Below are 72,089 nucleotides of genomic sequence, written 5' to 3'. Positions count from 1 at the left end.
GTGCACCTGGAAAAGCTGCAGACACTCAACGCCACCCTGTGAAAGCAGCCAAGACGGGGGCTGTACCCTGCAAAGCCACAGGGATGGAGCTGCCCAAGACCATGGGAACCCACCCCTTGCGTCAGCATGACCTGGATGTGAGGCCTGGAGTCAAAGGAGTTCATTTCGGAGCTTTAAGATTTTACTGCTCCTCTGGATTTTGGACTTGCTTGGGCCCTGTAACCCCTGTGTTGGCCAATTTCTCCTCTTTGGAATGGGTGTATTTACCCAATATCTGTACCTCCATTGTATCTAGGAAGTAACTAGCTTGCTTTTGATTTTACAGGCTCATAGGTGGAAGGGACTTGTCTTGTGTCAGGTGAGACTTTGGACTGTGGACTTTTGGATTAATGCTGAAATGAGTTAAGACTTTCGGGTGCATGATTGGTTTTGAAATGTTAGGACATGGAATTTGGAGGGGCCAGGGGTGGAATGATATGGTTTGGCTCTGTGTTCCCACCCAAATCTCATCTTGAATTGTACTCCCATAATTCCAATGTGTTGTGGGAGGGACCTAGTGGGAGACAATTTGAATCATGGGGGCAGTTTCCCCCATACTGTTCCATGATAGTGAATAAGTCTCATGAGATCTGATGGTTTTATCAGGGGTTTCTGCTTTTGCATCCTTCTCATTTTCTCTTGCTATTAACATGTAAGAAGTGCCTTTTGCCTCCCACCATGATTCTGAGGCCTCCCCAGCCATGTGGAACTGTAAGTCCAATTAAACCTCTTTTTCTTCCCAGTCTTGGGTATATCTTTATCAGCAGCATAAAAATGGACTAATATACTTCAATTAGTAGATTCTTCAGAAGACCTCATTGCTTTAGAGAATACATTTTCAAAATGTTGTTCTCAATGACCGGCCATAATGGTATAGTATTAAATATGTATTTCCAGGGTGCTGCAGGTGCTTTTTAAAATTTGAGAAAATACAGAGTCTAAATAGATGAACTTTGAAATAGGATTATGCATTTTAAATCTAAATGGTGCCATTTGTTAAGCTTTTAAGCTCCTAATCACTATTCACCTAATTTTCTCTTCATGGCTTTTAAAAACAGGAAAAAATGATTATTTAGCCTAAGTAGGTCTTTTCACAATTCCATTGATCATAAATGTCATGACTTGTCTATCAGTGTCGATAGACATTCAGCACAGTTTACGTCATTTTTATGGTGTCTCTCCCAATTAGCTAACCAAATTGACTACTAAATATCATTAGTGTTGTTAATGTGGTTTCATAAATATATGTTAAAACCATCAGATTTCTCAAGTTTAAAGGACTTGTGCACCATTGAAAAGTTAGAAAGATAAGAACAAAGAACATAGAACTTCTCTAAGAACTAGGAAAAGGTGTTTGGATGTTAATATATTTTGAGGTGTTTTTGTAGTAGAAAGTTTTAAAGTATAAACACTAATTTTTTTTAAAGAGGGGGATCACACACCAACAAATACATTGGAATGCTTGTAATAACCAGTAACTTTAAAATCTCTGACAGCTCTTCCACAAGTGGTCCAATTAAAGAGACAATTTTAACCACTACCAACCCTCATGCATTTTACCCCTTGATTTGGGCATCCAACAATCTTCTCTAATACGAGGAGTCAGAATTCCTTGAGAGATGAGTGCTGGAAGGAAAAAAGGAGCTAACTTAAGGGGTTTGCATTTATTAAGAAATCTGAGGACAATATCAGTAAAAATAATGACAGTAACAACAACAATCAAAGCTATTATGATTTATTAAAATAATTTTAGTTTGTTAAGGGTCACATGTTCTTGAAAATGAGAAAATATAGAGTGTAAAAAAGCTTAATATTCAATAGGCATTCATTGTTGTGGATGTACCAGTGGATGTTTATGGCTAGTATCCATCCTTTATGAGGTGGCATCTGTTTTGATGAATTGGCTTTTGAACTCTTCTAGTTGTTAAATATTTTAAATAGTACTCCTTGTTTTGAATTTATTTTTCCTAAGTAGAGGTATATAGATAGATAAAATGCATATGTATATATTTGTATGTGTGTACATGCATGTTTTAAAAAATATTTATAGGCTGGGCACAGTGGCTCACGCCTATAATCCCAGCACTTTGGGAGGCTGAGGCGGGCGGATCACCTGAGGTCAAGAGTTTGAGACCAGCCTGGCCAACATGGCAAAATCTCATCTCTACTAAAAATACAAAAATTAGCAGGGCATGGTGGCATGTGCCTGTAATCCCATCTACTCTGGAGGCTGAGGCAGGAGAATCGCTTGAACCCGGGAGGTAGAGGTTGCAGTGAGCTCAGGCCCCTGCCCTCCAGCCTGGGTGGCAGAGTGAGATTCCATCTCAAAAAAAAAAAAAAAAAGTTTATAGTATTCATTAGGAATCTGCCTATAGTGTATATTTATATCCAGATAAACAGTAAAGAATAAACACAGAGAGTAGTAAGTTCACAAATAATAGTCCTTGAAATCTGAGAACTCTATTGTATCAGAAGGAAGAATAAGTTTGTATATAATTATCAATGTCCCTGGATAACAAATTAGGCATATTTCTCAAAAAAACATATTTAACTGCATAGACTCAATTCCTTATTTTCTAGGAGATAAAACCTCTGGATGGCCCTGCTAATTGTAATACTATGTTAAAAAGGAATTCATCAACTTTTAAAGAATTCTAAGAGAACAGGTCAATATGTCAAACTGACAGAACAATGAGTTATGTAACGCGAACTAAGCAGGGCTTTAAAAATCTATCACTTTGGCAGGAGATCCCAACTGGAGAAAACTTAAATCTATTCTAGAAGCACGGACCTTAAAGAAAAAGTCTTATTGATGTAACAAGTGCAATTTATCTATAAAAAGGGCAAGGTTGGCCTCAGTGCCAGTGACTTTAATTTGAATCACCTTGGAAGAAGTCAGTTAAATCCTGAGCCCTGATCAAGAATCAATTGATCAGTGACTCAGATTCTGTTACCTTAGCTAGTCTAAGAAAGAATTCTCTTTCTTAGTAGAATTACTGAACTTACCAAAAGGTTTCATAGTAATTTTTCTGATACCCTAAAAAGATCTTGAGCTAAGCCTCTCATTATTTTAAGATGGCATAAAACTAGTTTAAAATAAAGACAAACTTCTTAAAACACTGGTGTTATTTTTAGAATAAATTTGTGTAAGTATAGAACATTTTGTCATGCTTGTATTTGTGTGGTTTTGTCTACTTTTTAAGGTGTTTGAAGCATCCAAATGAATCGGGTACATCATGGTAGGCAGAATAATTCTCTCATTCCCCCTTCAAATATTCACTTCCAAGTCCTCATAACCTGTGAATATGGTATGTTACATGGCAAAAGGGACTCTGCAAATGTGATTAAGGAAAGGACTCTAGATCAAAGAATATGCTTGATTATCCAGGAGGGCTCAAACTAAACATGAGTCCTTCAGATTAGAGAACATTTTTCTGCAGCACTCAGAGGAATATATGACTTTATAAGAAGGATCAGAAAGATTCAATGTTGCTGGTTCTGAAGATGGCCATGGGCCAAGAAATATGAGTATCCTCTCATAAGCTGGAAAATTGCAAAGAAACAGATTCTCCCTGATATCCTCCAGAAAGGAACATAGCATTGCTAACACCTTGATTTTAGTTCAAGGAAACCTATGTCAGACTTACAGTCAAAACTGTAAGAGAATACATTTGTGTTGTTTCATTGGGTTGTGGAAATTTGTTATAGCCGTCATAAATACATCAAATACAGTTTAAATTGTTTAACAGACTTTATTTAACTATGATTATATCCAATGATAAAATGTTTAAATAAAATTTACTTCTAAAGTTTTATTTGTTAGGTAGGATATACAATATACATTTTTGATATTTAGAATAGTTGCAAGTATATTGTAGACATTTAATAAATACTTTTAATATTAATAAAATTTATATGCAATTTTTATTCATTGATCACAAAATTCAGTATAAATTCAGTATAAATGGGCTATTATTAAATGGCCCATCAACAAGTATAAAATAACAGCTTCTTCAGACAAGGTTGCTAAGATACAAAATATCTTATAATTTTAGAATTTTAACAAAATTGTAGAAATAAGGATGACTTGAATATTTGATTAGATTTAAAGTTATTTGTTTCATTTGATATTACTTTATTTATTTAGTTATTTAGGAGACGAGATCTTGCCCTTGTCCGGGCTTGAGTACAGTGGCTCAGTCTCGACTAACTGCAACCTCCCCGTCCTGAGTTCAAATGATCCTCCTTGCCTCAGCCTCCCGAGTAGCTGGGGGCCAGGCACCACCAGCCTTGCTAATTTTTGTATTTTTATTAGAGAACAGGGTTTTGCCATGTTGGCCAGGCTGGTCTCAAACTCCTGGCCTCGTGTTATCTGCCTGCCTCGAACTCCCAAAGTGCCGGAATTACAGGTGTGAGCCACTGTACCCAGCCTGATATTACTTTAATATTTGATAGGAAAGCCACCTGTTGGGCAGTCTTCAAATTGTTTATCCAGGAGCTGCCATCTCCTGTGAATTGTGACCTCAAGCTTACTGATCCATGTGATTTCCATAGGAACAGCCATGTCAAACCTCATCCTTAGCCCCTGTTAATTATTTATTGTTTTAAGGGGGTCAGAGGTTTCATCTCAAGATCTAGTCATACTGGTTAGCTCTCTAAGAAATAGTTCGGGGCTGGGCACGGTGGCTCATGCCTGTAATCCCAGCACTTTGGGAGGCTGAGGCGGGCAGATCACCAGGTCAAGAGATCGAGACCATCCTGGCCAACATGGTGAAACCTCGTCTCTACTGAAAATACAAAAATTAGCTGGGTGTGGTGGCGCATCCTTGTAGTCTCAGCTACTTGGGAGGCTAAGGCAGGAGAATCACTTGAACCCGGGAGGTGGAGGTTGCAGTGAGCTGAGATTGTGCCCCTGCACTCCAGCCTGGGCGACAGAGCAAGACTCTGTCTCAAAAAAAAAAAAAAAAAAAGAGAGAGAAAAAAGAAACAGTTTGGGTACTATGTTTACTGTGTTAGGCACTTTCTTTTCTTTTTCTTTTTTTTGAGACAGAGTCTCACTCTGTCACCCAGGCTGGAGTGCAGTGGTGCGGTCTCAGCTCGCTGCAACCTCTGCCACCCAGGTTCAAGTGATTCTCCTGCCTCAGCCTCCCAAGTAGCTGGGATTACAGGCACCTGCCACTGCGCCTGGCTAACTTTTGTATTTTTAGTAGAGATGGGGTTTCGCCATATTGGTCAGGCTGATTTTGAACTCCTGACCTCATGATCCACCCGCCTTGGCCTCCCAAAGGGCACTTTCTTAATTTCAGCTAATGAACGATTCTTTCCCTAGGATTTTGGTACATGGATCTAAAAGAGAAAAGGAAGTTTTACACTATGGACTGAGCTTCGATATTAAAAATCAAGCATTTATGGAAAACACTCTTTATACCTTGAGGAGAAGGTTAGCTTCTAGCAATAGAAAAAATGAGGTTGATACATAAAGAGACGCAAAGACAGAACGTGCAGGAACTTCGAATGCCAAGTTGTAGCTGTGCCTGAAACCCGGCTGCACTTTGCCTTCTCCTATTTGGTAAGATTTCAGTTGAATATGCCAGTAACTTAACATAATGAAATCCCCAGGAGTCATCTGGCTTTAGGCACAACAAAATCAGGACTCATATACAATAATGTAATCTGAACTGTTTTGTTATCTTTCAAGTTCAGGTATACCTTCCACTTAATTGGATCATCTTGGACAAACTAATGATCTCAAATTACCCACAGACCTTTCAGAAGCCCAAATGCTAAATTCAAGTGGAGATAGAAAAAGAGAGAGAAAGAAACAGTGCTTTAAGAACTAGTGTATGATTTTTGACATTGTGTTTTCCCAGCCTATGTAAGCACCTAAGGCATCTGTCAAGTGAGAGCCTTCATCAGCCTGGCCCCTGATAGCCTACAATGTGCAGACCCTCTTTGCTCACCCATCATGAGCATGCAGAATGGGTGAAAAAATAAGCATTCGTGCTTTAATTTGTAAATATTTAGGGGTTGATTATTACAGTGGTATAATGGAGCCTGTCCTGACTACTATAAAAATAGGCACTGAAATGAGATGTTATGAAACAGAAAAGCTAATATATGTGGCGTTGACTTCAGGGCCTGCTGGAAAGTGGTGAGAAAAATGTTTGAAGTGGAAAAATCGTGATTCACCTATGAAGTGGTGAAAGATTTAGCAAAATTGTCTACAGTCACTTTGCAGATATATAATGTGCCTAATGATTTTGAATTCTAGGTGAAAATATTAGAAAATAGAATGTTATTAGTGTGTTTGCTTATTTTTGTTGGCCTCCAATACGAAAACTGTGAGCAATAGTTACACTCAGGAAATTGTTGGCCACTCTGCAAGCATGAATAAAAGGGACAGGAGAGTGTTTAGAAATACAGGAAATTTCAAGGTTGGAAGAGGCCTGTTGACTCTTATTTCTAATGGGTAAAAGATAACACTGAGAGGGGCTCTGCGTTATAAATTCAATTAGAACTCACACTTGAAGCAAGGATTTAGTAGAAAGTAAAGCCAACTTTCCCTTTACCATTAAAGTGGTATCCAGTAAATCCTTTCAGTTGGATAAAAATGGCCCAGGATAAAGCGAGTAACGGGATAAGAGACTAAGCTGATCCATGGGGGCAGAGAGACTCACCATCCTCACAATTAAATAGAAAGAGACTCATGTCTCCAAAAGACTTGTAGGTGTGGCTATGGCACAAGTGAAAACCAGACTCAGATACCTATGAAACTCACTAAATTTTGAAAGCGGTGAATTGCCACAAGAAGAAATAGGCTGTGGCTGTTTGAGATTGAAAATGACTTTGTGTTTCCAAAGTTCTGTTGGGCAGAAGCAGTGTTAGTCTGCAAGGTAGGCATCCATATTCAACTTGCTCTCTTCAGATCTAATGATGTCAGATGCTAGAAAAGGAAGTTTTCCCCAAAAGTTACAGCCAAGAGCCAAGGAAGATAAAGACTGAAGAATGATCAGAATTAGAACCTAACCAAAGAAACTTCCAAAACCCCCAGAGTAAAGTGCCTCACAATGTGTATTATTTCTGAAGTATTCAAGGTCAATGTTTTCCATGTGGCTCCATTATTCACCTCTCTGTATAAAAGTATTTATCATAGAGATCCTATTTCCTTTTCACTATTACATATTGAGCGTGTGTTTCTTCGTTAGTTTGAGTCTCTGTATCAAGCAGACCAGATAAAGATGAGAACAGAAATTTCAAACTTTAGGCTTAAAGCCATATTTAGATGGGATTTTGGAGTTGACCCTTGGGTGGGAAGGTGGTGAATATATTTTTCAAATAAGAAAAAGCAAACAGAATATTATGAATATAGGAACAGACCATGAGAATCATTTGGGCTACTCACAAATGTTTAATAACATTCTGGCTCATGATAGAATTATCCTTCTCTGATAATTTGAACTCAAGCATGGCCTCATGATTTCTTTTGGCCAATAAACTTAGAGAGAAAGGGGTGTTTACAGTTTGCCAAATTCTCTCTTCCCTTGCTCAGTGGTCATGGAAGCCTGTGCCAAATTCTCTCTTCCCTTGCTCAGTGGTCATGGAAGCCTGTGTCAATATTGAGCCTCTATCAGCCTGAGACCTTGAGTGCCTGCAATGGGCAGATACCCCTTGCCAACATACACCATGGTCTACTCTATCCTGATAGAGTCCACTTTCCTAACAGTTTAGAAAGAACTCTCAGAAGTGAGTGAGTTTTGATGGTTATAATTGTTAAAACATGGACCACAATTCCATCCTTGAACAAATCACTGGTAGCAAAGAATAAAGTATGCTGAGTGGTTTCAGAATGGGCCACGTGACCTTCTTGGAGATAATGGTAGTGTTGATATCATCAGAACAAGTTTGGGATAAGGAAAAAAAAGTTGGTTTTCACAGATCTGTCATTTAATGGATGTTCTGTTTATAGAAGTGGTTGAATGGATGTGCAACAATAAAATCAATACCTATGTGATCCACCAATAATTCTACATTGTCTGTATCATATGCATCTAACTCCTTGATAGTTTTTCTCTTCTGTGCATTTTATGAGATATAATGGCATTACTTTAACATTTTTTTTCCTTGAGAAAGACTGAGCTGGCTTTTAGTTATTGTCAATGTGACAAGCTAACCTAAATCAAAACTCTAAATTTTTAAAATAAAAGTCATCAAATTAGATGAATATGCTATCATGATAAATGCTGGGGTTTACCACCATTTCCTAAGCTCTAAGACACAGAAGAATCCCAGAGCATGACTGTATCACATAAGCACAGATTACCCTCAAAGACAGAATTTCCACTGGGCTTCCTATAGAATTTCTAAACATCCCAAATATGGTATTTCAAAAAGTCAATTCTTCCCCATCTCTCGGTTCACACTAACTCTGAAAACTCTTTAGTTTGTAGATTGTAACTGTGAAGAATACTATCCTTGGAATTGCTTTTCTTATTCACTATAATGTTGACACTCATTGTATACTCAGAATTCACAGCTCTACACACACACATACACCACACACACATTAAAATAACTGCATACATGCACTTCCAGATCTACTTTAGCACAACTCTGAAATGATTTGGATCTGGGATTGACCTCTGAGCTATTACAATAAAAATTTCAATATGACTTTAAAACAAACAAAGGCCATCCATACAATTGATTTTGTTGCATTGCTTTGAGCAATGAACTGTATAATTTGTTTTTCTGCCAACAATATTTTATTTGGTTAGGCTTGCCAAGGGAAGGACCAAGTAAAATGCTTTCTTGAGTAGAGGAATCTTTAAAAGATTTTGAGGCTTCTTTAACATCTAACCTTAGATGGGGCTTTCATCTTTAACCTATATCACCTATATGGCCAAGCTCCACAATTATCTTGTCCTTATAATCTAGTGAGGTGAAGGGATTTTAACAGCTTTGTTCCAATGCCTTGGCTGATAGAAAAGGAGTCTAAGTGATCCTGAATTATAGTTGTTCCCCAAACTGGATGGACAACTGTGTCTACACATGGTTTGAAAATGAATGTAGTAGGCTTAAAGTTTGCACTAAGCCTTCTTACTATCTAGGTCTTTAATTCTCCCCTACTTAGCTCCATTCTCCACATCATAGCTAAAACTAGACTGACATTGTCACATTTCTGCTTAAAATGTTTTGATGGTTCCTTATTGGCTATGGAATAAAGTTATAGATCTTTTAGTCCTCCATGATCCAGTCTCTACTCTCCAGCTTCTTTGTACTGAAATAACAATATATTATTTTAAATTCTTTGTATACTCTGTGTAGTTCACTCCTTTAAATATTTGCTCAAGTTACTCCTTCTGCCTGGAATGCCCCCTTACTATACTTTTCATCAGTCTCATTCTAACTCTTCCTTCTTTCGGGTCAGGTGACATGACCTCCATGTAGCTTCCTGTGAGCCGTCATATTACAAAATGCCCTTTCTTTGTGTTCTTATAGCAAAAGACAAGTACTAATTCCATTTTATTGAGACTATTTGTTTGTATCTCTCCCCTAACTCCTTTGAAGAACATGACTATTGTGAATACATCCTTCATGACCAAGTAACTTCTTACCACCATCCACCCCTGCCCCACACACCACCCCCCACCCCCCACATCTACTTATTTCCGAGCATTATGCTTGGCATAGCGGGGTGTGGTGGTGGGCGCCTGTAGTCCCAGCTACTTGGGAGGCTGAGACGGAGAATGGCATGAACCCAGGGGGCGGAGCTTGCAGTGATCCGAAATCTCACCACTGAACTCCAGCCTGGGCAACAGAGCGAGACTCTGCTTCAAAAAAAAAAAAAGTATTCTATAAATATTTGTTGAGCTGAGTGAAATAGATTTATCCTAAAACATCCTGGAAGAGTACACAAAGCACTGGAATTAAAGCAGTGATGTTTTAGTTTAAAAAGAAATACCAGAGTGGTGCTAATGAAGTTAGATTCATAAATTTGATGCTTATCAAAATCCATTTTCTGACTACGTCTGACTTTCTGACTATATCTGACTGAATTTGAAAATATTGTATTACTGGTCTGGATTGTTTTTTCTACTTTTCTATAATGGACAAGTTTCTGTTCTTCTTTTACTTCTCAGTTTAAGTATTATCCCTTCTGGGAAATCTCACTTCCTCTAGATATCTTTTCATACTTGTCTCTTACTCTTAAAGCTCACTGTGAATAAATAACTCTAATATAATACTTATCACGTTATGTTATAATTACTTATTCAGTTGTCTCTCTGCATGTTCTTAAGTTCAATACTCCTTGAGGGGAGGACTTTTTTTCTTCATTTTTCCCCCTCTCACTTTTTAACCATTGTTTAATACAATGCTCAAAGTTGGGTATTGGATATACCATTTAGTTTCTTCACTCGCTGGTCTCCACCATTGTCTCAGAAACGTGTTCCATGGATGATAAGTAGGATTAAGATTTAGAGAACAACTCACAAATTATCACCAACGAGAGGAACAAAAGCTCAAAGTACATGATGGCTTCAAGGGCAGCAAACATTGGATTCCCAAACCAATTTCTATGCCAGCACATCTGCTATGGAGCCTAGAGACCTGGCTTTAAATCTTGGCTTGTCATGTATTTTGGTGTCTTTGAGTAATATATATGACACATCAGAGTTTAACTTTTCTCATCTGTAAAATGGAATTAATTAATAAAATGTTGGTTGTAAGTAACAGAAATCCAAATCCAACTACATTGACCAGAAAGGGAAACTGATTGACTATAATCCAAGGGGAATTTTGGCTTTAGGCATAGTTTAGTGCAGAGGTTCAAAAGATGCTTCTGGGTCAGTGTTACTCTTTTCGTCTGTTAGCCTTCTTATCCTCTGCTCAGCTTCACTCTCAAACTCTTCCAGTACTGGAAAAGAAGGCCTCTGTCACCCCCAGACTTATATCCCCACAGTGAATAAGCCCAGAAGAATTTTCCATTCCAGCCACCTAGGCAATTACTTGATTGGCCTTGCTGGCGTTGTTACTGTGGCCAGGAGATTGATGGTGCTCTCAATGGCCAGTCTAGGGTTTGCCCTCCCTCCCTTTGGTTGGAGAAGGTAGGTTTTCTTAACTGAAAACATCTTGGAACCAACCCGTATGTCCATCAATGATAGACTGGATTAAGCAAATGTGGCACATATACACCATGGAATACTATGCAGCCATAAAAACATGAGTTCATGTCCTTTGTAGGGACATGGGTGAAGCTGGAAACCATCATTCTGAGCAAACTATTGCAAGAACAGAAAACCAAACACCGCATGTTCTCACTCATAGGTAGGAATTGAACAATGAGAACACTTGGATACAGGGAGGGGAACATCACACATGGGGGCCTGTCATGGGGTAGGGGGAGCAGGGAGAGATAGCATTAGGACTTATACCTAATTTAAATGACGAGTTAATGGGTGCAGCACACCAGCACGGCACATGTATACATATGTAACAAACTTGAACGTTGTGCACATATACCCTAGAACTTAAAGTATAAAACAACAACAACAACAACAACATCCAGGAGACCACACAGGGTATCGTAGTAATGCCCCAACAGAAGCCAAAGAAAGGAGGGGGACATTTCAGACAGACAAAAACCTCTGTCTCCCAGGGTCTATTACATTGATTTGTTCTAGCAAATATTTATTGAGATCATCTCTTAAAGAATTGTTGCAGAGATTAAAGATAACTGAGTTAAAGTGCTTATCTCTCAATTTAGTATATGCCCAAGACTCCAAAAAAGGTAATGGTTAGTATCATTAATCAATTTAAACCAAAGGGAATACATTACATATCTAACCCATACCTGCTATTCATTTACATTAAAAAGTAGTTTCTGAAGGGATTATTGATTCAAAGATTGAGTTCTAAAATGGTGATATATAGGCACTATAACTCTTTTACATTACCTTTTACCATTCAGATTTATTTCTTTGAGAGCATTAAAACAACAATAACATCCAAATTTCAAAGCCTATTGGAAAAGCCTTGTTACAGTAAAATAATGAGGCCTCTAAGTATTTGGTATAAAATACCAAATGATTCTCATTATGAAACCCTACTGCCTTTGAAGCAACCTCTCCCTGTAGTATCCTCAAATGGATGTAATTTTCTATGACTCTATAGAAGGATCATGTGGCTGAAAGTCAAGATGTCACTCAGTTGTGTCCCGGCATTATGAGGAGACATTCCTCTGAAGGAGCTTTTGTATTTATCTCATTGCTGGCTTTAATTTGATTGTGAATCAATGCTTCAGAGATAAGCAAGAATCTAAAAGACTTGCTGGCCTCAGTGAAATGTAAATTCTTGGAGGAAGGTAGAGATCTAGGACCTGGTGCAGAAAGCTAGGGCCATCTGCCGAGAAAAGAAACAACTACCAATCAGGAGAGGATGTTTTTAAAACAGGCTCTGGCTTCCATCGGTGGTTTTGAGCTAAACACTTAACATCTCTGGTTGTTAGTGTCCATATTTCTGAAATGGAGCAACTTACTTGCTAGGGTTGAAAAATATGTGCTTTAAAACATATACTCTGATCTTTCTTTAGAGGCTTTCAGGTAACTCAGGGCACAATCTCTCAAGTAAAATTATTAAGCAAATAAAAAATACGATAATGCTTAATTCTTTTTGCTTGATAGGGTTAGATCTCATAATGCAGAAGTTCTCATACAATGGTAATATTGCTTAATTACAAGGAACTTCCTGCCAGGACATTACAACTGTATCTATTTTAGTCCACTGTTAACTCTGTGAGTTGTTTTAATAAGTCACAGAGCAGGCATTTGAACCCTGACCTTCTCTCAACTTTATTTTTCCCATGTGCTGTGCTGCCTGCTCTATCTTCAATAAGAAAACAAATCAGCTGGGCGCGGTGGCTCACGTCTGTAATCCCAGCACTTTGGGGGGCCGAGGCGGGTGGATCACAAGGTCAGGAGTTCGAGACCAGCCTGACCAACATGGAGAAACCCCGTCTCTACTAAAAATACAAAAAAATTAGCCGGGCGTGATGGCAGGTGCCTGTAGTCCCAGATACTCAGGAGGCTGAGGCAGGAGAATCACTTGAACCCGGGGTGTGGAGGTTGCAGTGAGCTGAGATCGTGCCACTGTACTCCAGCCTGGGTGAGACACTGTCTCAAAAAACAAAACAAAAAACAAATCATAAAAAAAGACACAGTAAGACACAGTAAGACAGGATGAGAATAACAGAAATTAGGCTATGTTATAAATGGAGCAAAAGTATGTAAGCCCTTGGGATCCAATGAAAATATCGAATGTTTCCCCACTGTGCATAGAATGGATCCACCTCATCTGGATATTGCAAATGGGACCCCCAAAGGTCAGAGGGCTTTGAAATATCTTGGGTATGTGTAGTTTTTTAATGACTGATATATGTATGTAAATGAAATTCCATTTCTACTCACTTTGTATGTTTCCCTTAATGATTTCTAGGCAACTGTTCTTTGCATTGCTTGAAGGGCCTGGAACTATTGCTACAATTTCTTAGAACCTGAGCTTCCTCTCTAGATTTGAGCACTATGATTTGACACCATGGGTGTGGGTCTTGCTGGACCACGCTGGCAGAATATGAGCATTCTAAGGCCGTACACCAAATAAAGGTGCCTAATTGGAAGGATGATACTTCCATCTTATTTTAGCATTATAAAAGATTACAGCTGGAGGGAGGAAAATCAACCCAAGCAATCTTGTCTTTTGCCTCCTCTCAGACATGATTCTTACACTCACTTTCTTTCTTTCTTTCTTTCTTTCTTTTTTCTACTTCTGGTTTCTGCTGTTCAGTTTGTTATTCTGATAAGCACAGACTCAAGAGGGAACAAAATTGCAGGGCTGCCATCCTTGATGCATATTAAAACCTTCTCTGTGTTAAGGAGCTAGAGGCGTGGTGTTACCAAAAAATAGAAAATCACATTGCACAACTTACTAAGTCTACCAAAATCATAATGTGTCTCCATGGTAAGTTATTGATTGCTTGCTTTGAGATGAAGCTATGCTGAATCTGTAGTTCAGTTTGTGACATTGACTAAAAACAAAACTCTGCAAAGGACTGAACACTGTTTGTTCCAATTGCCATTTTTCTCTGTATTTTTAAATGCAAAAACACGACCAGACCTAGTTTGCATTTGTGCTTTGGAACCACTGTTCATAATTTGAGTGACTCAACACAAATCATTGAAGCTGAATGTGTCATGTCATGCGGCAAAATTAAAATATACCTTACTGCTTTATGGGGACATGCAGTTCCCCCAAAATTTGGGATATAAAAGACCAATTTGTGTTTTAAACAATGAAATGCTTATTAAGTAACTGCTGCATGTGAATAAAACACATTAGTTCAAGGACCAATGAAAAGATAAGCAGATGGTGCTGTCAGGTCTTCAGCACATTTTGATGGTCTCAATGCATATGTAGTTAAAGAGGACTTTATTAATATTGCCTTACTTTTAGTATAAGTGGTCATATGATCCCATTGAAAATATCTGTAAAGCCCACTTTACAACATAAACCTCTAGGGGACCTGATATCTTTGTTATTCATTTGGAGACAAATCTTCATCTATTTCTATAGCCTTCAAATTAGAGATGTCAGGGATTCAGTTTAATAAATAAATTCAAATTTCACTTTTCTCCTTCCCTTTTTCTGAAGATATTTTCCTTAGGACCTTTAGGGTTTTTTGTATCTAGGAGCATTTGGTCATGCACTAACATGGAATCCTGTATCTAAGATGTTCTTTGTTAAGATTTCTGACTAGTTGAGGGTGGGTTTTTTGCTTGATGCTTTTATTTGTTTAGCTCTTCTATAATCTTTCTTTATAAAATCTGTTATCTGTAACACATGATTGTTTACTCCTCCCTAGGGCTCTATATGTCCTCTCTTGGTATCTTTAATAATATCCTATTACTGATAGTACTAAAAGTGATACCTGATTTGCTGCCTATTATGTGGAGGGCACTCTGGTAGGCCCTGGAATATAATAATGAATGATTGAGTAATCAAGGTGAGGTATTCGATTTCAAAGACCTTAAAATCTAGCTTGCCTCCCATTTGAAGGATAAAGAAAATAAGGCTCAAAGTTAGTTACACACCCAAATTAACACGGGGAATAATTTCTAGAACCAAGAGTCATAAGCAGATCTATCTGACTCTAAAGCCCATACTATTTGCTCTCTGTTATACCTACTAAATTTTTTCACACTTAATAATGAAGATCAAATGTGTCAGATTAAATACTGGAAAAGGAAAGCCTGAAAAGATAATCTGTTTTTTCCAGATATGATTTAGATGCCCTTCTGCAGTGTATATTCAAATGTTGTCCAATTTAAAAATAGATCAACATGCTAAGCAAATATTGAAAATGTGTAGACAAATCAAGTGATAATGGCACATCATATGAAAGGTGCCTAGTCTGGATGAGCAATCAGAAAGGGGCATAAAAGCACATGTCAGATCTGTTTAAGAAGTTCCATGGTTCAAGAATGAAGAAAATGTTATAGTGACTTGGAAACAAGATTTATGGTATTTGAATATGACAGTATTTGCCTTTGTTTTGGGTAGGTTGAGGTAACCTATAAAATCAAAAATGATACGAGAAAGAGTAATAATGATACTCGTTATTTTTTATTTAACATTTATTTTGTACCATGAACTCTGCTGTCCTTTTTACATAGTCATTAATTACTAAGAATCCATATGAACAGATGCTATTAATTCCATTGTAGAGAAGAGGAAACTGAATCAGAGAGTTTATTTCACTCTCCCAAGCTAACACAGCTAGAAATACACACAGCCTTAATTTAAATCAGGTCTGTCTGACATTTTTATGATATTCTGCCTCTTCAGTGGAATGAAATAGCATAAAATAGCACAACTGTTGACCACAGATCCAAAAATTGAATTTGTATTTCTTCTTTATAATGCTCTGCCAATATTTTGATTCTTTCCACTTTAAAATTGTGTGTGCTGTTTTCCTTATTTATTTACATTGATTTTGAATGATTGGTTTTTGGAACCTATACTATAAACATTGTGCCTTTGAAATTTTGTTGTCAGTGAAGCTGAATTTTATTTTTGTTGATCTGTGATGGAGATGACTAAGTGGCAGTCAAAACGCTTTTTTCTGTAGCAATAGAGGCATGGTTGTATGATGGCTTCCCAGACCAAGACTACTGTTATGGCCCCTTTCACATCTATACATGGCCATGCAGCTCATTTTTATTAACGAAATATGGGTGGAATATGTATGTACTTCTTCTGGGTTATGGCCTCTAAAAAGTGGGTGTGCTCTTTATCCTCTTCATCTGCCAGGGCATAGGCATTGGCAGGGACCTATGTAAGGCAGAAGAGAAGTAGGAGCTCTGTATCACTGTGAAGAAAAGAGCCACCTGCCAACACCACCTGCTTTACACTGAGAAAGAAGTGAGCAGCTATTGTGTTTGAGCTATTAGAGTTTTGTATATTTTTAGAGGACTTTAGCCTAATATAACTAACATCTCTACTATCAATAAAATAGGCCTTGTTTTCTAATAGTAACAGTGGAACATTATTCTATGTTTTATCTTCTATAGAACGTCTTAAAACAATGCCTTTGCAAACTACCTAGTAACTATCTTAATTTCTTTATGACATGAATTTAGAATTGGGTTGTAAACCGTGGCCTGAATACTTAAGTCAGACTTTTTCTGCTGCAAAGTGCAGAATAAATTTGATCATGCTTTTAACAATCATATCATGCTCTAGGGCATAATGAATAAATGTTTATTGAAGTCTTATCTGTGTCCAATCACAGAGCCTTAGATGTACTTTGCAGTGAATCCATCTTCAGGAAAAGACATTTCTTTTTACAAATGCACCTGAATATTATGCAACATGTTTCATATTTTCTTCACGACCAGATAATTTTGTTCTTTCTAAATTGTTATTGTTCTTTAAAAGTTTAATTTCTCATCTGAGTAAAAGTTATCTTACCATTGTAGATGGCTTTGAGAGAGAAGCTTACGGTTAGGCAAATCCTGAGAGGCATTCTAGATGAAGACTTACGTTAGGAGCACTGCCACCTACAGAGTCTTTAAGTAATATCCAATTCCTTCTACTTTGTGTACACGGGAAGAGTGGCCTCTCATGCAGGCATTTTGAATACATGCTGAAAGTAATTATTTTCAAGCAAGTTCTCTAGTGGTCAGGAAGAACAAAGGACAACATTCTCTCCATTCAGCTTTTATTTGAATTTAATCATTTATTCCTATTTTTTGGTCAATAAGACTCCCCAGTACTGATTTGGTGGCCAAGGCCTACATTTATTGCCTTTCCTGAGTAACCGTGCCGTGTAGTGCTTGGAGAATGATCGGTGAAGGTTTAAAATATTAACCTACCTAAGGGCTGGAGCAGAACACTTTTGCTAGAGAACAGCTTCTCACTTTGAAACCCAATTAACAAATTCTCAGAGCAGAGAAGAAGGAAAACGCAGAAAAGCAGAGCAGGCAAAAAAAGAAAAAAAAAGGCTGTTGTATAAGTAAACTTTCCTACCTTCTCTTGAGCCTCCGAAGATTTTCTCATGGATTTCTTTGTCATGGCCTTGGAAGGCAGTCTCATTATCAGATTGAACCTGGGAAGATCTAACCTATGTTCATATTAGCATGTTTGTAATGTTTTCTTTTTCTCTGAAAGGTTTTTAAAGTAATCACTTGAGTTACACTAAATTGGGTTCAAATTCCAGTCCTCAGGCTTTCTAGCACTGTGGTTCTAGCCTCAGTTAGCTGCCTGCAAATTACAGGTGATAATATTTATCACAAATACAATTGCTGTGGGAAGCAAATAAGTTACTGCCTTAAAGGGCTCTGCTCAGTTTTTCTTTTTTTTTTTTAATTATACTTTAAGTTTTAGGGTACATGTGCACAACGTGCAGGTTAGTTACATATGTATACATGCGCCATGTTGATTTGCTGCACCCATTAACTAGTCATTTAACATCAGGTATATCTCCTAATGCTATGCCTCCCCCCCGCCCCCACCCCACAACAGGCCCCGCATGTTCTCACTCATAGGTGGGAATTGAACAATGAGAACACATGGACACAGGAAGGGGAACATCAGGTTTTTTTTAAAATAGTAAATGCTAAATAAATGTCAGCCCTTCTTCCGTTGTTGTTGGTATTGGTTGTTTATAGCACAAGTATGTCGTAAATTCTGTTTTCCCTTCAGATTAATGCCTTCTTCTTCTTTAGTAGTTGTAATGCATTTAATCCTGTTTGTAGCATTAAGATAATTTTATATCTTTAACATGACTCTCCTCTCTTCCTTGATACCTTCCATTTCATAGTTGGTTAGTGATTCTATCTCCTGTATGTCCAAACACTTTAGAAGAAAGCATTATTACAACACACATTTAATTGAAAATTTTAGATGGCTCCTAAATGGTAGCAATTGAATGCTTTTTTCTTCTAATTTTTATGGCGTTTGCCACCGTAAAAGTGGTAAGAAAAGTCCAATTAAATAAAAATTCTGGTGTATATATTGTGAGCTAATTTAAAGTCTTATATTATTGAGAGATATTATAGTGTGATTATCTAGATTGCGGGCCTGGAGCCAGACTATTGGGATTTGAATCTTGTCTTTGACTCTTAATGGTTGTGTGTCTCTTTAAGATCACTTCAACTCTCTGAGCCTCAGCTCTTCATCTGTAAAATGGGCACAAAGATAGTGTCCACTTCGTAGGGCTGCTGTGAATATGAAATTAGCTAATGTATGTAAAACACTTAGAATAGTACCTGCTTAATAATAAAGCTTCTATGTTTTGGCTTTGTTGTTGTTAGTATTATTATTATAGATCTCACTGGTTTTATAGCTTGATGATGAGTTTGCCATTGTGCTTTGTATATGATTTGCTTATTATATAAACTTTAAGTATTGTGTGTTTCACAAGGCACTGAGGAACCATTTAAAGTTTTTAAAGGTATAGTGTGTAATGAGATCAGTGATCTCCATTATAAACATATATCACTTGACCTTCCTCTGGCTTACCTGCTGGAGTGGGCCAGAACAGATTCAGGTGGACCCACTGCCACACTACTGTCATAACTCCTAACTAGCTATGAGAAGAAGGCAGTATGCTAGGCTAGAACTGATGAATATAAAAAAAAATGGACAGAATTGAGAGGTATTTAAGATTCATGTCCATCACTAACTTTACATATTTTGTGATTAACTGGATATGAAGGTAAGATGTAAGTTTTAAGAGGGACACATGTTTCCCACTTGCACAACAAGATAGATCAAAGATCAAATTACTGTAATAAAGAAAGGGACAAAAAGTAGGTTGGAAGATGAAATGACCTTAAGTTTTATTTTGGACATGTGGAGCTTCAGGTGCTTTAGGATCTTTGAAAGGAAATGTCAACTCATCAGTTGGACACATGTGGTTAGTTGATGCTCCAAGGAGAGACCTAAGAGGCAAGCATAAATTTTGTGAGCCATCATCATATATGCACCTATAAAGCTAGGGGATGAGTGAGATCACTGAGGCAGAGAAACTTGAGTAATAGAAGAATAATTAGGAATCAGCTTTGAGAAATGCCACAATTTTATAGCCAGGAAGTGGAGTCTAAGAGAGAGAGAAAAGAGAGAGAGGAAGAGAGAGAGAGAGAGATAAAGAGAGGATAGAGAAGAGAGTCAGAAAAGAGGGTAGAAAAAGAGGAGAGAGACAGTGAGTGAGAGAGAGAGGGGAAGAGAAAAGGAAGGAGAGGAAGGGAGAGGGAGGGGGAAGAAAAGAGAAAGTAAGAGAGGGGAGGAGAAAAGGAGAGGGAAGTAGAAGGAGGCAAGAAACTTCCAGAGAGAAAGGAAAATCAGGAACTTGTACACGGGATCCAAGGAAAGAGAGAAAGAGAAGGATAAGCCAATTTAAGATGGGGATAAGAAGAGAAAGGAAAGTGGGCAAATGAACACAAGTATAGATGGTTTTTCCAGCAAATTTTTCTAGGAAGTGGGGAAGAGTGACAGGACAGAGGTTAATACAAACATTAGGGTCAGGAGAATATTTAAATTAATTAATCACCATTCTTAAAAGGGAGTTTCTTGTGTATATAAAGCCAATGGAAATAAACAATTTAAGAGAATTTAAAGATTCTAGAGAGAAAAGTTATTATAGACAGGTTATATATGCCATATTGCAAAGGTGGCAGGGAGGGTACAAGCAACAGGTGCAGAAGGGAGTCACTAGAACAGTGGTTCCCAGCTGGGAGTTATTTTGCCTCTTCTCTTCCCCCAGCACTTTTGGATAATTCTGGAGATACTTTTTTTGTTTGTTTGTTTTTGGGATGGAGTCTTGCTCTGGTGCCCAGGCTGGAGTGCAGTGGTGCAATCTTGCTGTAACCTCCACCTCCCAGGTTCAAGCGATTCTCCTGTCTCAGCCTCCTGAGTAGCTGGGACTACAGGCTCCCACCACCATGCCTGGCTAATTTTCAGGTTTTTAGGAGAGGCATGGTTTCACCATGTTAGCCAGGCTGGTCTCGAACTCCTGACCTCAAATGATCCACCCACCTCAGCCTCCCAAATTGCTGGGGTTACATTCATGAGCGACTGCACCCAGCCTGGAGATACTTTGGCTGTCGCAACTGTGGACAGTGCTGCTACTGGCATTTAGTGGGTTGATGCCAGAGAGTGCTAAACATCCTACAATGCATAGGACTGCCCCCTATGACAAAGAATCCAAAATGTCAGTAAGGTCAATGATGAGAAGCCATGTATATAAGGACAGAAAACAACTTCAATGTAGGAGAAAGGAAGAATAGGATGGGGAGAGAAGTGAGTATATTTTTAAGTTCAATATTAAGCACGTCGTGAGTACTCAATAAATATTAGCCATGATTTTTATCATGTGGTTAGATTTTGTAAATACAAAAATAAATACAAAAATATTTCTCATTATGTTGTTACTTCCTAGTAACACCTGAGTAATAAGAATTTTTTTAAAAAGGCTCTCAGCTGATTTTGTTAGTTATTATAATTTATTTTTAAGCATGAATTTGAATATGATGGGTGCTCTTGACCTCCCCCATAATGAATTTTACCCTCTTTTATTTAAAAAGTTATTGACATCTTCTGTACCTAAGTCACCTGAATTAAATTTGACATACCTAAGAATAAACTAGATTTATTTTTCTTAAATAATATACAAAGTGTCTGGTGGTTTTTGTAGAATTACGGCATAGTGGAAAAAACCTTGGGTCCAATGAGCCTTTCTCCCCCAGTTTTAAGCATTTGCTAGCTAAATAAGGTATGTTACTTAACCACTGTATGCATTCATGTGTTTATCTATAACATGGAAATAGGGCCATTCTTCTCACAAGTGACCATATGCATTAGAGACTGATGTCTGCAAAGCATCCAGCTCTAGGTCTGGAATATCCTGAAACCTGAGAAAATGCTAGCAATTGGTGCTTCTGCTGTCGGTGATAATAATAAGGATTTCTTTTAGGCCTACTGAGCACATTATAAAATATTCATTGGTCAAAATGCCCACTGTGGCATATTGGGGATGTACAACTGTTTTTAGTTGTTCATGGTAAATACAGAAATAATTCTTGAATCCTTATTTTCACATCAAGTTTAAAAGTTTATGTATCTAAAAATCAGAAATTAATTGCCCCTGAGTTTTATAAAATGAATTTTTCCTGTTTGATACTTTCTGTTATAATGAACTCATAGACCAATAGGTAGTGATGCTCAGAAGTTATTAGCAGTAAGTTATTAGGTTTTTTTAATGAAACTAAGATAAAAACAAACAAAACCACACCAATGTTTAGGCTGATCTTTGGTAGTTTCATGTCTGTCCTGTGATATAAAAGTATAAAACAGCAAGAGTTCCCAGGTACAGGCCTGGTCCCAAATCAGAAGTGTTGAAAATATACTTTTGGTCAGAAACCAAGGCTAGGGTAAGATGGAGACAAATGAAGAGGCCTGGATAAGAGCCTGTGTTGATGTTCTTGGCCTCTGTTGGAATCTGTGTTCTCAATCTTGCATTGATCAATGACAAAAAATATAGAGGACAGGACAGTGTAGTGCATACTTAATTTCTTCCCCCTCCCATTTGATAACAGCACCTCCTTTTCCTTTTGGGAAATTACCTTTCCTCTGGGCAGTTTTGTTGAAATAACCAAAGTATTCTGGCTTCTCTTAGCGTAGTGTCCCAAATTAAGCCACACCTGTTCCTGTGGGAATTTGACTATTGAGCAGAGTTTCCCTAATTCTTGTTCTTTCCTGAATCTGGCTCACTAGTATTATCTTTGAATCTGTGTTATATGACAACCTTCTATAAAATTCCTTACGTTTTGTGCTTATTTAATGTTGGTTTGTATTGATTACAACCAACAAAATCCTAATGGACACATGAAGTACTAATACTAGAGACTAGGTAAATAGTAACAGTTAGTCATGGGACTGGGGAATGACTGGAGAAGTGTAATTGTTTAGTAGCTAAGGGCCAATGGGAAATATCTGCCTACCATTCTCATACTCAACAAGACTATCTAACTATGTCTTTGAAAAATCCCAGGGAGAGAGTGGTTTCATCTCCATTAAGATATGAATATCTCCGCGGTGGCTCACGCCTGTAATCCCAGCACTTTGGGAGGCCGAGGCGGGTGGATCATGAGGTCAGGAGATCGAGACCATCCTGGCTAACAAGGTGAAACCCCGTCTCTACTAAAAATACAAAAAATTAGCCGGGCGCGGTGGCGGGCGCCTGTAGTCCCAGCTGCTCGGGAGGCTGAGGCAGGAGAATGGCGTGAACCCGGGAGGCGGAGCTTGCAGTGAGCCGAGATTGCGCCACTGCAGTCCGCAGTCCGGCCTGGGCGACAGAGCGAGACTCCGTCTCAAAAAAAAAAAAAAAAAAAAAAAAAGATATGAATATCTCACTGACTTCCTTGCAAATCGTTTCCATTTTTCTAAGACTCTTTTGCTTGGATCACAGCATTATTCAATCAAACAAGACGCATTTTTGTTGAATGAACACATTTATTCTGATGCTTTGAGTTTGCAGTTGCCAAAAAGGAAATCAAACCAATTCATTCATAAAAATAGATTGGGCTGCATGTGCTCATCTTTCATCATTGTGTTCAAGGTAGAGCTATGCTTCTATTTTAAGAATGAAAAACAAATTTCTAGAAGAGATAAATTGGCATTGAAGAATCCCTATGTAATCGGAAGACTTAGAGGCAAATAATAATTGTAATTTGGACCCAGAGATTGAAGCCACTTCAATAATGATTTTTTGTTTCTCTCCTCTGGCCTATATAGGAGTAACAAATGCTTAATGTCCTGATGGACATAACCATCATAAACATGATGATTATTCCTGGTATGATGTCATCCTTGCAGATCACTGGATTGAAGGCTCCAATTGCTTGCCATGTCTCATCTAAGCAAAAATGAATCTTTCTGAAGATGCAGTAACATATGTTTAGGCTGTGAAAAAAAAGTGGGATGATAGTCTCTCTATAAATGACTTACTAGCAAGAAAATGTTTATTATTCTTTGGTTTTTTTCTAACAGAGTTTTTTTATTAATAGCAGACTGTGAAGATCCATGCCAGGCCAGTCATTCATGGGATTTCAAGATTGTTTATTGTTCTCCCCAAGGAAAATTCTATGCAAATGTAGCAGAACTGGGTATACACAGAGTATGGCAGGCTCAATTTTCATTATTAACTAAGTCGGCATCTCAGAATGTATTCCAGTTTTGGATCTTTTTAATTTACAAAGTAGTACAGCATTTTCACCAAGATTTAGAGGAGTACCTGCTAAATATGTTTACAAGATTTTTTCACTATGTTTTACTTCACACGGTAGTCTTTTGTTAATAGAAAAAGCAAAAAGAATAGGGAATTAGTATTAGACAAGACATCAGTGCACAAAGAAACACAATCTTTATATACATGAAAATATTTTAAAGGTCAGAACCATAGGCTCTGGATTTCAGCAATAGAGTCAAACACATAACTTAAAAGTGTCATGCAACCAAAACACAGAACACATAGAATCTAGATCTGGCTTTGCCATAATTTACTATATGACCTTGAAAAAGTCACGTATTTAACTCAACATCCATATAGATAGTATTGGGGGAAATTCAGCCAGATATCGGGGAAAATTCAGCCAGATATTGGGCAAAATTCACCCCGATATTTCATGTAGTTTCTTTTCTATTTTCCCTAAGCATCAACTGATTTGAGAAATAAACGGACAGAGTACAAAAGAGAGAAATTTTAAAGCTGGGCATCCAGGGGAGACATCACATGTCAGTAGGTTCTATGATGCCCCCTGAGCTGTAAAACCAGCAAGTTTTTATTAGGGATTTTCAAAAGGGGAGGGAGTGTATGAATAGGGTGTGGGTCACAGAGATCGCGTGCTTCACTAAGTAATAAGATATCACAAGGCAAATGGAGGCAGGGCGAGATCACAGGACCACAGGACCGGGGCGAAATTAAAATTGCTAATGAAGTTTTGGGCATGCATTGTCATTGATAACATCTTATCAGGAGACAGGGTTTGAGAGCAGGCAACCCCTCTAACAAAAATTTATTAGGCAGGAATTTCCTCATCCTAATAAGCCTGGGAGCGCTATGGGAGACTGGGGCTTATTTCATCCCTACAGCTCGACCATAAAAGACGGCCGCACCCAAGGGGGCCATTTTAGAGGCCCACCCTCAGGGACACATTCTCTTTCTCAGGTATGTTCCTTGCTGAGAAAAAGAATTCAGTGATATTTCTCCCATTTGCTTTTGAAAGAAGAGAAACATGGCTCTGTTCCACCCGGCTCACCAGCAGTCAGAGTTTAAGGTTATCTCTCTTGTTCCCTGAACATTGCTGTTATCCTGTTCTTTTTTCAAGGAGCCCAGGTTTCATATTGTTCAAACACACATGTCCTACAAACAATTTGTGCAGTTAACGCAATCATTACAGGGTCCTGAGGCGACATACGTCCTCCTCAGTTTACGAAAATGATGGGATTAAGAGATTAAAGTAAAGACAGGCATAGGAAATCACAAGCGTATTGATTGGGGAAGTGATAAGTGTCCATGAAATCTTCACAATTTATGTTCAGAGATTGCAGTAAAGACAGGCATAAGAAATTATAAAAGTATTAATTTGGGGAACTAATAAATGTTCATGAAATCATCACAATTTATATTCTTCCACCATGGCTTCAGCCGGTCCCTCCATTTGGGGTCCCTGACTTCCCCCAACAAGATGGTATTGGTTTGCTATCTATAAAATAAAATAAAATGGCTGAACATTAGGTCAGGATTTTATCTTCTTGACTCTGAGTTAGATCTAGGTCACAGAAATGTTTTATTTGATCACCATATAATTTTTAGAAATTGAGGCTGATGTATTTTGTCAGGGGATTGTCTGTCATTTTCTGCAGGCTCTGTCACTCTCTGATGTCTTTTATCTTTTCATTACCTGACTCGTCCCTGATGAAAATTGATTCTATGACTCCCTTCAGGAGATAGGATGTGTGGACAATTATGGTCTCAAAATCTTATTCTGAGTATCTGGATTTAGAATGAGCCAGCTAATCCTGTTTGAGCTTACTCAATGCACTTGAATAGCAGGAAGAATAAGGAGCCAAATTATGTAATTAATTTGATTGTGTAGTCAATTATGACTTTAGAGTAAATTTCCAATTTTCCCAGGTATGTATACAAAATCTAGGAAAGTTTTGGTATTTATCTGGTTATGTGTAACCTCAGATAAATATGTGCATCCTATATAAACCAAGAAGTTTTCAAATTGCACAGCTCATGGAAAATTCTTTATTTAAATATATGCAAACAATCTGAAATGGGATAGTGAGCTTTACATTAAAAAAACAAAACAAGTCATATTCACAGAACAGTTTTCATTTTTACAATGTATCTCAATATTGTATTTCTAGGATTACCTTCTAATAAAATCAATTTTTCTCATTTCAAGTAATTTCTGGGAAGATAAGTTTTTAAAAGTTTATTTTCAAAACAGAAGCAATTCTTGCCTTCATTAATAGGAATGATAGACAAATTGCATGTTCACATTGAAAAGTGTTTGTTTTTAATCATGCACTTGGCAGTAGCATCCAAGCCACAAGCGCTCACTGTGAAAATGGTGTGGTGAACAGGAAGTAATTGTTCCATTTGTCTCCTTTTACCATCCGGAAGCATCATCCTCAGAATAATGGCATGTTAGCGTATTACTCAAAGATTTTTATACTGGAGAAATCTATTTCTACAGGATGACAAAGTCTTTCCTTTGTCCAGTACAATTAGTTTAAAAATTACTGTTATAGCCTCAATTTTAAAATTGTCTGGTTGTAAGTCTTTGGAGTATACCTAGGATATCTTCTCTAGAGCACTCTGTCAGTTGATTGATTATCTAGCCTATGCCTGAACGTTTCTAATGACAGAAAGTTCATTACTTTGTTGCATCATCTTTTTACTTGTGTAGAGCTATAATTGCTAGGCATATTTTTTTTTTTTTTTTTTTGAGACGGAGTCTTGCTCTGTCGCCCAGGCTGGAGTACAGTGGTGCGATCTCGGCTCACTGCAAGCTCCACTTCCTGGGTTCACGCCATTCTCCTGCCTCAGCCTCCCGAGTAGCTGGGACTACAGGCTCCTGCCACCACGCCTGGCTAATTTTTTGTATTTTTAGTAGAGACGGGGTTTCACCGTGTTAGCCAGGATGATCTCGATCTCCTGACCTCGTGATCTGTCTTGCTAGCCATATTTTAATTCACATTTCTTTTGCTAATGTACTGTTCTAATGACAATACTTCTAAAGCTTTACTTGTCCTGGGTAATCATCCTTGGTGGTTTCAAAGTTTGTTCCTGTGACACAGTTTCCAAATACTTCACCTATCCCTTCTTAAAGGCTCTCAAAGTTCTGAGCAATGACTACTTGATGTGACCGGTACAGAATATTGTGCCCTGTTGTGTCCCTTGAGCTAGACAATAGTTTTATTTTTGTAGTCTCAGATTTTATTAGCTTTTTAGCACCTGTTCATTAAAATGTCCATGAGAGATTATAATCTTTTTTATAGTATAGTTTTAAGTGTATTCTCTCATATTCTATATTTAGACAATTGACTTATTTTGTTTTCTTGTTGTTTTTGTTTATTGATTTGATACATTGCAAGATCTTCGTAGACAGTTGACTTATTTTGAACAATTGAATTTTTGACTTTAAATGCATAACTTTACATCTACCTACTATCTCATCTTATTCTTGCAATAAGCTTTAAAGATATGGAGGAAATATGTTACTTCCATTTTTATTGATAAAATAGTGATTTACAAAGAAACTTGGACTTATATAACAAATTAGTAGCAACATTAAATATCAGAACCGACTGATGCATTTTTGATTTGATGGGAAAATGTGTAGCATTGACTAATAATTTAGAAATGCTTTAACGTGGTAACCTCTGTTGGTAACAAATAGTTGGGATAATAAGTAAAACTGCTGATTATTTAATCCAGTCCCCTCTTTTTACTTGATTACTGTCAAAATTTTTTCATATTTCTATATAACTCCTTAATACTGGAAGAATTTTTCTTTATCCAGTTACACAAATCAGTCATGCAACAGAAAAGATCTACATTTGATTTTGCTTTATCCTGTGGAGCTGTAGGCATTATGTTTTAGAGCTACATGGTTCTTTCCAGATCTACAGCTATAACAGGCATTTGTCTTACCAAACTGAATATTTGCTCAGTTTGAGTCTCAGGTTCAGCTGTTTATATCCAGCATTTAAATGAAAATTCTCTGGTGACAAAGCTGAAAATTACTGCACATTTTAGCTTTTACCTAACAGGAACAATTAGAAAATGAGAAATTAGAGTTTCAGTGACTTGTAGATTAGCATCTCCCTTATTTTCCAGAAGATTCCTTAAATATTCTGCTTAGTTGTCTTTTCTGCAGATATTTCTGCTCTAAATAGTACCTTCCTCTGAGTTGGAATAGAGTACATATTTATCAGCCTCAAAGCAACAGTGCAGGCTCTCTTTAAATACATGAAATAGCTGGGAAATGCTTACCTGAAAACACGTTTTTTCTTTACACAGTCATGTGTAACCCTTATGTGATGGCTTATCCCATCACCATATATAGATTGGTGTGGGCAGGTGCTACTGACAAACCTTTCAATTCTAGCTCAGAGCTACAAAATTCCTTGTCCAAGGGCACAGAATCGACTCACTCAGTATTAATGTTCAAAAAATGCCAAAGACAGTTCTGTTCTCTCAAGCATTCCATTTGGTCTAATTGAGCTTCACTAACCTTTTCTCTTTGACAGAACAACTTTGAATGCATGTCAGGAGGGAGCTTTATAAATATTTATTGAATAAAATAGCTTATTTGGATATGAAATGAGTTTAGAGATGGGAATTAAGGCCAGTGAAACTCTAACTTTCCGATGTAGAAAGTGTGTTCTGGGAGAATGCCCAACATCAAATTTTAAATAATAACTGATTTTGTTTTCAGTATTAAACTTAATATACTGCTATATTAGAACTAGAGAACTCACATTTGTCAGTGGCTTATAAAAACTTATGGAAGGAATAGAAATCATCAGTTGGTATATCTTTCATTTGTCTAATTATTCATTCCTCAAATTTTTCTAGGAATGACTTAAGGTCATTTACAAAAATACATGTTTTAATTATATAAGGAAAATCTAAACAAAGCAACAAAATATAATAAATCCAGGGATGATGTGTGTAACAAAATCGTATTATTAGCTCTGTTCCAGTAAATAATGTAGGTGCTGGACTCTGAAAATTTGAAGAGGTTTTACAATTTGTTGTCCTGTTTAATATGGATCAGAATGAGTCACCATGAATTAATCTTTTTAGGCTACAGAAATCTTGAAAGACATAGATTTCCCAAAACTATATAAAGATGAAAACACCAAGTCGGAACTTGCTTGTTATATTCATATGGGTATTATTAAGAGATGAGGGATTGTGGAGAGAGGCATAATTGTCTGGGGGTTTAGAGTTATGGATTTCTGGACTTGTCCCTTCTAAACTCGCTCATTCGTTTAATAGGCCCACACTGTGATGGATTTTGGGTGCAGAAGATTTCACAGTTGAATAGAATATGGTCTCTTCTTTCAAAACTTCACAGTGCTGTGGCACAGAAAACATTGTGTCAAGTTCTAAAATTAGAAAGTGTACAACTCTACAGGGACAGAATTCTGTGAGATGGAATGCTAAAGCCCTCATCATGTGATCTGAGTATTAAAGATTGACAATTCAGAAATCACAAAGTAAAGAAAGAGGAAAAAATACAGAAATAGGGAAAACAAATTTCAAAGACAGAGATATTGAACAGCATACCTATCTTAAATCTGGTGCTGGAAGAAAGGTTGTGAATATATTTTTAAAAGTAGTACAACTTACTTAACAATGATCCTGGGTTTCCATGAGTTGTATTTTCCATACTACCCAAAATAAGCATCTCTGATAAGCAAGACTTAGTGCTTTAGTTAACATTACATGTTTAAAATAAAAAAAAAAATAAGAAATATACTTGTTTTAAGTTAAATAAGTTTTTCTCTACAATTCTCATTCTTTTGCTTTATATAATCATGATAATTATTGCTGATCTCTCTGTTGCTATCAAATACCACCCCTGGAAAGTTTAGGATTGTTCCTTAAAATGTACGGTTAATAAAATCTGAGAAAATCTACTTTGGTTAGAATACACATGTGAGGAATGGGCTGAGTGAGTAAGCTGTAGCAAGAAGAGATGGTTTCCTGGAAATAGAAGCAGAGGAAGCTTTTGTGATTAAACATAAATCCTTTGAGTATTCTATTAGTTAGGGGGCCATTTTTTGTAAATAATGCTCTCTTTTGAAGATGCAAAGCCAATAAAACTTTTTTTTATTTTTTTTTATTATACTTTAAGTTTTAGAGTACATGTGCACAACGTGCAGGTTAGTTACATATGTATACATGTGCCATGTTGGTGTGCTGCACCCATTAACTAGTCATTTAACATTAGGTATATCTCCTAATGCTATCCCTCCCCCCACCCCCCACCCCACAACAGGCCCCGGTGTGTGATGTTCCCCTTCCTGTGTCCATGTGTTCTCATTGCTCAATTCCAGAAAACTTTTTTTTATGGGAGAGCAGTTAAAATAATTGTTCTTAAAGTGAAAAAAACGAGTCATATTCTGTCTTTAACATATACCAGTTTAATGTGAGGGAAAATGCTCATTTTATCCAACACTGTTTTTGTTGTTGTTGTTGTTTTTGTTTTTTTGTTTGTTCCCCAAAAGGGAGATAATCCAATCTGGTTCTTCAGACCGTGTATCAGTGGTTGGGCTATTGCTACTAGTGGTCAGGGCCACTGTGCATCTTTTCTTTCTACTTTCTTTTCCTTGTCTCTAGGACTTGTAAGGGAACTGAGTTGAACTCGTATATGGGAGGGTCAGTTCTCCATCTTATATCTCTCTGCTTCCTATTAGAACATTCCCTAAACCTTAGGAAATCATCCTGATTGGATTGCATCTGGTAAGATAGAGAAGCCTTCCTAGGGCTTGAGTCTGAAGTGATGTGTTTGATCCAGGTTACGAGAAAGTCTTGCATTTGGGTATTCCTACTCTCCCACTAAGAATTAAAGCAACATTTTGGGTTTCTGTTTCATAGTACTGTATGTATTTAGCTTCCTCAGCAATCATATAAGAAATATTTGATGAAAGGGGAATGTGGGGTCCTAGACTTTTAATCAAATTTTACCAAATTGTGCCTCAAATACCATCGCAATAACTAATATTTGCTTTTGAAGATTAGATATCCAGAGACTTAAAAAAATGAACACCATCTGAGCTTGGGCTTATTAAAGAATTTATCACATATTTAAAATGGCATTAATCCTAGCTCAAAGGGTTTAAAGAATAAAATGAGACACTATACATTGCACATTGCCTATTGGCATATAGTCAAACCCTAAGTATTTGAGGGCAGGAAATTGGTTTATTCACTATTGTCTCTTCAACACTCAGTATATTGTGTAAACACACACACACACACACACACACACACTGTCTCTCTCTCTCTTCCTAAATGAATGAAGTGAAAGAAGGGAATGTTAAAACTTTTTCAGATTGTAGAATAATCAAATAATCATCTGTTTGGCTTTCTGGAATATTATTTCTAATTGGTATGGGAAGGAAAACAGAAGAGACCCTTTGTGAAGTAAAATAAAAAGACCTCGTGTTTTTGTTAAATTTGACAGTTTCCCAGCAGCAGAGGACAATGGGTATCTGAAGAATTTGAGAAGAAGCAAGAGATAAGATACTCATTTATGATGCAATCTTAAAGCTAATTTTTAATGTTTTCATTTAAAACATACTGTGTGCTTATGTGTGTATACATATGTGTATATTATACAGCTATGTACATAAGTTGTACATTAAATTATCAAATAATGATAAAATGTTATATTAAAATTATTTTCCCAAATCAGAATGCAATTGGATTTGTTTAAACTAGACTATATAATTGGGCGATATTTCCTGCATACTACATAAAATGCAAGCTGTACATTTATTTTAACTTGGTTGGTATTTTATGGACAAATCACAGTCATAAATGGGGTTTCTCCTGTCAGAATATTTAATCTGTGGCTTTTTCAGGAAAACGCTAAACTTTTGCAAACTTTCTTTTCCATCTGCTTATGAATTGGTTGCTTGAGCTATTTAAGTTTTCTTTTCCTAAAAGAAAGACAAAGGAAGTAGAACAATCGAATACAGAAGAAAAAACTATACATACTTCTATTTTTATAACTCTCATTCCGTTTTTTTCTTGTCATATCATCATTCCCATAAAGAAAATGGTGCTTCAAACATGTGATTGTGAATAAGTAATCCCAAAGATTTTGGAATATTTCCTTATGTACAACTTGATTTAAATATACATTATTTTCTTACTCTTCAAAATGGTCAATAATATCACTCAGCTCTCTACTTCATCTTTTAAATGTAATTTTTAGGGCTTTTAAAATTACTTTTATGTGCATGGTTTCCTGAGGAACCGCTTAATAAAATATTTATGTTTCTAAATAGGGGATTGTTATTTGAAAATTTATTAATCATCTTTATCATTTTGTTGTCAAGAGCTTTGTAGTAGCTGCTTTTTTGAGATTTCTGCTATGGACATAGACAACTGTGTATATACCCCTCTCCTCAAATGACCATCAACAGTTGGTCATAAATTAGCCAAATTATTTTGATTATTTCTCAAAATAATTTCAAATTAAACTATGGTGAGATAACATATTAATTTGGATGCTGTGGGGCTGCCATGTGAACTTGGAAGCAGAGAAACCAGTCTCTAGGGAAAGAAACATAAAGCAGATACACAAAGGAAAGAAGAGATGAGAGACTGTGTGAACATGAACAAGAGGGTGAAAGAGAGAGGGAGAGAGAGGAGAAGCAAAGACAGACACTGATGCATATTAAGGAACCTTCATCTGAAACCAATAATTAGAGAATATACATTCATTCTTTTATTTGTTTAATACATTTTTTGCTATTATGTGTCAGGTACTGTTAAAGATTCTAATGATAAAAGTGGTAAATGTGAGACTTAAGCCTCTTTCTCATGGAGATTTTATTCTAGTGAGACAAGTTGTCAGTGAATAAACAAAGATATATTATAATTGAGGATAATAATGAGTCATGTGAAGCCTCAAGAGTAGAATAAAGGGTTAACTTGTGAGTGGAGAGGAGAGAAAAGGCCTCTGTGATAAGGTAACCTTTTCAGAGCCTATGCTAGGCAACTAACACTACTAATTTTCTGTTTTACAATTATTTCCCTGGAGTTGCTAGCTCAGTAATTATATGATCATAAGTTGCTGTAGGTAATAGCATAATCACATGTTTTCTTTCTGTATACGAAGGATTAATACATTTACAACCTCCACTATCCCTTTCTTGGCTGTCCTGACATTTGACTCCTGAGCAGACACCACATATTTTTGTTTTCATTTTTGTTAGAGAAGTCCCCGCCCATTCCTGGTTCTGATCTTGTTATTTTTTAGAGTAATTAATGCTAGCTGCTACAAAACACAAATCCCATAATCTCAGTGGCTTGACCCAATATAAGTGCATTTCTTATCTCACAGTCCAAAGCAGTTTGGGAAGCTCTCCAAAGTGGCCCTCCTCCAAATAGTGACTCAAGAATCTCAGCATCTTCAATCTTCTAGCTATGCCATCTGGAACATGTGGCCTTTAAGGTCACTACAGCTGAGGAATAGGGAGCTAGAGGATGTCCACCATTTCCTAATTGCCTTGGAGATAGTCACTGTTGCCATTCAAATTTCTTTGAATTAATCCCATGGCTCCAACCTAACTATATGGGGATTAGGAAATGTGCAAAAGAATGGGGATATTTGTTGAACATTAACAATGACTTCTACAAGGGATATATTTTGAAAACAGAGCCACAGGTTTTGGTGGTGGATGGAATGTAAGGATGGGAGAGAAAGTGGAAAAGCAGAGATGATTCCTAAGTTTTGGCTTGTGTAATTGGGAGAATGGTTGCAAAAGGTCATTGGTATAAGTACAAACCTGGCTTTGACAGTATTCAGAGGTGGGCTTTACTATAGCTGCAGCCATAGCTGTTATTTCTTGGTACCATTATAATTGATTTAGAGATATGATTATATATCTTATTTTATAAAATTCTTTTTAGTTCATAAAGATGGGTGCTTATTTTCTCTAAATTTGATTTTCAGCTCCATATTCAGCTTTTATGGCATGAAGAATTTTGTTACATTTATTTATTCAATATATCTTTCCAGAACACATAGTGAATGCTTACTATGTACTAGATACTAAAGATTAAAAAATAAATAAGATATAATTCCTTATCTCAAGGAGCTCAAAGTGAATTACAAATTTTAAAACAGTGATAAGCCTAAGTTTGTGACATTTTTATCTCATATGAAGACAGCGGAATATATCAAGTGACCTTTTAATATTTCTTCCAAATCTTTCTGTGGTTTGATGAGTCTAGGAATCTTTGGAGCACTTTCCTCCATCTAAATTTATTTTAACTGTCTGGTTTGAGCTCTAAGTTGAGTGAATCTGGCTTTGATTCTGCTAAGATTGTCCCTTATGGGGCTTGGTAGCAAATATAAAGCAGATGTTCATAAAATATTTTAGGATAGCATACTTTGGCTATTAAAAGCAGTATGTAAAAATGAATTTCCTTCTAGCATATTATGTGTAGCCAAATAAAATAACTTGATGAGGTGGAAAAATCTCCAAGATGCTCATCACCTGTTGGGTTCATCTCAGCTTTGGAGGAGTCATAGGTCACTGAATTAATAAATTAATTCAACAAATTGTTAAACAACAAAAAAGGCGCTGCTCTAGGTACGTGGGATAGAGCAGTGACCCACGTGGACAGAAATGCCTCTCTCAGGGAGAATATATTTGAGAGGAGGAAGTATAATAGGCAGAATAATGGTCTCAAAAGATGCCCACATACCAGTCTCTGGAACCTGTGACTGTGTTACCTTATATGGCAAAAGGGACTTTGCAAATATAATTAAGTTAAGAATTTTGAGATGGTAAGATTATCATAGATTATCAGGCTGCCCAATGTAATTACAAGGATTCTCACGAGAAAAAGTGGAAAGCAGAAGAGTTAGCTCAGAGAAGGAGATGTGACCACAGAAGTAGAGGCCCGAGTACTAGGATTGTTGGCTTTGCAAAAGGAGAAATGGGGCCATGAGCCAAGGGATGCCAGCAGTCTCCAGAGGCTGGAGGGTGCAAAGAAATAGATTCTCTTCTATAGCCTCTAGAAGAAATAAAGCCCTGCTGACACCTTGGATTTTAGCTCGGTAATTTCCATCTTGAACTTCTGACCTCCTGAACTGTAAGATTATAAATTTGTGTTATTTTAAGATGGAGTATGTAGTAACTTGTTACAATGGCAATAGGAACCTAGTATAGGAAGCTAAGAAATAACAAGTAAAACACGTATAATGACATATAATAAATGCTTGGAGAAATTAAAAGTTTTGAAGAAGGAAGGGGTGACACTTTCAAATAGATAAGTTGGAAAATGATTAATGGGTCAGTGAAATTTGGCAAAGATCTGAGGCTGGTGAAGGAGTGAACCACCAGATACGTGAGGGAAAGCGTCCCAAGCAGAGAAAACAGTAAGCTCAGAGTCCAGAGTGCTGCTTGGTGTGTTTAAAACATGAGAAAGGGTCCAGTGAGGCTAAAGCTCAGTGAGATATGACCAGAGTACTAGGAGAGGAGATCAGAGAGAACAAGGAGTTAGAGTTCTAAGGCAGTGCTTCTTAAATCTAGAGATGCATGTCGATGCTCTTATTAAGAGCTACACAATTAGTGAGGACCACATATCACCTCCAGATATTCTTATTTAATTCGTTTGTGCTGAGTTTCAGGCTGGAGTAGTGGTTAAAGATCTCCAGGTGATTCTAATATACATCCAGGGTTGAGAACCACTGGTATCAGGTCTTTCAGACTATTCTAACAAACAAAACAAAACAAAACAAAGAACTGGGTTAGACTATGATTGGGATAAGAAGTTGTGGAATGGTTTTCAGGAAAGAAATGACATAACTTGGTATTTTAACATGACTGTTTTGGCTGCTGTATTGAAAACAGATTGCATGGTATTTAAAGCAACAAAATAGCTAATATCAGCAAGAGAATGTGGGGAGAATTTTTTAAAAATGGAAAAGGACTAGGAAGTGAGTTTGGGGGCATGATGAATTGGGAAAATAACTTACAAACAAGAAGAAATAGTGGCCAAGGAAACAGAAAAAAAACTAAAACAGATGACTATGGTGTCTATAATCTAAGTAAATAATGTGTTTCAAGGAGTACAAGAAATAAAATGCATGTCACAACCGGATGGATTCTCAGTCAAGCAGACTCTGAAACCAATTGTAGCATATGCAGTTTTCATTAGGGGCTACCAGTGGGAGTAAAATCTGTGGAAGGAAGTGGAAGGAAGCAAGTTAGGGCAGTGAGACAGGTAGAGCTGAAATGCTGGTATGACGACAGCCTAGGTTGATCCCACAGAATTAAAATGGCCCATCAAAATTGTCCCTTTCTGGGCAGAACTGTCTGGGCTTTCACCCCCCGCTCCCACCACAGCTAGTCTTTGAATATGTGCTTCCTTGGGAAGGGTGTATCCTTGAACTCAGTGACTCTCTACCACTGAGGAAATCCCTTAAGGGTCTAACAGCTGAAGGCTGCTTAGTTGCAGTCAGTCCTAGCAGCTGAGGCCACAAGTCTTCTTGAAGGACACATCATTGTGCCTACTAAAATTCATCTCTGGCACTCAGATTCTTTTCATTATACGTATTCAAAGAGCAGTTCCCCCAAGATTCCAATGGGCCCCTCTGCCTGGGGTAAACCACTTCTCACCAAGTATCAGCCTGTGGGAAGAGTCAGAGGCCTATGGAGTACACACCCACTCCTTTTAAAGGCAACATCCAGACATTGTACATTTAATTTTTTTTTCACATCCCAATTGCCAAAAAACTCTATCACACGGCCACTCCTTTTAAAGGCAATATCCAGATATTGTACATTTAATTTCTTTTCACATCCCAATGGCCAAAACTTTATCACGTGGCCAAGCACAGATGCAAGGTTTGCTGGGGAATGTGGTAAAGCTGTGTGGCTACATGCCCATCCAAATCTCTATGAGGGGTAGGGAACTGAATGTTAGGGGTCAAGCTGAATTCAGCCATACCTGTACTATGCACAGTAATTTCCATATCAAAATTTACATTCAACCTACCATGTGATTTTATCTAAATTTAACTGTAAGATTAGCTCAAAGTAAAATTTTTTGTGTGTGATGGACTTCACATTCGCACTAATCAGTCTAATCCCAGCGCTTAGATTAATTACTATGGTGTACTGCTATTCTATAATAACATTTGACAGCAGGGAAGGAGTTTGTTTTTCTAAGTTTTCTTTATCTGCTACCATTAGTATATGTATTTCTGATTTATCTCAGGGTATTTTCTTCTAAGTCACTCCTTCATTTCTCCAGATTTCATTGTAGGGCTTTTGACAGAGTACATGGTTAAGCAATATTAACTGACAGGTGTATCAACTGAGACTTTATATTACAGGTCAGCTACCACTTTGTATTTTTATTGAGTTGAAATTCAGGTCCCTGAAAAGTCAAAAGCAAGGAACATCTACGTATAAATTTGGCATAGGATTATTGCTTGCAGAACAAAAGATGGGGAATAATAGCCAGAATAATTCATGGTGGTTTTGTTTGAAATCTTTTAAAAAATCTTTTGGGAGAGTCTTAGTTTCTCTTCAGTTTTTACTATTATAAACTATGTTGATATAAGATCTTTGTGCTTCTTTTGTGTTTACTCAGTGTTTGTGATATGACACTTTTCTAAATGCATTTTTCTTCTTCATATTTTTCCTTTTGAATTCTGAGACTAAATTGGTGCCAAAATTGGTGAAAATAATCAGAGTGGTCCTGTAAGATATTTTGGCAAAATATATCAGGAGCTTTATACTATTTATTCCTTGATTTATTAATTTACATTTGGGGGAAGTGCAACTCAAAAAAACCACTGAACATGAAAAAATCATGCACAAAGGTATTTACATCAAATAAATAATAGTTTCTAATAGTAAAAACTGAAAAGAAACTAAATGTCCAATTATAAGAGAATTGTTGAATAAACTTACACTCATTCAATACAAAATAGGTAGTCATTAAAAATAACAAAATATTCATAATCATAAGTAAAAACAATCAAGATACTGATAGCCAGCATGTACTCAGTGTTTACTATATGACACTTTTCTAAGTGCATTACATTTTTAACCTCATTGAATTCTCGTAACAACTCTGTAAAGGAAGTAGTGATATCATTCCTGTTATGCACATAAGGAAGTCTAGGAAAAGAACGTTTGTAGTATTTTGACAAAGGTCATAAAGAAAATAAATGACAAGGGTGATATTTCAACCAAGACATTGAGGCTTCAGAACCCATGCTCGTAATTGCCAAATGATGTTGCCTTGTCTTTATAGTAACTAGATTTGGTGAGGCAAAATTGTATCTCCTTAAGGACAGCAATGATTTTTGCAACTGGAAGTTTGTCTTGAAATTAATGAGCTCATTTACATAAGGTGCCCTGGAACTTTTTCAGAGAGATAGGATCAAGACCCAACTCTTTTCTCCTAAGATAGTTGGACTGACGTAGCCCTGAGTGAGGCCCTGGGATCAGGTCAAAGCAATGTGACCTAAGAAATGAAATGTCAATAAAAGTAGAAAGGCACAGCATGATTGAATAGGCTCTTTCCTGCTCTAAAACTACAGGTCAAAGGAAATGGTATTGTTCTCTTATGGGTGACATAGGGATATACTCTATGCAAGCAAGGCTTGTGCTTCAGCAAAATGGCTTTTGTGACTGAATCCAAATAGTTATAATATTGGAATCCAAGGCCAGTGATGGTGTAAAACATCCTTAGATCCTATATCACTGATGGAAAGATTGCCTGCCTCCCATCTTAAAGAAATTCTGTGACCTGCCTGGAAAGGCATTAACTTCTTCTAAAGAAGTTTCAGGCCCAAGCATTAGCGTTGGAACTGTACAGGCTGCTGGTATGTTTCAGCATTGACAGGGGCAATTGCCTTTTTTTCAGGTTTCATTTCAACCCCATGTTTTGGGAACTGTTTGGAACAGACTAATCAGCTCTAAATTCTGGAATCTTCCACCTTCTTTATCTTCAAAGGGATGGTTACATATTCTGGCTAAGGTAAGAAAACTAGAGCAATAGTACTTATCCTTTGGATCAGAGAATGATGGGTGAAGCGTGTGTGTGCATGTGTGTGTGTGTATGTGTGTGCAAAGAACATGACATTCAGATTTAAATACTGTACATTGGACCCAAACTGTAAAGATAAACAGCATGGTTTCAATAGATGGTTGATGCTTTGAAAAACAAAACAGATCATACTTGAGGAAGAGAAATGGGAGGAAATACACTAACACATTAACGTTGTTTTATGCTAATGGCTCTTGGGATAGTAAAAATGTTCTTTATATTTAACCTTTTCTTTAAGGCATAGGCATTACCTTTCTGATAAAAAATAAAGGTAATATTAACTTTTTAATAACTATTATTGGGGAATGAGTTGTGTTTCTTCGTGATTTTTAAGTTATTAAACATATCAATTTTCTTACTCTATTATTTAAATAAATTTCTTTATTAATTCACTGGACCAGTTGAAGAAGAATCAGTATTTAAAAAAAATTGTGTTCAACATCTCCATAGACCGGACATGATTCAGCATTTTACTTATATAGTGCCCTGCCTTCTAAACAGAAAACAGAAGGACCTTAGGGAAACACCAAGGATGTGTATTTTTGATCTATGCTCACAGTAAATCTCAAGGAAATCAGATCAGCCCTTTACTCAATTCATCTCAAAATGCCCAAATCAGCCACGCATTAAAATTTAGTGGTTCAGGAAAATGCTCCCCAATGTCATCTTCATAACCTCTTACAGGGAGCAAGGGTAATTCTATAAAGTTGTTCCCTGCATTTTAACACCCTTTTAGTCTGCACCTTTGGCGTGTGAAAATTAAATTAAGAGAAACAAATTAAATTACCATATTTTATCATATGCTGACTTGTTACATTCCTCTAAATCTAAAATGATTTAGGTTTGTTTTTGAAGGTTGCATGGGGTTGCTAACCTGGAGAAAATCACCAAGACACATTTATTCACCTAGTGAGCAGTCCCTGATTTCACTGGTTTCTTTTCAGAGAGGTAACTTGCAGTAAATGCTGTCAGTAAATGCTTTGATTTTCTTAATGCTGATTTTATGGTCCTGGGCAAAGATAATAGAATGCAAGATATATGGTTAGTCCCAGTAAGCAAATCAGGGCATATATAACCTTTGAGAGTTCAAATACTTAATAATAGACCTCTTTTACATTTTGGAGTGGTGATCCAATCAGGGTCACTGTGTACTGCTGTTTGTGTAGTGCACTGCAGGATTCCACGGAGTGATATTCTCTGTACTATCTGGTGAATGCGATAAATCAGGAGAAATTATTAAGTGTTATGGTGGTGTACTAGAAAGAACATTGTTCTGAGAACTAGAAAAATGTGATTCCTTCCCTGACTTTGCTAAGATTGAGCCATGATTTTGATGGAAATTGTAAAGAATAAATACATAATCTGGGTTATCTTGGTGATTACTTTATATCAGGAATGGCCGTTCTATTTTCGCACCTGTTTTTTCATTTCATTTAACATGATATTGACAAGAAATGTAAAATGGAAGCAATTGGCATTTTAGAAATAACAGCTTTATTGAGATGGACTCACATAGCATACAATTCATCTGTTTAAAGTATACAGTTTTTCATATATTCACAAAATTGTGCAATCATTGTCACAATTTTAGAACAATTTCACCACTCCAAAAAGAAGCCTCATTCCCACACCCCCTGCAAACAAGAATCATACCACTTGACTAACAAGCTGCCTAGAAGCCTTATTCCAACTAGCAGTCAGGTCCCAGTTCCCTCCAACTTCTCAGAAACCCTAGGGAACCACTTATCTTTCTGTATCTATACATTTGCCTTTTCTGGACATTTCATACAGATGGAATCATGCAATATGTTGTCTTTTGTGACTGACTTGTTTCATTTAGCATAATGTTTCAATGTTTGTCCATGTTGCAGCATGAATCAGAACTTCATTCCTTTCTATTGTTAAATATATTTCATTGTGTGGATATACCACATTTACTCACCAATTCATCACTTGATTGATGCTTGAGTTGTTCTCACTTTTTGGCTATTATGAAGAATGCTGCTATGAATGTGTGTTAACAAGTTTTTGTATGAACATGTTTTTTATTTCCTTGGGATATATACTTAGGAGTGGAATTTCTGGGTAAATGGTGAATATGTTTAATATTTTGTGGCGTGTCTAGATTGTAAAATGCTGTAGCATTTTACAGTTCTACAAGCAGTGATGGATCCATTTTCTCCTCAAGAACAGTTGTTATTACCTGTCCTTTTCATTATAGCCAACCTAATGCATACGAAGTAGTAACTCAATGTGCTTTTGGTTTGCATTTCCCTGGTTGCTAATGATGTGCTTATTGGCCATTTGTATACCTTCTTTGGAAAACTGTTTATTCAGCAATCAATTTTTAATTGAGTGTTTCTCAAGCAGCAATACTTTTATAGAACCTTGAAAGATTCAAATTCATGGTAGGTTTGAGAATATTTGATGCTTTTCATTCTAGCTTTAATATTCCATCATTTTATATGATTTGTGTGATGTGAAGAGGTTATATAGCCCACAGTATCCCTCCCCACCAGGCTGTAAGCTCCAAGAAGACAAAGATGGTCTCTTCCAGTAATTGTTGTTTGTAGCAACTAGTAGAGTGCTTCTTATATGATAGATACTGAAGCAATATTTGATGGATGAATAAACTGAGACACTTCTTTTCAAAGACACTGATTCTATATTTCTGGAGCTGACTATATTATCTTTTCTACACCCCCTCCCCCTAGAATATATGTATTTTGAAATCTTTAAAAGTTAAATAAAACTTAATCATTTGCAACTTAAACAAAAAATTACTAATTTGATCTGAGAGAAATGCCATACCTATCAGGAAAAAAAGATGATTCAGATCCTAACTTTCAGGTTTTTAGAAGTATTTTCTTATTTCTGTCACTGGTCCATATTCACCAAGGGCCTGGCACAAAACATTTAGGTTAATGCCATAATATAATAATCAGAGGCTATTGTTTTGCTGGTGAAGTAATATTCCACATATCCTGGCCCTGGTTCTTCTAAGCAGTCTCTTTTATCGATTTTGCAAGTGGAAGATGAACCCCAAAATGCCTCCCGGCAGCCTGCTCATTGGTAAGTCTGGGGGAGTGAAATGTTGTCCCTCCTATCCTCAGCAAGCAGCTATAAAGGAAGCCAGGAGTTATGTGCTAACCTGTGTTCCCATAAATTTGAATCATCGAAGTCTTAATTTCCCATTATCTCTGAATTTGACTGTATTTGGAGAAAGGATCTGTAGAGAGGTAATTAAATTAAAATTAGGTCTTAAAGGTGGTTGCTAATCCAATATGACTTGTGTTTTTCTAAGAGGAGGTTAGGAAACAGACACACACAGAGCCGAGACCATGAGAAGCTACAGGGAGAATAAGGCTATCTACAAAACAAGCAGGGAGGCCTTGGAGGAAACCAACTCTACTGACACCTTGCTCTCAGACTTCTAGCCTCCAGGATGGGGGGAAAATAAAATTTCTGTTGTTTAAGCCACCAGTCTCTGGTACTAATGCACTGAGTATGGGCTGCATGAAGATAGAAGGTGATATGGTTTGGATCTGTGTCCCTGCCCAAATCTCATGTGGAGTTGTACCCTCCAGTGTTGGAGGTGGGACCCGGTGGGAGGTGACTGCATCATGTGGGTAGGTGTCTCATGAATGGTTTAGCACCATCCCCCCTTGGTGCTGTATAGTGAGTGAGTTCTCATGAGATCTGGTCGTTTTACAAGTGTGAAGCACCTCCCTGCTGCCCCAAACTTCCTCCTGCTCCAGCCTTGTAAAGCCCAGCTTGCGTCCCCTTTGCCTTCTGCCATGACTGTGTTTCCTGAGGCCTCCCCAGAAGCAGATGCTGCCATGCTTCCTGTACAGCCTGCAGAACCATGAGTCAATTATTCTTTTCTTTATAAATTACCCAGTCTCGGATATTTCCTTATAGCAGTGTGAGAACAAACTAATACAGAGGGTTTATCTTGAATTTACTGTGGCAGCATTCTTGGCTTTCTACTAGGGGAATAGAGAGAACTGGGAAGATGAGATGATATGTGTCTACCCAAAAGCAGAAGAATCTAGAACAAAAGCATTCATATCCTTTATCCTTTCATTAAGCATTTCCTCAGTATTGCTCTGAGCTGAGAGCCAGGACTACTTTTCTAGTTGCAAAGGCCACATTTTAAATAAAAAAGAGCATGGTAGGCATTCAAAATAACAAATGGAAACTTTCTGTGTTTAGCATTTGAACTTAAATGATGGACTGCTACAATGTGGCTATGGTTTTCTTTTCTCTTTCTTTTGTTTTTAATTTTTGTTCCCTTAATATTTTCCTATGTCATTAAGAGTTATTAGAACACTAAAACCACAAATATCCTGATGTTAACTTTTTCCTTGGGGTAAGATATAAATAACAAAATTTATTATATTAACTATTTTTAAAGGTACAGCTCCATGGCATTAAGGATATTCAGGTTGTTGTGCAGTCACCACCATCCATCTTCCAAACTTTTAAAAAAATCTTCCCCAACTCTGGTGATATCTTTTAAAATAAGTGTTTCCACTGAAACCGGACCCCTTTCTTACACCTTGTACAAAAATTAACTCAAGATGGATTAAAGACCTAGATATAAAACCCAAAACTATAAAAACCCTAGGAGAAAATCTAGGCAATACCACTCATGACACAGGCACGGGCAAAGATTTCAGTTGCAACAAAAGCAAAAATTGGCAAATGGGATCTAATTAAACTAAAAAGCATCTTCACAACAAAAGAAACTATCATCAGAGTAAATAGGCAACCTACAGAATGGGAGAAAAATTTTGCAATCTATCCATCTGACAAAGGTCTAATATCCAGAATCTTTAAGGAACTTAAATGAATTTACAAGAAAAAAACAAACAACCCCATTAAAAAGTGGGCAAAGGACATGAACAGACACTTCTCAAAAGAAGACATTTATGTGGCCAACAAACATATTACAAAAAGCTCAACACAACTGATCATTACAGAAATGCAAATCAAAACCACAATGAGATACCATCTTACTCCAGTGGGAATGGAAATTATTAAAAAGTCAAGAAACAACAGATGCTGGCGAGGCTGTGGAGAAATAGAAGCTCTTTTACACTGTTGGTGGGAATGTAAATTAGTTCAACCATTGTGGAAGACAGTGTGGCGATTCTTTAAAGATCTAGAACCAGAAATACCATTTGACCCAACAATCCCATTGCTGGATATATAAAGGAATATAAATCATTCTAATGATATATATATCAATCATTAGATATAGATATATATATAAATATATAAATATAGATATATATAAATCATTATAATGATACACACATGCATATGTTCATTGCAGCACTATTCACAGTAGCAAAGACATGGAATCAACCCAAGTGCCCATCAGTGATAGACTGGATAAAAGAAATATGACCCAGCCACCCCATTACTGGGTATATACTCAAAGGACTATAAATCATGCTGCTATAAAGACACATGCACACGTATGTTTATTGCGGCACTATTCACAATAGCAAAGACTTGGAACCAACCCAAATGTCCAACAATGATAGACTGGATTAAGAAAATGTGGCACATATACACCATGGAATACTATGCAGCCATAAAAAATGATGAGTTCATGTCCTTTGTAGGGACATGGATGAAATTGGAAATCATCATTCTCAGTAAACTATCACAAGGACAAAAAACCAAACACCGCATGTTCTCACTCATAGATGGGAATTGAACAATGAGAACACATGGACACAGGAAGGGGAACATCACACTCTGGGGGTCTGTTGTGGGGTGGGGGGAGCGGGGAGGGATAGCATTAGGAGATATACCTAATGCTAAATGACGAGTTAATGAGTGCAGCACACCAGCATGGCACATGTATACATATGTAACTAACCTGCACATTGTGCACATGTACCCTAAAACTTAAAGTATAATAATAATAAAAAAAAAGAAAAATTAAAAAAAATTCTACATTCCAGAGTCTTCCCATAAGGGGGCAATATTCCATTCTCCTCTAACTTGATTCATAATTTAAATATACAATCAGTCTAATGATATATTTCCATCTCTTATGTATAATAAAATGAGTTTTTATGATAAAAATATCCAGAAACACATTACTTACACCAAACACAAAACTAAGATTTTCACTAGTGATGCAGTATAAGCTGAGGATAGATAATAAAGCAAAATTATCCAAACAAAACGCCAGGCCCTCCTAAAAATGCCAGGAAGAAGACTTGTGTCTGTGAGAGGGGAGCCTACAGGGACGGGGGACCTGGAGATAAAAAAAGACTTAAGAAATATATCAAACAAATGCTATAATGATAATCTTTAAACACTGCCTGGTTTTTACGTAGCTGGAAATATGAAAGGCTTATTAGCATCTCTCTTCACTGGACATGATGAACAAAGTATGGCAGAGAGGACAATCCATTTTAAAGGGGAGTTAAGGCTTCATTTTATTTCTATCTAAAACCTTTGTTTTCCTTTTTCTCTAACAACGAACGAAAACACTCCATATTTCATAAAAGAAAAAATTGAATTTCTCTCCATTCAAATTCAAGGTGAAAGAAGACATTTTTGGACTCTACAGATATTCTGATAAGCATCTATTAAAAAGTCTGTCATCCATGTTCAAGCATCCAAATGTGCCTCCATATATCCTTTCCTGCTGAAAAGAACAAGAGCTCCCTGAAGAAATGACTGAGGGCTGAGACAGAAGATGCATAAGATGAACCTAAACATATCATCATACCAAAAAGGAAGGACACTATAAAAAGTCTTCAGAAACCAACTTGAAGGGGCTCCTCTCACTAGTCAAGGATGGGATCATTTGAGCATCAATAAAAAATAATCATGGCAATGGAAAAAAAAAAAAAAGAAATGTGGTACATATACACCATGGAATACTATGCAGCCACAAAAAGGAATGAGATAATGTTCTTTGCAGGGACATGGATGGAGCTGGAAGTCATTATCCTCAGCAAACTAATGCAGGAACAGAAAACCAAACAGCACATGTTCTCACTTGTAAGTGGGAGCTGAACAATGAGAACACATGGACACACGGAGGGGAAAAACACACATTGGGGCCTATGCGGGGATGGGGAAGGGGAGGGAGAGCATCAAGTTAAGTAGCTAATGCATGTGGGGCTTAATACCTAGGTGATGGGTTGATAGGTGCAGTACAACACAATGGCACATGTTTATCTATGTAACAAACCTACACATTTTACACATGTATTCCGGAACTTAAAATTTTTTTTTTAAACATAAATTTTTCCTTTTAATTTGTAGCTGGATGAATAGTTCTTACTGCTTTTGTTTTAGTTTTTGCTTTTGAGACAGTCTCCTCTGTCACTCAGGCTGGAGTATAGTGGTGTGATCATGGCTCTCAGCAGCCTCAAACTCATGGGCTTAAGTGATCCTCCTGCCTTGGCCTTCCAGAGTGCTGGAATTAGAGCCAGGAGCCACTGTACCTGGACTGGGTGAATAATTCTAATAAGCATGGGAGGAAGTTTCCAGTGAAGTCCTATAGGATTTCTCTCTCCTTCCCAAGCTCTCTTCTTCCTCCCTTTCTTCCTGTCTCTCTCCACGTTTTCCCATCCAATGTCCTTCATAAATAATGACCCGTTATAAGTGTGACTACAAGAATGATTTCTTTGTTTTCTTTCATAATACCTTTTCCATACAAAAGTGTGAATGCTGTTATTGTTTATATTTAGCATAACAATGGATATAATAGATTTTCTTTCTTCTGGTTCATGTATGTCTACTGTTTATATTACATTATTGTTTACCTTTTGCCATTTTATTTTTACTGGTGGGGACAAGCTGCTATTTTGGAGTTTTATTGTATATTCTATTGCTCTAATGGCTTCATACCTTTGTCATAGTAAAATACATTTATCTGCTATATGAAAGTAATTTATAAATAATTTCTCCTCATAATAAACTATATTTTTCTGTTTCCTTATTGTCCAAAAAGAGATATTGAGAATAGTCTACCTCTACATCCTATCCTTTTTTTAATGATCTATTCATTTGTTTATCTTTTTCTGAGATATCTTCGTACTTTTAGCACCAGACTATTATGATGTTTTCACCAACAGTATGTATTTTCTATGCCAACAAGCCTTACCGAGTGCTTAAATTATGTATTTGCAGCCACTGTATCATTATGCATTTAAATTGAACTGTGTGCTCTGCAAAGTTAATTGCTTGCCCTTATTCAGTTTCTTCTCTTATAATGATGTCTCCATCCTAACATTTGTATTTCTGGTTACAGTTCTTTCCTAAATTTTTTTCTCAGAAAAAATTTAAAAATTTATTTAATCACGGTTTTTCTATGTTCATGTGTTGCTTTTTCTTTCTGGATTACCTATTATTTGTGGTTAGTACTCTTGGATTTATCCTCCAACTCTCTAATGTTTTCTTATTATTTCCCTTCTTCTTTATTATTATTTTTGCATTATCTTATGGCAAAATCTTAATCTTTTTTTTACTGGCATCTTATGTGGAATTCTTCAGTGGTTTTAATCTCTTAATCTTTCAGGTTACTAATTTGGATTTCAACAATGCCCATTCAATTAATTCCTGAACTTTATAGCTGTATTCTTTCAATTTCAATTTCTGACCCTTAATGCTCAAGTTGAGCTATAAGATAGATATCTAAACTTAGTATTACTAGAAAGAATAAAGCTAAAAATCATCTGTATCACTGATCTCAGAAAATATGTTAGCATCGACAATCAGCACTTATCTGCTCAGTGTGATTGTTTCATGGCCAAAAGCCCAGGTTATATTTCACTGATAGTTCACACTTCTTTAGAGCTTCCTCTATATGTCATACAAATTAAATATGTAAAACAATAATGCAATCTGTATAGGAGATGAAGAGATTCTCAAAAGCATTTAAATATTACTTAATATTTATGAGATATTTCATAAAATTTTAGACCATCTCTTATACTGCTGATTGCTGATTTCACAATTTTCTATCTTCCCCTAACAAGGTTTCTTAAGAACAAGCTTTGTAATGACTAAATGGGAATATAATTGAATTGTCATGTACATTAATGAAGTTAATTCAGAGAAATATTTTCTAACCTTTTGTTTTTAAAGCTGCAAAACACTTAAAAATGGCATCTTATGTGGAATTATTTTGTGATTTTAAGATACGTCTACAAATTTTTCAATGCTCCTTCCTCCAGCAGGTGGAGTCTAATTCTTCTTGCTTTGAGTGTGGGCTAGACTTAGTGACTCATCTCTAATAGATAGAATATGGCAGAAATGGCAGGGAGCAACTAGGTCAAGAAGGACACTGCTCCCTCTCTTGAGTCACTCACTCTGAAAGAGGCTAACTGCCATGTCATGAGCACCAGCCATATGAAGAAGCCCATGTGGAAAGGAACTGAGGCCTCTAGCTAACAGCCATGTTAATTAGTCATCCTGGGGCCAGATGGTGCAGCACTGGCCAACATCTTAATTGCAACCTCATGCGTGACCCTGAATCATAACAACACATCTCAGCTGCTCCCAGATTGCTGACTCTCAAAACTGTGTAAGAAAATAAATAAATGTTAAGTGGTTAAGCTTAGGAATAATTTGTTACACAGCAATAGCTAGCTAATGCTAGTGCCAATATATAAAATACTTGTAAATAGAACTGCTATTTTCAAAGAGGATGAGGGAGAAACCAGAAGAAATTCAACTCTCTGGGCCTCTCCTTCATCCCCAGCTGTGATCTGAGAAACACCTCAGCATGGCCATAATAACTTACAGAAAATGGATTGTGATACATTTGTGTAAAATCCACTTTGTAGTCTTGAGATGATGATTCAACTTGATATTATTTGCTGAGTCAGAAATATCTTCCTGTAAGGAAAGGAAAGAAGATCCTTGCTCTACCACATCCTAACTTTCCCTAACTTGTCCTTTAATAGCCAAGACGAGAGATTACCTACAGACCAAAGTGATGTATCATTTCTTTCCCAGTTTTTGAATATGGAGAGATGCTCTTTGATATTCTATATGCTGTGTGTGTATATATTGGATGCATGTATATGCGTTCATGTGGATATCCTGAAATTATATTCATTTTTAAAGCTCTTCCTTATGGTCTTTGAAAGCTGTTTTGGTGTAACAAGACCAAGATTCAATCCTTGGCATATCACCTTCCTGTAATGGGAACTTTGAAAAACTATTCACCTTTTGGAAGCTCAGTTTTCTTAACTGTAAAATGAGAATAATATTTATAGCTCAAAGAATTTTCAAGATGACATGAGGTCTTTTTGGCAATATATATGTTTGTGTGTCTTAACACAATTTCTATCACAAAGTAGGCACTTAATAAATGTTTTTTATTTTTCTCTTTGCCACTGCTTTTCACTTTTTCCTTGATGCAAAAATATTAACTGAAATAATAATTCACATTATTCTCTCATTCTTTCTTTTGTCTTGTCTCAAAAATAAAACAGCTTAAACCTAATATAAATTAAAATCAACTATGTATAGAAACCCCATTTGCTGGATTTTTTGCTTCGTCCATGTTTCCTTTTTTTAGTTTATTATTTCTATTTCCATTCTAAAGGGCTTTATTGTATGTATGGTGCTTTTTTTGTTGAGTAAGCTGATTCAAATCCTTTCTAAAAGTAGGGAAGGTTTATAGTTATAAATTAAACAAATATGCAAACAAACAAACAAGCAAACATACTTTGGTTTCCTAAACTGAAAGATATTTAGATTAATAGAAAATAAATTGAAACTCTCGAACACTGGACATTTAATATCCTTTAAGCTGTGACATATTCATTTTTAACACACATAATGGTTGAGAATGAGAGCTATAAATGACTTCCATGGACTGTCATAGGCTTAAGAATAATGCATTTATGTAACACTTATTCTTACTATTGAGAGCTATAAGAAACTTTCTATTACTTTTTTGATTGAAGACTATTCATAAGTTAAAATTGTACTGACCTGGGGCCTCAGCCAGATGCTTAACATGAATCAGTACAAATTTTAGTAAAGTGAGGTGTAGAAAAATTCCTGAATATCTGTCCTCTATTCTCCTCTTAGGATTTAATATTCTTTTTTCAAATCAAAATACTTAATGCTTATTTAATACATTTTCTATCATTCCTTTTGTTGCCAGCTATGTATTTCAGAATGCATTTGCTAGTGATCTTTGCATAGATTCAGTTACAGCCCCACAAGAAAAGGAATATATAGATAGGAATGTGAAGATTTTAGATTGCCCTATTTTATGCATACAATTAAGGTCATTTTTGTTATACAATGTGGATTCTTGCCAAGTCCCATGTGGTAGGGTTCTGAATGATTGCATATTACATATAACACAAGCTCTAGCCTTTGTTATGCTATCAATGGTGTAAAGAGGCTGAGAATAAGAGACTGAAGAACACATAGTTTTATTAGAGTTTACACGTTTCTAACTTAATATATCTAACCGGGAACTAAAGGTTATCTCTCTCCATTTTATAAATCACATTTAAATGGCAGGAAAAAAATTTAAAAATCAAAAATATTAACACAGGTTCTGCTTAAATCAGTACTCCATCTGTAAAGACAAAACATTCTCCACAAAAATCTAACTAGAAGCCAGTTTCTTATTTTATTTTATTTAGAGATAGAGTCTTACTATATTGCCCAGGATGGAGTGCAGTGGCTATTCACAGGTGTGATCCTACTACTAATCAACATGGGAGTTTTTTTTTAAGTTGCAAGATGTTTTAAATTTTATGTGTTGTATGTTTTATTTGTTCGTTATTGTATTGTACTGTATTTTTTTAAGTTCTGGGATACATGTGCAGGATGTGCAGATTTGTTACATAGGTAAATGTGTGCCATGGTGATTTGCTGCTCCTATCAACCCATCATGTAGGTATTAAGCCTAGCATGCATTAGCTGTTTTTCCTAATGTTCTCCCCCACTGACCCCTGCCCTTCCGCGGCAGGCCCAGTGTGTGTTGTTCCCCTCCCTGCGTCCATGTGTTCTCATTGTTCAGCTCCCATTTATAAGTGAGAACAAAGCATGGGAGTTTTGACCTGCTCTGTTTCTGACCTGGGCCAGTTCACCTCTCCTTAGGCAATGTGGGGGTCTCCTGCTCCAGAGAGGTTATCATATTAATGCCGAACTCAGTGCCTTAGTGCAGCCACCAAGCAGTATAGTGTTCTGCAGTCCAGAACTCCTGGGCTTAAGCTGTCCTCCTCCATCACCCTCCAGAGTAGTTGAGACTACAGATACATGCCACCACACCTGGCCTATTTCTCATTTTAAATGATACAAATTATGATAATCCTCCCAACCAATTTCTTAAAATACAGATAAAACACAGGGAAACACCCACATGTAAATACAAACTATTATTTTAGGATATAACATACTTAAAACATTAATTTATAACCACTAAAATAACAATATGAGTTTTAACTAAAAGGGTAATTAGAGGAAACCACCCTCCCCCTAATTAAGGAATTTCTAGAAAGAACCAGTGGCCTATACAGAAGAAAGAAATACTTTCCCCAAAGTGACCTTTCCCAGAAAAACCCTAGAATAACATGATGATTAAAGGCATCAAGGTCTGGGAGAGCAAGTGGGCTGTGAGCTGTTGCATAGGATGATTGATCAACGCCTTCATGCTCCAGCTTCTGGGAGGCTGGCTTAGTGTTTACCCACAGGTTAACGACTGAGCCCATTTCTCCAGATAAAGTTGGAGATCTATAGGAGGACACTGTCTTAGTGAGCTTTGAGACAGAGAAAGTATCAGGCTCTGCCCCACATAAATTTAAGGACAGGTAAGGAGCTTCCAACACTGGAAAGGCATGCTTCTTCTCTTCTCTAAAAGAAAACTCCAGGAGCTTTGTTTCCCTTCCCTCAACACTCCCCCAGGTGACTCTTGGAACTTTAGTTCTTTATTCACTGCAAAGCAGACAAGACATTTTGCTTAGATGTAGGAAATACACTTTAGCTTCTAATAGGAATCAAACTAAAAGCTCATTCATATATATCCACGATGAACAAAGATTTGTTCTGTAATAGATTGATAATCAGACATATATTGTTTCTAATCTGCATCACAGGATGAAACAAATCAATAAAGTGATGTCTACATGTGCTGAAGGAGAAGAACATTATAGTTAAAACCCAATTTCAGTTAAGCTTCACAAATGAGGACAGAATAAACCAAATTTTAGACTTAATCAGGAATTAAAACATTTATGCCCAAACCTAAATCTGGTTTTTGCTTAATATACTTCATCAAAAAATAAGTAAATTTGAAAAAAAGAGTAAAGTTTAGTATATAAAATATTGTGTTGAGCGTAATCATGTAAAGTCATAGTTAATTCTAAATAAATGTTGATAATGCAGATTTGACAATCTGGAACAAAAATTACAAATTATTTCAACAAAATCTAGGAAATGAAAAAGGAAAGATAAAATATATGGTAACATCTTAACTCATTCAAGGGATACAGTGTAGATACTAATTATTGTCAATAATACAATGTAGATAAATATGTTACATAATTATTACATTTGTGTATATATATACACATATACATGTATATAGGTATATATATTCATATATGTATATATATTCATATATATTACATATATTCATATATGTATATATTCATATATATGTATATATTCATATATATTGTATATATTCACATATATATATTCATATATATGTATATATATTCATATATATTATATATGTATATATATTCATATATAATATATATTATATATTATATATGTATATATATTCATGTATTATATATATTATATATGTATATATATTCATATATATGTATATATATTATATATGTATATATATTCATATATATTATATATATTCATATATATGTATATATATTATATATGTATATATATTCATATATTATATATTCATATATATGTATATGTATTATATATGTATATGTATATATATTCATATATGTATATATATATTTTATATATGTATATGTATATATATTCATATATATATACATATATATGTATATATATTCATATATATTATGTATACATATATGTATATATATTCATATATATTATATATTATATATATGTATATATATTCATATATATGTATATATTATATATATGTATATATATTCATATATATGTATATATTCATATATATGTATATATATTCATATATATGTATATATTCATATATATGTATATGTATATATTCATATATATGTATATTCATATATATATGTATGTGTATATATGTCTCCAAACAAAAGAGAGAAAAGGAAGTAACATAAAATATATCCAGCTTGGCAAATTTCGAAAAAGAAAAATGTATACCACTTGGAAATATGATACACACACAAAATGAGATGAATAACTGACTCCAAATAATAATGATTCTAATGTTTAAAGTATACTTTCCCATGAAAAGTTTCTCTAAAGTCATCACACAATTCATTTAGTGGGTGATGGTTACACTAAAATCCAGACTTTATCATTATGCAATATATCCATGTAACAAAACTTCACTTGTACCCCTTAAATGCATACAAATAAAAACAAACAAATAAAAAAATCAATTTAGAAGATATTTACAAGAAACATGTAACAATTTAAAATACAGATTGAGCATCCCTTATCCTAAATGTTTGGGATCAGAAGTATTTTGAATTTTGAATTCTTTTTGATTTTGGAATGTTTGTATTATACTTACAGGTTGAATATTCAAAAATCCCAAAATCTAAAATTCAAAATGCTATAATGAGCATTTCCTTTAAGCATGATGTCGGTGCTCAAAATAATTTCAGGTTTTGGACTTCTTTGAATTTCTGACTTGGGATCCTCAACCTGTATAAGAATGTGGAAATTATTATAGAAATAAAAACACATAGAGACAGCAATGATTATAGTTATATAAGAAAAAATTGAATTCAAGGCAAAAAGCATTAGATCAAATGGGAATATTTAATATAGTTTAACTAGAGAAGTCACTGAGAAGTTATGGAAATAATATAGAAACATAATACAAACAACAGCTTCTAGCATCATGGTGTCAATTGTTAAAGAGAAAAAGAGAATTTGATAAAAGACATAAATTAATTCATTTAATCAACAAATATATTTTGAATACTTCAACTGTTTGTGTTAGGTATCAGGGATATAGCAATAAAACAAAACAAAACATAAAAGGTCTTCATCTTCAAGGAATTCACATTCTATTGTAGGGAGAATAATCACTCACCAAATATATATCCATTAGGTGAGATGTTAATAAGTAATTTAAAGAAAAATAAATCATAAAGAATAATGAGTCAGGGCTATTTTATACAAGGTAATCAGGGGAGGCCTCCTGAAAGATTTGATATTTGTGTGCAGAGCACACGGGAGAAACAATGCAAGCCTTGCTTGTATCTTATGCAGTAGCATCCCAGGAAGAAGAAATGACCAATACAATGCAAGGTAGGATCATGTCTAGACAGGAGGTCAGACTGGATGGAGTGGAATAAATGTGAAATCAAAAAGCAAACAGGAGGCCAGATCATGCAAGGAATAATGTGTCATAGTAAAGACTTTGGATATTATTCTATGAAATAAGGAAAGAAGTCTTATAATCTGATTTTGTATTATGATTGTATATTTAAAACAATCTGTACTGCAGTGAAGAGAATAGTCAATAAGGGTGCAAGCATTGACACAGGCAGAATAGGTAAGAGATGATGATAGCTTGAATCAGGGTGGTAGAAATGAAGGTTGTCAGAGGGTAATGAGACTCTGGCTTTTGAAGGCTTATGTTTGTTGACATATTGTCATGAGATGAGAGTAAATTAAAAGTCAAGAATGACTCTGGAATTTTGGCTTGGGCAACTGAAGGAATGGAGGTGCCATCTATAAGATAAGAAAGATTGTAGGAAACACTAGTTTGAGGGAACTAGTCAAGAGTTCTATTTATGACCTGATTAGGTTGAGATGTCTATAAGACAGTCAAATGGAGATGCTGATTTGGCAGTAGAATATATGAGTCTGGATTTTGTGGATAGTGTCTAACCTGGATGTGGAAATGTAGAGTTGGCAGTACTTATAATATACTAATACATACATTGCTTTAAAAGGGTAAAACTAGAATGGGTCCAAAGTCTGACCTTGAGCATTTCAATGATTAGAAGAGGAGGGAATAGAGGATAAAAGAGTGAAGGAGTAGGAAGATAATCAAAGACCAAGTGAAGTGCTTTAAGAAGGAAGGAGCTATGAAATGACAATTGTTATTGATAAACCAAGTAAGATAAGGATTGATCATTGACTGTTGACTTTGGTATTTTGAGAAATGATATGAAAAATACTCTGATAAGAATAAGAGATAATGTAAGAAGAAGAAACGAACACTGAAATTATAAATAGCTTTTTGGAGGGGCTTTGTTGTAAAGAGGAACAGGGATACAGTACAATAGCTGGTATACAGGAAGAATTCCTTTTAGGTGCATAGTTATGATTTTAGTATGTTTTCATGCTGATGGGACTGAGACAGTAAAGAAAGGGAAATTGAGAGGGAGCAAGAGAAAAATCGCAATAATAGTGTTTCTGAGATACTCAGACTTGACATGTAAGTGAACAGGTGCACAGCCCTACGTTAATCAGAAATTAATACAAAAAAGATAAGTTGAGTTATGCTAAACTGAAAAATGTCCCCAAACTTTCAGTGGAGTAAAATAACAAATGTTCATTTTTCACTTAAAATTTATTTGCATTGTGGATCTGACCTGGCTTTGTTCTGTGTTGTCTTTGTTCCATAATCCAGGCTGACAAAGTAGTCTTTAGCTGGAACATTTCCTACAGACAGCAAAAACCAGACATGTGAACCATGAGATGGCTTCTGTACTTCTGATCAGAGTATACACATTTTATTTCTTCCAACATTTCATTAATGAAACCACGTCATGCGGTCACTCCTGGGCTCAATGAGATGGGGATGTATAATCTTCCCATAAATTGGGAAGTCAATGCAAGTTTCTGCTGGTAGCATTGCTCCTTCTATGGCAAATCTCACTGGTTGTTTTTTGTTTGTTTGTTTTTGTGGTGGGGGGTAGCAAGGGGGGGAGTTATCAGTACTTTCTTATCTTCTTCTGTTTCTTAGACATCAAACTCACCTGATAATCTTTAGTAATTTATTCCTTTTCCGTAGAATCCTCTTGGTTTTACTCTCTATTTACCCTCCACTCCAAATCATCTTATTATTCTCTTACTTTTCATTAGAGCATTAAACACATACCCCAAATTACTAGTGACTGTGAGCAATTCTTTTTTTAAAGGAGGGCTTTATCTTCAAACACCCGCAGAAGGTAAGAGAAAATGTTTGCAATAAAGCAAAGAAAGGAACTCAGAACAGTTAGAGTTCCATACAAAATAGCTTATGCTAATCCACTTCTGCTTCTTGGAATATGGAGTAAATGTACTTTTCCCTATTCAACCCAAAATCCTGAACATTATATCTAAAACAAACATAAAAAGACTGAAATGAAAATAAATAGGCAGACCAACTAAAGACCTTGGTACTCAAGGCATGAGATGGTGGTGAATTCCCTAGGTTTTCTTTGTTTCTTTCTCTTTTTTTTTTTTTTTTTTGTTCTTTTACCTCACATATCTCAGACATGGAGCTGAAGAAGCTGGCAACCTAGAAACACCAATTGATACAGTCAAAAAAAGCTTGAATGAAAGCAATCTCTCTTTTGTCAAAGGACCAGGAAGAGTGTGAGCTAGCAAGGCAAAAACATTTAGATAACTGCTCTATTCTAGCCAAACACCACAGAAAAACTGTATTTCCACTTCCATCCACACCAAACAAAAAAGCCTAGTGGTGAGCCTAGTCTCATGAGGCTCCCTCACACCAGCACTGGGATAATGTCAGAGAAGGTCAAATAGGGACCTGGGACTTTCCTTTCAAGAACACCATAACGAGCTTCCTCTGCTGTGATGTGGCTGATAATCACCTGGGGAACCTGAACTTCTATCTCCACCCATCAGTAAAGAGGTGACACCTCGACCCACCGAGGTGCTGTCAGAGGTGGCCTAGTTGAGACTCAGAACATTCGCTAGCAACTGAACATTAACAAAGACTGCCCTTGCACTGTGGTCTCAGTGAGGCCACATGGGAAGCAATAACCAGGCACTTTTACCCCTCCCAGCCAAGGAGGCATCAGTGGAGGCCCAGTAGAAAGACAGAATTTCCAAATACCCAGCCATAAAAAGGAGCCACCCCCTGAGGTGTCTATAAAGAGCAAGTGAAGAACTGGGACTTCTACCACTGCCTGGCAATAATGAAGCAATATATCTCCCTTCCTCTGCTGAAGCAGTGCCAGAGAAAGCCAGCAAAAACAAAAGGTTAAATAAAATTCAGAATAATACCCAATATATCCAGACTTCAGTAGAAAATAACTTGTTATAGCAAAAGCCAGGAAGATTGCATACTGAAAAATAATCAATATATGTCAACATCAGGATGACATGGATGTTAGAACCTTCCAAAAAATATTTTAAAGCAGCCATAATAAAATGTTTCAATAAGAAATTATGAACATACTTGAAACAAAAAAAGAAAGTATCAAAAAAATAGAAAGTCTGTATTAGTCCTTTTTCATACTGCTGTAAAGAACTGCCTGAGATTGAGTAATTTATTAAAAAAAGAGAATTAATTGACTCACAGTTATGGCTGGGCAGGCCTCAGGAATCTTACAAACATGGCAAAGGCGAAGGGGAAGCAAGGCACCTTCTTCACAAGGTGACAGAAAAGAGAATGAATGAAGGAGAAACTACCAAACACTGTAAAACCATCAGATGTCGTGACAACTCACTCACTATCATCATAACAGCATGGGGGAAACCACCCCATGATCCAGTTACCTCCACCCGATGTCTCCCTTGACAAGCAGTGATTATGGAGATTATAATTCTGGATGAGATTTGGGTGAGGACACAAAGCTTAACCATATCAAAGTCTCAGCAAAAAACAAAATAGGTTTGTAAGAAACCAATAGAGATTTCAGAGCTGAAGAAATACAATAACCAAAACAAATGACTCAGTTCATGGGTTCAGAGCAGAATGGAGGGGAAGGAGGAAGGAATCAGTGAACAGAAAGATAGAACAATGAAAATTACCCAATCTGAACAACAAGGAAATAATGCAATTACAAAATTAAGAAAGTCTCTGGACCCCAATGGACTTTAATTAAATATCTAACATTTATGTCATTGGCATTCCAGAAGGAGAGAATAAACACAGCAGGGATCAAAAAGTACTTGATGACTGCAACTTCCCAAATATGACAAAAAAACATAATTTTACAAATCCAAGAATCTTAGCAAATTCTGAACAGGATAAACCCAAAGAAATTCACACGAAGACACACCATAAAACTTCTACTACTATTAATACATACAAAGAAAAATCTTGAAAGCAAGGGGAGAGAGAGAGAGAAAAAGTCATACCTTACCTATAGATGAACAAAAATTCAGATACAGTGAATTTCTAATTAGGAACCGTGGAGGCCAGACACAAGTAGCACAACATTTTTAAATGCTGAAAGGAAAGAATTCTCAACCCCAAATCCTAAACTTGGTGAAAATATCCTTTAGGAATGAAAAGGAAATCAAGATATTCTCAAATGAGGAAAAACAGAGAGAATTTCATTTCTGCAGACTTACCCTAAAAAAATGACGAAAAGAAGTTCCCTAAACAAAATACAAATGGCAATAGATGCTATGTTGAAATATAAGGAAAAAAGAAAGAATCAGTAGCAAAAATACAAAAAAAAAATACGTCTCTTGAATTTTCTAAACCTTTTATGGTTGAAGCAAAAATTATCTAATTTGATTATAAGTGTACATAGTGAAAATATTTAAGAAAATTATATTACTAATGGAGGAGTTTAAAGAGACTGAAAGGGAGGTATGGTATATATACTATATATGAATTTATAAAATCAGGATAGTAGCAGATTAGATAAATCAAAATTGAATTCCAAAAAATGTTCAAGTATTCTACAGAAAGGCAAGAAAGAGAAGAGACAAACATAGAAAAAAAATATCAAAAAGTGAAATGGCATATTTAAGTTCTAATATGTTAACAATGACATTAATGTAAGTGGTCTAAATACATTAGTTAAAATACAGAGATTGGCAGGGTAGATAAAAAAAATCACCTCCATGTCCACTAATAAAAAAATAATCCAAGGACTTTCTGTATATAAGAAACTCACCTCAAATATAAAGATATAGTCAGGTTGAAATTAAAGGGGAAAAGATGAATCAAAAGAAAGCATATTAACATCAGATGTTAATATCAGATAAAGTAGGCTTCAGAACAAAGTACCTTTCCAGAGATAGACATTATATAATGATATATGTTTCAATCTTCCACAAAGATATAGGAATCGTAAATATGACACTATACAATACCAAACAGTAGAGTAACAAAATATGTGAAATAAAAACCGAAGGGAAGAGAGAGAGTGAGAACTGAACTAAAATGAGTACATAAATCCACAATTATAGTTGGGCTTTAACACCCTTTACTCAGCAATTTATATAAATAATAGAAAATCAGCCTATAGAAATACCATAAAAACTATTTACAAACATAATGTAATAAATAGTTATAAAATATTTCACCCAAAATAATCAGAATATACATTTTTTTAGTGTACATGGAACATGTGCCAATGTAGAACATGTCTAGGGTCTTAAAAATAATCTGAACAAATTTTAAAAAATTGAGATAATACATATTGCATTCTGTGACCAAGGAATCAAACTGGAAATGAATAATAGAAAAATATCGGGAACATCTACAAACACTTGACAACTATACCAAACAGGTCCAAAAAATTTCTATTGGTAGAAGAGAAAGTCTCAAGAAAAAATAAACAATATTGAACTATGAAAAGGAAAATGCTATGTATCGGAATGGTGAAATGTGGCTAAAATAGTGCTGAGAGGAAAATCTATAGCACAAAATACATACATTTGAGATGAAGAAATATGATAAATCAGTAACCCAAGCTTCCATATCAGTAACCTAGAAAAAGAAGAGCCAAGTAAACCCAAAGCAGAAGGAAGAAAATAATAAGGATAAGAGAAGAAATAAATGAAACTGTAAATAGAAAAACAGAATGATAGAATATATGTTTGAAACAGAGAGTTAACTCTTAGAAACCATGATGGGCAAACCTCTAGCAAGAGTGACAAAGAAGAGAGAGAGAAAGAAAGAATATATTTTACTAAAATCAGGAATGAAACAGAAAATATCACTACAGACCTTGAGACATCAAAAATGACATGTGTATATTAGAAACATTTCTACAAAAATAAATTTGACAACTTAGAATAAATGGACGAACTTCTCAAAATATACAAACTGATACATATCAGCCAGCATAAAATGGTAGTTTGAGGAGCCCTGTAACTATTAAGGAAATTAAATTTGTAAATAAAAATCTTCCAAAAAATTAAATTAATTCCAACAGCCACATGATATCTCTAGAGAATTCTACAAAACATTTAAAAGAGAATTAACACTAAATTCTATATAAATTCTTCCAGAAAATATAAGAGGGAATATTTTTCAATTCATATTATAAAGCTAGTGTTACCTTGATACCAATGACAGGCAAAGACAATATAAGAAAATGTTGTGTGTGTGTGTGTCTGTGTGCATGTGACATATAGGCAAATATAATTGAGCAATACATAAAAAGAATAATATACCATTACCAACCTGGGTTTATTTCTTAAATGCAAGGTTAGTTTAATATTGAAAAATCTATCCATTGGTATACTATATTAACAAGCTATAGAAGAAAAATTACCTGATAGAAGTATTTGACAAAATTTTTCATTTCTTAAAAGTTTACAGAAATCCAAAGCTAGAATTTCACTTAATATTAAAAGACTAAATGTTTTTCCCATAAGATTAAGAAGAAAAAAAGGATAGCTGTTTTCATCACTCTTATTCAACATATAATTCTGGAACTTCTAACCAGTGCAATAGGCAAATAAAAGAAATGAAATACATACAGATGAAAACAAATATATAAAATTGTCCCCATTTCAGATGGCATGGTTTTCCACACAAAATATCCAAAGTATCTTAAAAAAACTCCTAAAACTGACAATTGAATTTGTCATGGTATTAAGATACAACATAAACTTCCAAAAATTTGTCTTATTTGTACATATTAGCAATGAACGTGGGGGCATCAAAGGTAAAAATACAATGCTACATACAATCATTAAAAAAGTAAAATAGTTAGAGGTATATCTAACAGAACATGTACACTGAAAGCTACAAAATGCTGATGAAAAAATTCAAGGAAGAATTAAGTGGATAAATCTATAGCATATTCACCAATGAGAAGACTCAACATCAAGATGCCAATTTTTCCTAAGCTAACATACAGATTTAACACAAATCCTATGAAAATCCCAGGAAAAAAATACAGACAATATCATTCTAAAATAAAAAGACAAAGGAACTGGAATGGCTTAAAAATATATAAAGAATAAAGTGGGAGAAACCAGTTTACCTGATTTCAAAACTTATTTATATGTCTATAGTAATCTGACTCTGTGGTACTGTCACAGACAGAGACCAGTGGAACACAACAGAAACCCAGAAACAGACCCACACAAATATGTCCAACTGATTGCTGACAAAGGAGCAAATTGATTTCATTGAGGAAAGATTTTTTTTTAAACAAATTGTGCAGGAACAAAATTTTTTAACAAATGGTGCAGGATATCATAAACACAAAAGAAGAACCTCAACTTAAGTCTTACGCACTATACAAACATTAAGTTAAAATTGATCATGAGTTTCACTGTAAAACATAAAACTACATAACGTTTAAAAAATCGTAAGAGAAAATATTCAGGATCTAGAGAAAAGCAAAGTATTCTTAGATCTGACATTGAAAGCATAATACATACAATGAAAAACTGACAAAGTAGACTTCAAAATTAAAAACTTTGCTCTGTGAAAAGTTCTACTAAGAAGATGAAAAGACAAGTTACAGCCTGGGAAAAAAACATTTGCTAACCATACCCCCGACAAAGAACTAGAACTACAGTGTATAAAGATCTCTCAAAGGTCAGCAGTAAAAACAAAACAAAACAAAACAAAACATTCCAATTAGAAAAATGAGCAAAAGGCAAAAGAGAATGTACAGATGGCAAATAGGCACACAAAAAATATCATCAATGTCATTTGCTGTTAGGGAAACACAAATTAAACCCTAACATGTGAATAGCTAATGGTATACCTAAACATAACAACACTAAATGCTGGTGAGGATGTCAAGAAACTGGATCATTCATACATCACTTGTGGAAATATTAAAGGGTACATCCATTTTGCAAAATGGTTTGTCGATTTCTTAAATAACTACACATGCAACTACCATATGACTTATTAATTGCATTTCTAGGCATTCGTCCCAGAGAAATGAAAACTGATGTTTACACAATAGCTTGTAAACGAATGTTTATATAAGGTTTATTTGTAATCATCAAAAATTGGAAACCCAGGTGTCCTTCAGTGAATGAATGGTTAAATAAACCATGATACATCCATACCATGTTATACTATCTACCAATAAAAAGGAACAAACTATTAATACATGCAACAGCCTGATGATAGGTCTCTGTATCATGTGGTTATGTTTATAAAGAGGCAACACGAGGGATCCTCTTGGTGATGGGAATGTTCTGCAACTTGATGGCATCAATGTTGGGATATCCTAGTTGGGATATTGTACTACAGTATTATAGAATGTTACCATTGAGAAAAACTGGCTAAAGGCTGCACAAGAGCTACCTACATTATTTATTAAAGCTAAATATTAATCTAAAATTATCTTAAAATAAATGGCTTAATTAAGAAAGAAAAAGTTATCTTATTTTTTCTTATTTTTTTATAGACTGGTATTTAAGTATAGTTACATAAATCAAAAGATGCACAGCCATCTTCCTCTATGACAAGTAGGAACTGACTCAGTACATATCCAACAATAACATTTATTTATTTTTATTTTTGAGATGGAGTCTCACTCTGTTGTCCAGGCAGGATTGCAGTGGCATGATCTGGCTCACTGCAACCTCCACCTCCAGGTTCAAGCAATTCTCCTGCTTCAGCCTCCAGAGTAGCTGGGACTACAGGCATCATCAACACGCCCGGCCAATTTTTTTATTTTTAGTAGAGATGAGGTTTCGCCATGTTGCCAGGCTGGTCTCGAACTCCTGAGGTCAAGTGATCCTCCCGCCTTGGCCCCGCAAAGTGCTAGGATTACAGGTGGGAGCCACTGGACCCGGCCAATAACATTTAAAGCTCAGACACTTATTCATAAATCATTCACACAACTTAAAAAAATACTCCACAGCTGTGAGCCTATGTGCAAAAGCTCCAATCGTTGAGTTGAGAGCTCAGCATAGTGCTTAGGAGAGATTTTAGCTTTCATAAAGACAGCTAAAAGTGAAGCCACAAATTTGACACTCAAATGTTAAACAAACAGAGCTTTGTAACTCTGAAGACACACCCTCTACCAAATATACTTGGCTACTGCCAACCTAAAATAAGTAAGAATTCTAGGCCCGGCGCGGTGGCTCACGCCTGTAATCCCAGCACTTTGGAAGGCCGAGGCGGGCAGATCAGGAAGTCAGGAGATCCATACCATCCCAGTTAACACGGTGAAACCCCATCTCTACTAAAAATACAAAAAATTATCCAGGCGTGGTGGCGGGCCCCTGTAGTCCCAGCTACTCGGGAGGCTGAGGCAAGAGAATGGCGTGAACTCGGGAGGCGGAGCTTGCAGTGAGCCGAGATCGCGCCACTGCACTCCAGCCTGGGCGACAGAGCGAGACTCCGTCTCAAAAAAAACAAAAAAAAAAAAACCAACAACAACAAAAAGAATTCTATAGAAACATAGACAGTTTAATATATATGATTCTGCCTTGAGTAGATTGGATCTGGATTATCAAAAGGTTGCTTTTAGATTTTTATTATATAAAAACCATATTTATCTTTTGTGCTTTCTGGGAAGTTGAGGCCAGAAAGACAATTTATGCTAAAGGCTTTGCTACTGACTTTTTTTTTTTTTTTTTTTTTTTTAGACAAGGTCTCACTCTGTTGTCTAGGCTGCTGTGGCGTGATCATGGCATCATGACCCACTGCAACCTCTACCTCCTGCACTCAAGCGATCTTCCCACCTCAGCCTCCCGAGTATCTGGGACTACATGTGCATCCCACCAAGCCCGGCTAATTTTTGTATTTTCAGTAGAGACGGTGTTTCACTATGTTGCCCAGGCTGGTCTCGACCTCCTGGGCTCAAGCAATCCGCCTGCCTGGGCCTTCCACAGTGCTGTGATTACAGGTGTGAGCCACCGCACCTGGTCCTATTGACTCCTAAAGTCAAGTGGCTAGGTTTTCCTTGTGTTCATAATTTTGCTGACTTATTATTCAGACTGGCAAAATGATTTCTGTGTAATGATTTTCTGTGAACATGCTTTTATAGTTATTTTCGGGCTCTTTTGAGTCAGTGTTCACCAATGCAATCTATAATATTACATGGTTAGATTCTCAAAGGAGTTCTCTTTTTTGTTCTCAAATTTGAATATCCAGTGGCAGAACTAACGGTTCTGGATCATATAGGACCACAATAATGACTTGTTGCCTCCTGTTGAGTTTATGTCAGCAGAAACTAAATGTTTTTAAACATTTAAACTTCTCAAACTGGGTTGCATGTTTTCTAATACCTTGGTTTCTGGCCCAATATCTTTCTTCTTCCAAGGTTGAGATCTGTGATTTGCTGCAACTAAATCTCATATATTTAGGTCATATTGTACAAATGAAGCATTGCAAATGAATGCAGCGATAATGCATACAGACTGGACAGGAAAAAAACCTGGCATTTAACCAAACAAAGCTGTAACTTTTAATGACTTGTCTTTTTAACATGCTTCTTTGTAAATTACCGTCACAGAATCATATTAACATAAAGCAGTCTTTGTTTCTGATTTACTTTTTGTATTAAGGCCATGCATCTTTTGTCTTCATTGCCTTGGCTTAAATGTGTGACTTCTAACATCATTTATGCATTATTGGAATCAATAAAATATTGAAACAATGGGGATTATGTTCTGAGTGTTTCTGTGATCATAATTTTTATCTTCAAAGTAAAAAATGCAGGTCACAGGATAATGAGATACCAAAAAACAAGAAACTTCTTTATTTCTATGGAGACTTATGCAGCGATTTTATTTGAAATTGGCTGTTTCAAAGACATAATTTTGCAGTGTTTTGAACACAAAAGTGCTTTAAGTTAGATTCTTTCCTTTAATCACACTCTGTCTGATCAGGGTATGTCAGCTAAACACTAAACTCCCTGTGGGAGCTTGTCACCATGGCAACCAGATTGCGGTTTCCAATATCTATGTAATGAAGTTCTGACATGTTTTCAGCACAAAGTGCTAAGTGGAGGTTCGTTTCACTAATTAGGTGGCAAAAATAATCAATTCCTTCGTGATCAGTGATGTCACAAATTATACAGTAGACAAACCTGAAAAATTTTCTTAACTAGTACTTTATATCTTAGACAGAGAAGTAAAATAATAAAGTCATTTCTAAATTTCTCTGGTTAACTAGTAGGATAATTATTGTATCCTGAGGATGAATTTAACACTATTCTAGTTCTTTGAGGTTTATAATTGAATTTATACTATTCTAGTTCTTTAGGGGTTTATAATTGAGGCAAACTTATGAGATACATAAACCCGAAAATAGGTTTCTATGAAATTTTTCTAGATAGAATGTGGACCAAGGTCTCTTAATTCAGAGTAAGCAGGAAGAACTACATAACAGTTCCTAAATATGGACACCCTTAGTTCAGGGACTTACAAGTGACCAGGATTGTTGAGATAGTGGGTTTTCCTTAAATGAAGGGCCAACCATTCCCTAGAACAATTGGAAGAGTTGCCCTTTCCACTCGCCTCTCCATGGTCCTCAATAATGAAAACTTCTTTATTCTACAGTTAATCAGAACCCTCCACTCTTTTCCCCTTTGTCGACTCCTGGCCCTTTCTCAAACCCTGTTTTTATAAATGCACAGGGTCCATGATTGAGAAAAAAAATCAAAAGGAAGCCTAGTGATAATTACTTTGTCTAAGACTCAAGGGGAGACATGGTCACTTTTTGATCAAGGATGTACACTTAGACCAGAACCAACTTTGAGTCTTTGTTTCTACTTTGGCCTAGGCTAGGGGAGGAGAAATGCTGTTCTCAGGATATACCCTGAGATGTAACCCTGACATATATTTATGAAGCACCTAATATGGCACCTAGCACATAATATGTAAAGAATAATGGGTATCTATTGTTAAAAGTAATAGTGATCATGGTGAAGTTAATACAGTGTGGGCTATATATGCTGCCATAATATGGGATAGGCTGTGCATTGTGAAATAATTTAGGACAGACCATGCATGGTCAAATAATGTGGGGAAGACTATACGTTGTTCAGGAATTCAAGGAAGGAAAATATTATGTCATAACGAATTGACTGTATACATTGATATAAGAAAGAATGGCATTTTAGTGAGCAGAAGAGAGTTTAGAAGGATATTCTTAAGGTTATCATGACCTAGGAAATTAGGAACAGGGAATGAACAATGTTTGTATGAAGGACAATGTCAAGTAAAATGGCAATATGGTTGATCTGCGAGGTCACATATGAGGTGGTTTAGGTCATTTTCTTTACTCTCACAGAGGACAGTGAGATGCAAAGATAATCTTCTTATAATATTTTCCATCTTAGGGCTGACTAAGCTGTTCTTGCTATCTAAGTGCATGACAGCCCCTTCTATTACTTCCTGGTGGTCTTACTTGGAGATGTGGGCTTGGATAAGGAGGATGAATTTACCAAATACAGGAGAGTAATTTTTTTTTTTTTTGGTCAAAGTATATTCTCCAGGACAGCCCACGTGGCCCACCAGTGACCCGGAATCTAGATTCTCTTCACATGCTCTCTTCAATAAGCGAGGGTCTGCGAGTTATTTTCAATGTTTCAAATGCCTAATGGAGACCACATATTACCTACTCTCAGTTGATATCTGCATACCAAATTAAACTGAAATCCAACAATTCTTCACTCTAGCTCTTGCTGATCTGTGGTAATTATGCAGTCACATGTGTCTTCATGGTTCAAAAATTCTTAACACATATGGTTTGAGAGATATTTTACAAAAGCACAAGGTCCGTGATTAATATGGTTTGGATGTGTGTTCCTGCCCGAATCTCATATTAAAATGCAGTCTCCAACATTGGAGATTGGACCTGTGGGGAGGGGATTGGATCATGGGGGGAGGTGATTGGATCATGAGGGAAGGTTTCTCATGAATGGTTTAGCACAGTCCCTCTTGGTGCTGTCCTCGTGATAGTGAGTGAGTTATCTCGAGATCTAGTCATTAAGTGTGTAGCACCTCCCTCCTCGCTCATATGCTCCTGCTCTGGCCATGGGATGTGCCTGCTCTCCCTTTGCCTTCCACCATGATTGCAAATTTCCTGAGGCCTCTCCAGAAGCTGAGCAGATCCCAGCATCATGCTTCCTGTACGGCCTGCAGAACCATGAGCTAGTTAAACCCCTTTTCTTTATTAATTACCCATTCTTAGGTATTTCTTTATAGCAATGTGAGAATGGACTAATACAATGATCTAGAAAAGGAAATAAAAGAGAATTACAGTGGTAAAATTTGGAGAATTACCAATTTGTTCATTCCCTCATTCATTCCACAAAAAATTAGTTGAACCACTACTGTGTGCCAGGCACTTTTCCCAGCATTGGGGGCACAAATATGAATACAGTAAAGGGTTATTCTAACAATAAGCTTGGAGTCATCCTTTTTAGAAAAGAATGACTCTCTTTAGAGTACCTTAGAATCATTCAGCGTTATCCATATTTGCCAAAGCTGAGACTGCCTTGGGTTTATCTCTGAAGAGAAAAGAAAAAAATTCATTGAAAACAATGTGTCAATAGTTGTTCTTTTCAGGCAGTATTAAGAAGTATTAAGATTGAATATTAAGAAAATACGTAAGTGCTAAATCTCCATTAAGTAAGCCACTCATTGTCTGGGTGGAGAGTTAGCCCTTGTTTATTTTCAATAAAATTACCTCCAAAGAAACTCAACCGGATAGAAACAACTCATTTTATTTGATAAAATAATGAAAGAATTGTCACAAATTTTTATGGGTGTGTGTTGTCCCTGCCTCTATTTCTGCGCCTCACAGCTGCATTAATATGGTTACTCTAATAAAAGAAACAGATGTTGGCTGGGAAAGCAAGACTACAAAAGCCACACAGACAATTGCATAATTAGCCTTCAACTATATATTATACCCTGTTGAAAGCAGTGGCATGAACCTATAGGAATCTATTAATACGATAGAGATCAGCAAATCCCACAGGTTTGTGAAACCCACCGTTTTCTCCTGTGCTTTGTCTTCTCTCCTTTGATCAAAATTAGTGTGACAAGTACTTAGACATGAACTTTTTAAAATAACTTTTATCATTTCAATTAATCTGCCTAAATTAAGGAGCAAGTTTTCCAATTTTCAGAAATTTAATTGCCTATAGTTACTGCTCTAAAGTGGCAAAACACAAGGGGACATTAAACTGCTGCTGCTTTACATAACATAAAAAGGCATTTTGATAGATTCCTAGTGTTCCCCAGGTCACCATGCCATTGCATTTCCCAAAGAGCTGAGCATGAGTTAGAATGCTTTCAACAACCACTATTACAAAACCCTATCAACAGTGGCTTCAATATTAAAGGCAGTCATTCACCTTAGATGACAAGAGGTCTGGGGGTATGTGGGTCCGAGGTTGACTCAGTAGCAGTTGTTGGTGCAGCATCTCTGGTTCTCTTGTTCCTTCCTTCATGGCTAGAGGATGGTGGCAGTATTGTTCTGCCTCAGGTCTTTATAGGTAAGAATCTTACACAGGAAGCAAAACAGGTGAGTATAAAAAGGTTTTCTTGGTGTGCCTCTTTTCAAGGAGGAAAATCTTTCTCTGGCACATACAATGAATTTAGAGTACTTTGTATTGGCAAGAACTGAATCACCTGTTAATTCCAAGACCGATTGCAGGTAAGGGAAATATCATTTTAATGATTTGCTTAGACCATTCATAAGTCATTCCTCATAGCTAGGCACATGGCTGCTCAAACAAAATTAGATAGTTAGCAAGGAAGAAAGGCTGGCTATTGTGTAGGCACTTTAGAATACCTGCTAGAGGGCTCTGACGTAAACACAGGTCTTTCCTTAATTGTTATAGCTTTACTTCTTTACTAATGTGCCACACCATTAGCAACTTATAATTGTACAGTTTCAAATTTCTACAAGGGGTTAACATTCAGGTTATCTTATTTGTTCTTCCAAGCCACCCAGTGGAGAAAGTAGAAGTGGGTATAATTTCCAGTATTTCACTGATATGCAGAAGTTCCTAGGTGAAGGAACTTGCCCAGGGTTGCACAGCTTAAAAAATGTAATCTGGATTTTAATGTCTTCTCACTGCAATCTGATGCTCCTTTTAAAAAATATTCCACTGTAGTCTTTTGTAGCAATGAAAGTCACTTTGTCTTCCCCCTTGGCCATGCTTATGAATAGCAGAGGAAGTCCTTGACTTTCTCTTCACCTCATGCTACAGGACTGTTATGAAATTAGAAAGAAAGAAGTTTGTAATCCCATAAGACCATGTGTCCTTCATTAATTAATTCAGGAATAATTTATTAAGTATCACATCTACCAAGCACCGTAGTAAGTTATGAGGATAATAGAAGACAAGACATTCATGGTTACTGAAACTTAGAATCTGAGAAAAGTGACCGAACATGGGATAATCAATCACATTAAAGTCTGAGACATGATTTGAAGGGGAAGTATAGGGTTTGTTGAAAGTACTTAGTCAAAGCATCAAATCCGATCAATGGGAAAGGTGGTTAAAAAAATTTCCAGAAGAATTGCTATTTAATCAGAAACTCTGAAGGTCACAAAGAGGGAAAAGACAGTGATCAATATGCAGTAATTGCTCAATAAATGTTTTTGAGTGTCTTTACAAAAACACCCTTATTGAGATATAATTCACACAGCATGCAATTCACCCATTTAAAGTGTATATTTAATGGGTTCTAGTATATTCTGAGGGTTGTGTGTCCATGAACAAAATTGATTTTAGAACATTTTTATTACTCCAGAAAGAAACCACATATCCCCTACCCATTACCTGACCAAAATCTTCCTATCTCCACCCCACTAATCTATTCACTGTCTCTATAAATTTGTATATTCTAGACATTCCATAGAAAGAAATTATAACATATGTAGTTTCTATGTAACTTTATCCTTTTAACTAACATGTTTTCAAAGTTATTTTATGTTGAAGCATGCATCAGTACTTCATTCCTTTTTATTGCCAAATACTATCCCATTTTATGGATATAAGACATTTTATTTATTCACTCATCATTTGATGGGCATTTGGGTTGTTCCCATTTGTTTAGTTATCATAAATCATGCTACTATGAACATTCATACATAAGGTTTTTTTTTGTGGACATATGCTTTCACCTATACCTGTGAGTGAAATTACTGCATCAATGCTTAACATTTTGAGAAACTGCCAGGCTATTTTTCAAAGGAACTGCACCATTTTACGTTCTCACCAACAATGTACGATGGTTTCATATCCTTACCAACACTTGCTATTTGTCCTTTGTTTTGATTATAACCATCCTAGTGTGTGTAAAGTGATATCTCATTATGGGTTTCATTTTAATTTTCTTGGTGGCTAATTAAGTCGAGAATCTTTTCATGTGCTTATTGGTTAGTTGCATATCTTTTTTGTCCTTCATGGTGCACAACACTACAGAAAAACACATAGCTTGTAGCTCATTGATGTGAAAAGTCAGTACAGATCCTTGTTTTTACTTTTAGAAACTCAAAGGATTGGGAATTAAGCTGCTACTTTTTTTTTCTAGATATGTGACGTGTATGTTTTCTTGTAAGTAATATTCTACCAAACATTGTACTAAACCAAAGCAGACAGATGACCAGTAAAGCTATTTACTACGTTCTTCCCATATTGAGCTCAATCAGTGGAACGCCATCTTGGTAGGAGAGATTTTTATAGAAAGAAGAAATTATAGAGTCTGTACCTACCCCAACAGTGAACCTAACAAACTGGTTTATACAGAAAGGATTTTCTGCAAATATGCACAGACACATTTAACACGCTATAGGAACAGGATACCTTTTAGTCTGTCTCCAACACACAGCATGCATTCATTGGTGCCCAGTAAAATAGGAGCAAAGGACAATGTAGGAAGCATTTTTGCCTTCATAGCACTAAAGACTACAAAGCACATAGCATATAATACTTTGATCTTTGAATAATCATGAAAATTCCAAGATGATAGCCACTAGGTAAGCTTGAGTATTCATCTCTCTCTCTCTCTCTATCTATAGATATATATATATAGAGAGAGAGAGATAGAGAGAGAGATATATATATATATAAAGAAATATATAAATATATATATATTTCTTTTTTTCTGTAAAGAATGCTTAAGATAGACTTCTAGAAATAGTGATACTACATCAGGACCAGAAGAAGACATAGTGACACAATGACTGCAAATGTTAAGACTAGTAGTTGACTTTCACATGTAGTTTTTAGGTAAAGGTCATCTCTTTCATCAGTTGATTCCTAAAGCCAAGACAAGCTGTCATCATAGAAGATTCCGAAATATCAAGACAGGCAGCTGGCTTGACTAACACACTAGATAAATATAAAAAACCCATTGAGACTGAAGGACTGAAATTCTGAACCATGTACAAAAGAGCTGTGAGTGCGCAAAAAGATTCATGCAAAGCTCCTGGGACAAAGAGGGCTCCTGATAGTGGGTTATTCCATGCTGTTAACACACCAACATGTATGCTGGGCCAGGGGTCTTCCGGGTGAGATGCTTG

Source organism: Homo sapiens, chromosome 5 (assembly GCF_000001405.40).
Source record: "Homo sapiens chromosome 5, GRCh38.p14 Primary Assembly".
Taxonomy (NCBI): domain Eukaryota; kingdom Metazoa; phylum Chordata; class Mammalia; order Primates; family Hominidae; genus Homo; species Homo sapiens.
This window is presented reverse-complemented; position numbering follows the sequence as displayed.